The sequence below is a fragment of the Bombina bombina genome, chromosome 8 (genome assembly GCF_027579735.1).
Source record: "Bombina bombina isolate aBomBom1 chromosome 8, aBomBom1.pri, whole genome shotgun sequence".
NCBI classification, from domain to species: Eukaryota; Metazoa; Chordata; class Amphibia; order Anura; family Bombinatoridae; genus Bombina; species Bombina bombina.
Genome location: NC_069506.1, coordinates 88,871,839 through 88,943,927, shown reverse-complemented (window position 1 = coordinate 88,943,927; position 72,089 = coordinate 88,871,839). Strand labels below are relative to the sequence as shown.

The 72,089-nt window shown below is 38.5% G+C and overlaps 1 protein-coding gene across 3 annotated transcripts in view; it reads left to right on the top strand.

The window, feature by feature from the left end:
* The first annotated feature begins 70,976 nt into the window (after positions 1-70,976).
* SLC2A5 (solute carrier family 2 member 5) overlaps positions 70,977-72,089 on the top strand; it is a 924,962-nt gene continuing 923,849 nt past the window's right edge. Inside the window, exon 1 of one of the 3 annotated variants that reach the window (XM_053690433.1) lies at positions 70,977-71,035. The gene's annotated coding sequence lies outside the window, so the exon portion shown is untranslated. The remainder of the gene's footprint in view (positions 71,036-72,089) is intronic. The other 2 variants (XM_053690437.1, XM_053690432.1) reach the window with 2 other exon arrangements.

The window sequence follows — 72,089 nt, the reverse complement described above, 5'->3', positions numbered from 1 at the left end:
TGGTGTGCAGGCCTCTGAGGTCTCAAATGTAGTTAACCACCTGAATATTGTTTACTGAGTTACAATGACACCAGGCATTAGGTGTATTAGGGTTCTGAGTTCTTATATGTAGGGGTTCGTAGCATAAATTATACAATCCCAGAACTTTGCTATCGTACAGAACATGTCCTAATTATGATTTCCCATCTTCATATGTTTAGTCCCTGTGTCACTTTACTGCTTTTGATGAGTAAAAAGAAAATTCCCCTTTCTCTTTCTGACCTTTATTCAATATATTGCGTGCTGGTAAGAGAGATATGTTGTGTCTCCTAACACGTGGGAGCTATAAGATGTATATAATTCCTGCTGGTGTCAAAATAAGGAGGATAAGGGTAGCTCATGGCATCACTATAGCCTGTGGTTTCTCCTCGTGTCTATCAAGAATTATTGCGACATACAGACAAAAAGTCCCCCTCTATTTAATTCACTGTCACTGACTCTGATCTCATCCAGCCACTGGGCTTTAAAATTACAGGCCGTGTAATAGTACTGTGGTATAATAGTACTGTTGTGTAACAGTACTGTAGTGCTTGTCAGCCGTGTCTTACCCTATAGCATGTGGGACCGATGTCTCAGGCAGGGCTCCGATCAGTGCGGTAAGTAGCGCCATGTGGGAGGCAAGATGGCGTCAGTATTTCTACCGCAGGAAGAGGAGATTCACTTCAGAGGTTTTGTTGGGTTCTGTCCTCACCGGGCTGCTTTATAAGTGCCGCTTTAGGGTCTCTACCTGTCCCTTATCTGCCCCTTAGCAGGATAACGATGGTTCTGGGTAGTTATCTTAAGCTGGCCATCCTTTATTCAGCTATCTGCACGGAGCTCCGACATTAAACGTCCATCTCCGTCTCTTGCGTGTGCAAGCGCTAAATTTCTTACAAATGAAATGACTAATGTGATCTTCACGTTTATCTCCCGTATTCACCTTTAAAATTCGTTATAAATCTTTTTTTAAAGGATCAACTATGTACTTCTGTTATCTGAACACATGAGTTGAACCAATGAAAATAGGCAATTTTCTGCCTCAAAAAATCAGCCGGTTACTCCCAGTAATGCATTGCTGATCCTGAGCCGACCTAGATATGATTTTATAATAAGGATAACAATAGACTGAAGAAATTTAGCTGATCAAATAAATTTAGAAATTTTTTTGAAATCACGTGTCTAAATCCGAAAATTTAAATGTTTGTTTTCATGTCCCTTTAATGATAAGAACCCAAAAACGTATGTAATGTATATTTTTTGGATCGGCACATATGCAAAAATGTGTTATTGTTGTCAAAATGTATCCAAAAAATGTCAAGCACTACACAGGGGCAGAATATAAATTGGCCATGACACTAATCTTACAGTAAAATGAAGATATCAAGAATAAAAGGGATATCTTCAAATAGTCCTAATTTTAGATTTGTATTACAATGTAATCCAAAATTTGATTCGTGATTCTTAATTTAAACTAAAAAGAAAAGAGAATTAGAGTATCCATATAAATATTGATCAATGTGAATGTATTATGTAATGTTATGTCCATGTTTCTAAGACAAATGGAAATTAAAATGAGACATACCATACTGTGACAAACCCTGGCTTGAGGTTCCAGCACCAACATCCAGATCTGTAAAATATTCAATGAGGATTGGATATCATTAATACAAATCAGGCCATGGAGACAAACAATTAAAAAAAAAAATTTACATTGACAAACTAATAATCTATTTTTATTCACATGAGTTCATTGTTTCCTCAATTAATGTCTTAAAAAATATATCCTGTACTCTTATTTTCAATCTTTTATGTTGTTGACTGTAGCTTTAATTCATTTGTTGTCTTCTTGCATTCTCATCAATTGATAGAGATAGTTAATTGTTTATTTTGATCTTGCTAGTATAGTTTTTATAATGTAGAAGATTGTAAAAAAGCATACTGTATTCTTCCTATATATACTAATTATTTATTTTGCTTCATTGTGTTATAATCTTTTTTTAAAGGAGCAACTATGTACTACTGTTATCTGAACACATGAGTTGAACCAATGAAAATAGGCAATTTTCTGCCTCAAAAAATCAGCCGGTTACTCCCAGTAATGCATTGCTGATCCTGAGCCGACCTAGATATGATTTTAGAATAAAGATAACAATAGACTGAAGCAATTTAGCTAATCAAATAAATTTAGAATTTTTTTTGAAATCACGTGTCTAAATCCGAAAATTGAAATGTTTGTTTTCATGTCCCTTTAATGATAAGAACCCAAAAACGTATGTAATGTATATTTTTTTGGATTGGCACATATGCAAAAATGTGTTATTGTTGTCAAAATGTATCCAAAAAATGTCAAGCACTACACAGGGGCAGAATATAAATTGGCCATGAAACTAATCTTACAATAAAATGAAGATATCAAGAATAGAAGGGATATCTTCAAATAGTCCTAATTTTAGATTTGTATTATAATGTAATCCAAAATTTGATTCGTGATTCTTAATTCAAACTAACAAGAAAAGAGAATTAGAGTATCCATATAAATATTGATCAATGTGAATGTATTATGTAATGTTATGTCCATGTTTCTAAGACAAATGGAAATTAAAATGAGACATACCATACTGTGACAAACCCTGGCTTGAGGTTCCAGCACCAACATCCAGATCTGTAAAATATTCAGTGAGGATTGGATATCATTAATACAAATCAGGCCATGGAGACAAACAATTTTTAAAAAAAATTACATTGACAAACTAATAATCTATTTTTATTCACATGAGTTCATTGATTCCTCAATTAATGTCTTAAAAAATATATCCTGTACTCTTATTTTCAATATTTTATGTTGTTGACTGTAGCTTTAATTCATTTGTTGTCTTCTTGCATTCTCATCAATTGATAGAGATAGTTCATTGTTTATTTTGATCTTTCTAGTATAGTTTTTATAATGTAGAAGATTGTAAATAAGGATACTGTATTCTTCCCATATATACTAATTAATGTATACATTTGACCAACATGTGTAAAGCGATGCCAGTTACAGCAAACACATGTTCACGTGTGTGCGCAATTCTATTTTTTGTGATCATTGCGCAATGATTCCAAGCGGAATTGCGCATCCGTGATTTGACCAACATGTGTAAAGCGATGCCAGTTACAGCAAACACATGTTCACGTGTGTGCGCAATTCTATTTTTCGTGATCATTGCGCAATTATTCCAAGCGGAATTGCGCATCCGTGATTTGACCAACATGTGTAAAGCGATGCCAGTTACAGCAAACACATGTTCACGTGTGTGCGCAATTCTATTTTTCATGATCATTGCGCAATGATTCCAAGCGGAATTGCGCATCCGTGATTTGACCAACATGTGTAAAGCAATGCCAGTTACAGCAAACACATGTTCACGTGTGTGCGCAATTCTATTTTTCGTGATCATTGCGCAATGATTCCAAGCGGAATTGCGCATCCATGATTTGACCAACATGTGTAAAGCGATGCCAGTTACAGCAAACACATGTTCACGTGTGTGTGCAATTCTATTTTTTGTGAACATTGCGTAATGTTTCCAAGCGGAATTGCGCATCCGTGAATCAGAATTGATTTGGATATAGTAGTGTGATGAGTATCATTTCATAAAGACTTCAAATATATTTGCAATTGGGTGTATTACGAGATTGAAATCGTATATTTGTTAATATTGAACAATAACAAAGAATATTTATAACTGGGTTATGATTCGATAGTCAATGTATGAAATGGCGGATGATAGGGATTTCACGGATGCGCAATTCCCTGTTCACTCTGTGACGCATATTCTGGAGAGCGCCAGAAACATCACTCCTATTTCATGTGTGACGAATCTAAATTCAGATATCTAAACATCATATGTAGCGTATGTTGTGAGATATATATAGGTTGAATATATGACTATATACACATTTCTTTAAAAGTCTACTCAAATATTAATATATTATATGAAGTTGGATATTTACCTGGTTCAGATTCTCTGTCCTCCTCTCCCAGGCCACCGGACGGAGAAGCAGCTGCACTGGCCCCCGGGTCAGGACTTTCAGATCCAGCAGCTTGGAGGGAAGAAGAAGAGGCTGAGGATGGAGAGGATCAAAATCTTTTGGGGATCCGGAGATTGAGGAACTCGCATAAAGTCACCTCATAAGGGAGTAGGTAGAGTTTCTGTGGGGTTTAAGTTTGCGACCATCCCTCCGATGGGCTTGTACCCACTCCCTTATGAGGTCGACTTTTTTGTGCAGTCGCAACCTCATATCTCCGAACCTCCGCATGATCTGATCCTGGCTCCTCTGGATGCCACACACCAATTTAACCTCATTGGTGATAGACGCCCAGAGGGCCTTCTTAACTTTCGCATCTGTCGACCTCCTCTTGTTCCCAAACAGCTGAGGATAAAGTCCTGGACGGCGTTGACCAGTGCAGCACTCTCCAGCCTGGTGAACTTGGGAGGCGTCATGCTGGGAGGCAGCAGGCATTAGAGAACTGACAAAGATGGCGACGTGTAATGGACTTTTATATGGTGAAGTAAACATGAGATGCACCATGGGACATGTTATCTGTACATCTGATTGGATAAAATATTGAAATTTTGTTATCATGTCTGTGAGACCATCATGACTCAAGTTGTGTTTGTATGATGAACTCTGATTGGCCGTTCCTTAATGTTTCATATCTTAGTAACTTCCATACACATACCTCCTGGGGGTGCTGTTACTACATTTTTCATGTAGACTTATTTGTAACTCATGGGGCTGTTATGCGGATATGTGTGACGCAGATTTAATATACGTGATCCATTAAATATTAATGTTTCCATTTTTAAAAATATATAATACTATCACATTATTAAATGTTGTAGACATTTCTATGTTTAATATTGTTCTGTTTCTTTAATACAAATACGTTTTAGTAATACAAATTTTACATTGTATGTATTTATTGTTCATTAAATAAATGTTGTGACTTATTGTGAAGTATTGACATTGCTCTATTAAATGTATTTATAATGCACATCGATTGTGTGCTATTGCGTGACATTAGACTAGAATGTTTAAAGATGCGAATCTCGTGTTGCAAGATACGTTTCCCACGCAACATTTCTGAAATGCGTAATTTCTTGTTCTAATGTCCGTAACTTGGATAATCTGTTTATAAATGTTAAACTACACGTTTGTTTCTTATTAGTAAATAAACCTCGAACTTGTATTTGTCTGAACTGCTCACATATGTTATTGTGCAATGGCGTCTTTATTTTTAAAGAGACATTGCACCAAAATATTTTCAAAAAAATGATCCGGAGAGAGAATACATTTTTAGACTTTAAAATGTAACTCAATTTAGATTTTTATTTAGATATCCTTAACAGAAGAAATTGCAATGCACATGGTTGAGCCAATCACACAAGGCATCTCTGTGCACCCACCAATCTTCAGCTACTGAGCATATCTAGATATGGTTGGAAAGCAAATAACCACAAAATAATTATTTGAAATCGATGATAGAATTAAATGTTAATGTTTAAAATTAAATTTTATTTCTTATTCCAGAAAGAAACGCTTTTTAATTTTCCGTCCCTTTCATGAGCTGATATGCAATCTTGCTCTAAATAAATCTGTGTAAACATTGTAAATATGTTTTGTTGGCCAGCCACAATTAAAGGGACACTAAACCCAAATATTTTCTTTCATGATTCAAGTAGAGAATACAATTTAAACAACATTCCAATTTACTTCTATTATCTAATTTGCTTCATTCTTTAAATATCCTTGATTGAAGAAATAGCAATGCACATGGGGGAGCCAATCACACAAGGCATCTATGTGCAGCAACCAATCAGCAGCTACTGAGCCTATCTAGATATGCTTTTCAGCAAAGTATGTCAAGAGAATTAAGCAAATGAGATAATAGAAGTAAATTTCACAATAATGCTTTGCTGATCATAAACCTATGCACCTCCTTTTATCAAACTTAGTATAACATGTGAATAAAGCATATTCATATTACCTTCTGGATTGTTTGCCCCACTGTGAATGAAATATCTTATAATGGCTGTATTTAGCCAGCTTTACCTTAAAGGGACATTAAGCTATATGTTCTTTACTGATTTCGATGGATAATACAATATTAAAACAACGTCATATTTAGTTTTATTCTCTCATTATCTTTTTAAAATTGATATTCTAGACTGAAAAGCATAGCTAGATAGGCTCTTTTGCTGCTGATTGTTGGTTGCACATAGATGCCTTATGTCATTGTCTAAGCCATGTGCATTGATATTTTTTTTAACAAAGGATATCTAAAGACTGAATATAATTAGATAATAATAGTACATTTAAATGTTGTTTAAATTAAATTTGTATTGTCTATGATTCACTAAATGATATTTTTTGGAATGTCCCTTTAAGGACCAAACCATTAGGAATATGTGGAGTTAACATTGTAGAAAGAAACTAAAGGGGAATGAAAATACATATAGATATGTGATATCTATCCAAGAGGTAAGATGAATAATTTCTGGAAATTATATTTCGAGCTATCTATAGTTAAATGACCCTTCAAATGACTCTACTAGAACTGAAAAGTAATCAATATGGAATACTATTATTAGCTTGGTCTAAATATGAAATTAACTTACTTTTACATTTACAGACCATTTCAAACATATTAACACAAAATAAAATAAAAAAATTAACCTATATTTATTATAATAATGTTTTTGGATACCTAAGGAAGATACAAGATATTATAATAAAAATCTAACATTCAACTACACTTTCACTTTAATGTAAGTTAACTATTTTCCTTTCTTAAAAGTGAAAATAAGTTGTTCTGTCTAATTTAGACTACATATCCTCGTCATAAACATTTTCTAATTTTAACATCTATAAATTACACAATAAAAGCATCAATGGATTTAACTCCAAATTAATTTATAAAAGATACTTGACTTTAACATTATCTGAATAAGCTGTTTTTATATTTTTAATTCAATACATGAGGCAAAATTTTATATCAGGCATGTGCTTGTCAAATAGACAACTAACAGTCATGGGAGTAATATTTTGTTTACTTGTCAGATTAGATGGATATATTTATTATTATCTGTTTTTTAAAAATATGTATTTTAAATAAAAAAAAGATATAGCATGAAAAAATATTTATTGACAAGAAAATAAATTAAATAGAAAAAAAAGTGTAATTCATCACAGATGAAACTGAAAAAGAAAGAAAAATATTATAAACATTAGTTATTTCATGAACACGTCTTAAAATATTAATTAAATCAAATAATTGTTAAATCATCTTGTGTCTATGCTCTAACATGTAATTTTTTTGGTCTTGATATTTTTTTTTAAAAAAGGTTCATACATGAAATATATACCTATCCATAATTTGAAATACCATTATATTGTCTAATCAATATTATAAATAAATATCAGCATTTTAAATTAGACAAAATAATGCATATCACATTTTAAAAATTGATTTATATTGTATGCTGAAAATAAATGTAATATTTCATGTCCCTTCAAATAATATACCTCTATATCAACTATAAAATGTATTCCTTTGTCTGATTGGTCAGAATGTGATTCCTCTGTAGCACAAAGTAGGGGTAATGTATGTAAAATAAACATATTCTAATATAGGACATGTAACTATTCATAATTCTTAACATTCTTCCTCCTGTGATTCTTAACTAGCATGCATTGTGCAAACCAACCTGTATGCATGGTCTTTGAAAGTCAATTACAGTTTATCTTCATTAGGTGTCTTATTCATCATTTTCAAAATAGAGGATTGTGAAATACCATCTAAAAATAAAAAAAATAAATCTAAGTGTCTCCAATAGGATGCATCCACAGCCTTAGTCCATCAAATTGTTGCCACTTACCATGTGAACGTGTCTTTGTATGGTTTTCAAGGTCAGCACATTTGAAAGACAATGCCAGACATGATCACATTGGTATTCATCACTTTCAATCTTGGATTCTTCACTTTCAATCTTGGATTCTTCACTTTCAATCTTGGATTCTTCACTTTCAGTCTGGGATACTTCACTTTCAGTCTTGAATTCTTCACTTTCAGTCTTGAATTCTTCACTTTAGTCTTGAATTCTTCACTTTCAGTCTTTAGATGAAGTCATCACCCTAATGGCAGAAAAAGTGAAACACAATCAATTAATACAAGTGTGTGAAATAGTTCTGCACCCCTCTCCCCCCCATTTCTGAAACGATTTCTGTCACTAGCTTACTAAGTGTGTGTAGAATCTTGTGTTATGCTCTATCAATCATGTGTGAAGATGAGTCATATATTGTGCAGACCTAACCTCTGATGTGTGACTTTGAATCTGACTTTGAAGCATATAGTCTTGCTAGAGGATCCCTTTCTGAGTATCAAAAATTCTAGTAATGTGTAAACTAAATACTAGTTTGTAAAATGTATGCCATATGATGTCTGTTTGTGCCAAATTCCCGCCAGCCACAGTCCATACATTATTTATACTTACCAGCTGATGTTGTCTTTAAAAACTAGTCGGCAAAGTCGTTACAGGACCCAATGCCAAGAGCATCACCAATAATAATAAATATAACATTTTGAATCATTTGATGAACAATCCTAACATGTTTGCACAATTCTCTATTTGTCATTTCCCTAGAACTCACATATATTGGCAATACGCCTATCTAACTTCTATTATTTACCGTCTGAAGTGGCGGTTGATGATGTTTGCTCTGACATTGAGCCCCTCATCCTGGAATGGCCCCTCTAGAATAGGGTCGTCCTCCTCATCTCTGAGGAAGCGTTGGGGCACCTGGACGGCCTGCAGCATCCCAGCCCGCTCTACAATATTATGCAGGACGCTGCAGGCTATAACAATCTTCGCCACCTTTCTAGGGCTGTATTGGAGGGCTCCTCCCGACCTGTCAAGGCATCTTAGTCTCATTTTGAGGAGCCCAAACATCCTCTCCACTACAGCCCTAGTCTGCTTGTGCGCCCTATTGTAGCACTCCTGGGCCTCGTCGGTGGGGTTACGCAACGGTGTAATGAGCCAAGGACGGCTCATGTAACCAGAATCACCTATAAATAATGAACTTAACAAAATTAAAAATATTAAAAATAAATTAAATATTTTTTAATCCAAGTTCTTTTTTATTGAGAACAAGTCATTTGAATTACATGTACATAAAATAATTCAGGCAGAGAAAAGCAACATACTCCACTGAAACATATAGAGTTAAAATAAATGAAATTCCACTTATACAGACATTATTCTCAAAGCTTACATTATGAAAATAAATTGTGTCTCCAGGCCCTATGGGGGGTTGCTTATTATTATATTTAAGTTACAGAACAGTAAACCAGATAAAAACAAAAAATATAAAAAAAAACTCGGTTTATGACATTCTAATAATTCTAACTCTTTCGAGAAATAGTTCACCAAAGGATAACTCTACTACTGCATGTCCGCTCTGGGTCTCAAATCTATTTCTAGTCTCTTGCATCTCTTTAATATATATTGATCCCACATTACTTGGGCTTCTATGTATGATTCTCTTGTGCTGTTTCTATATGAGCTGTACTCCTCTAGTTCAATTAGCTCTGAAACTCTACTTCTCCACCTTTGAAGGTCTGGGGGTATGTGTGACATCCACTGTTTAGCTATAATGGACTTTACGCTGTTTATCATAATTTGAAATAATATTTGGTGTGCTTTGGAGGTCAATTTCTTAAATTTATTAAGTAGAAAAATTAGGGGGTCTAAGGTTAAAGTGCAGTCAAGAGCATTCTCCATCTCCCCAATACTGTCTCTCCACAGCTGGTTTATTCCATTACACCACCACCACATGTGCCCCATACCACTGCCTGAGTGTCCACATCTCCAGCATCTGTCTGAGACTGTAGAGTACAATCTATATAACCGTCTTGGGGTAATGTACCAGTTATGTGGTACTTTGTAATTTAGCTCAACTAAATAAGCTGATGAGGAAGAAGATTTTGTATTTCTAAAAATATCCACTGCTGTGTGAGAAAGAATTATAGTTCCCAGTTCCTTTTCCCAAGATTCAATTGAGGTGGGGAGATTCCCTGGAGGAGGTTGTGTCAAAATGGCATACATCTTGGATAGAGTGCGCCTCTTTGGATGTTTAGCTGCAAACAATTTCTCCAGGTTCGTGAGGGGTCTTAGCATGTTATTACTGTGTTTATGAGTCATTATGTAATGGTGTACCTGTCGGCAGTTAAACCAATTCTGGAATACTGTAAGTCCCTGTTCTTGTAACTGTGTTTGGGACTGTAGTTGATCATGGTTAGTCACCTGGTATATCTCTAAATCTATGATGTTGTTGCCTGTTCCATATGTCTCCCCAAGGTCCATCACAGAGAATTCATTGTTATGAGTCAGGGACGTCAACGGGGAGGGGTTAGAGGAGAGATATGGATTTTGTCTGTTTGCTATGTTCCACTGCCCTATCGTCTCTCTGGTTATAGGATTAGTGATATTCTTGACTATAGAATTAAAGTTAGGATGCCAAAAAATAGTGGAAAGTACTGTCCCTAAATTTAGGCCGTCCTCTATCTCAATCCATTTTTTTGTGTTTTATGAATCTTCCAATCTAGTATTCATTGGAGAAAGACCACATTTCTATAAAGTTCTATATTTGGAACTCCCAGCCCTCCTTGTTCCATGGAGCACATCATTATCTTTTTATTGATTCTAGGCTGCTTACCTTTCCAGATAAAGGAAAAATATATTAAATATTTTTTGTATAAAATAAAATTCATTTGTGTGCACTAAAATCCCCTAAAATAATCATTTGACTTTAAACAGAATTATATGTTTAAATCATATTCTCTATCTGGCCATTTAAGCTAAGACATGCTACCTATACAGGGAGTGCAGAATTATTAGGCAAGTTGTATTTTTGAGGATTAATTTTATTATTGAACAACAACCATGTTCTCAATGAACCCAAAAATCTCATTAATATCAAAGCTGAATAGTTTTGGAAGTAGTTTTTAGTTTGTTTTTAGTTATAGCTATTTTAGGGGGATATCTGTGTGTGCAGGTGACTATTACTGTGCATAATTATTAGGCAACTTAACAAAAAACAAATATATACCCATTTCAATTATTTATTTTTACCAGTGAAACCAATATAACATCTCAACATTCACAAATATACATTTCTGACATTCAAAAACAAAACAAAAACAAATCAGTGACCAATATAGCCACCTTTCTTTGCAAGGACACTCAAAAGCCTGCCATCCATGGATTCTGTCAGTGTTTTGATCTGTTCACCATCAACATTGCGTGCAGCAGCAACCACAGCCTCCCAGACACTGTTCAGAGAGGTGTACTGTTTTCCCTCCTTGTAAATCTCACATTTGATGATGGACCACAGGTTCTCAATGGGGTTCAGATCAGGTGAACAAGGAGGCCATGTCATTAGATTTTCTTCTTTTATACCTTTTCTTGCCAGCCACGCTGTGGAGTACTTGGACGCGTGTGATGGAGCATTGTCCTGCATGAAAATCATGTTTTTCTTGAAGGATGCAGACTTCTTCCTGTACCACTGCTTGAAGAAGGTGTCTTCCAGAAACTGGCAGTAGGACTGGGAGTTGAGCTTGACTCCATCCTCAACCCGAAAAGGCCCCACAAGCTCATCTTTGATGATACCAGCCCAAACCAGTACTCCACCTCCACCTTGCTGGCGTCTGAGTCGGACTGGAGCTCTCTGCCCTTTACCAATCCAGCCACAGGCCCATCCATCTGGCCCATCAAGACTCACTCTCATTTCATCAGTCCATAAAACCTTAGAAAAATCAGTCTTGAGATATTTCTTGGCCCAGTCTTGACGTTTCAGCTTGTGTGTCTTGTTCAGTGGTGGTCGTCTTTCAGCCTTTCTTACCTTGGCCATGTCTCTGAGTATTGCACACCTTGTGCTTTTGGGCACTCCAGTGATGTTGCAGCTCTGAAATATGGCCAAACTGGTGGCAAGTGGCATCTTGGCAGCTGCACGCTTGACTTTTCTCAGTTCATGGGCAGTTATTTTGCGCCTTGGTTTTTCCACACGCTTCTTGCGACCCTGTTGACTATTTTGAATGAAACGCTTGATTGTTCGATGATCACGCTTCAGAAGCTTTGCAATTTTAAGAGTGCTGCATCCCTCTGCAAGATATCTCACTATTTTTGACTTTTCTGAGCCTGTCAAGTCCTTCTTTTGACCCATTTTGCCAAAGGAAAGGAAGTTGCCTAATAATTATGCACACCTGATATAGGGTGTTGATGTCATTAGACCACACCCCTTTTCATTACAGAGATGCACATTACCTAATATGCTTAATTGGTAGTAGGCTTTCGAGCCTATACAGCTTGGAGTAAGACAACATGCATAAAGAGGATGATGTGGTCAAAATACTAATTTGCCTAATAATTCTGCACACAGTGTACGTATTTCGCATAAACCAGACCTTTGCTAGAATAAAAACAAAATGGTTAAATTGCATTCTCTATCTGCCCATTTAAGCTAAGACATGCTACATATCAGTTTGGAGCTAAAAATAGACATTTGTTGAAAGATAATTAAATGGTTAAATTGCATTCTCTATCTGCCCATTTAAGCTAAGACATGCTACCTATCTGTTTGGAGCTAAAAATAGACATTTGTTGAAAGACAATTAAATGGTTAAATTTTATTCTCTATTTGCCCATTTAAGCTAAGACATGCTACCTATGCGTATTTCGCATAAACCAGACCTTTGCTAGAATAAAAACAAAATGGTTAAATTGCATTCTCTATCTGCCCATTTAACCTAAGACATGCTACATATCTGTCTGGAGCTAAAAATAGACATTTGTTGAAAGACAATTAAATTGTTAAATTGCATTCTCTATCTGCCCATTTAAGCTAAGACATGCTACATATCTGTTTGGAGCTAAAAATAGACATTTGTTGAAAGACAATTAAATGGTTAAATTGCATTCTCGATCTGCCCATTTAAGCTAAGACATGCTACCTATGCGTATTTCGCATAAACCACACCTTTGCTAGAATAAAAACAAAATGGTTAAATTGCATTTTCTATCTGCCCATTTAAGCTAAGACATGCTACATATCTGTTTGGAGCTAAAAATAGACATTTGTTGAAAGACAATTAAATGGTTAAATTGCATTCTCTATCTGGCCATTTAAGCTAAGACATGCTACATATCTGTTTGGAGCTAAAACTAGACATTTGCGGAAAGAGACAATGACATGGTTAAATTGCATCCTAGAGCTGCACATTTTGCACATTACACAAACACAACTGTTTTTTAAGACTACAGTGGCAATTGTCTAACTAATTAACCATGTTGTGCACAAATACTCACCAACGAGCCACCCAGGTGGAAACTCTCTTTCCTCAAACTGCCGCCACAGGGACGACTGTCTGAGGATGCGGGCATCATGACAAACCCCACGGAAATTCGCACACACGTGCATAATCCTCATTTGTGCGTCACAAACATACTGCACGTTGAGGCTATGGAAATGTTTGCGATTTCGGAAGGGCAAGTCATGTTCTGGAGCACACAGCGCAATGTGGGTGCAATCTATTGCTCCCAAGACATTGGGCAATCAAGCTATTGCAAAGAATTCCCTCTTCAGGCGCCTCCAATCACCATCATTCTGAGGGAATCCTATGTAATGCTTACTAACACGTACCATGAAAGTTATCAAAAACCACTGAGAAGGTACCTTGAGCCAGGCCATGCATGTACCAATCTCCAGATTGAAAACTCCCGGAGGCCAGGACGTGTATGCAGCTTAGCATCTTGGTGATGCCAGGGACAACCGTCCGCATTCGTATACATGGCTCCAGATGAGGTCTAAGAACATCGTAAAGGCGAATGAGCTGTTCGTGATTGAGCCTATACTTGTCATAAACCTCGAAGTCACTCATGTTTTCCAAGGTGGGTCTCACCCTATGAACACGAAGACCTCGAACCAAACAAGCCCTTTGTCTCTCTTGGAGCCGCTGAGCACGCCTGATTCTATTAATCGCTACTTGTGCAGCAGCACCAGCAGCAACGCCTACCAGATCATCATCCATATTTGCCAAGCTAAGCAGCACAAAGCCAAACAGCAGAGCAAACACAACACAAGGAGTAACAAGGTATGCAAAAACACAGAAGCGATTTGATACAATGTCGATCACAAGGGACGCTTTAGCCATGTTGTTTGGGGGATTTATAGTGCAATTAGTCCAATTGTAGTGTGTTCGTAATGATTGCTGATTGTATACACTTGTTTGTATGTGAGCGGCGCAAATGCTTTCAAAGTGGGCATTTTTTTAGGTGTTTGCTGAAATTTTGTTTTCCCCCAATGAATCGCAATGTGAAAGCGTAAAATGTAACATATACAGTGCATCTTCATAATGTTTGTTCATATGCGTAATAAATACTTAATAAACGCGATGTTATTGTAAAAAGCACACGTCCACGCTAACATGAATGAAAGTGCTTACTTGTGTATAATGGCATAGAATTTGATCGATCAATGTTGCTGTAATATTGTTTGTAAACGATAAAGTAACAGCTGACATCTGTAGTATTGTATATATAAGTGATTGGCGAAATGTCAATATTGTACGCGTCCCTTTAAAATCGCACTAATAATGAAGATCTTCCGGCTGACATCTATAATATTGTATATATAAGTGATTTGCGAGATGTCAATATTGTACGCGTCCCATTAAAATCGCACTAATAATGAAGATCTTCCGGCTGACATCTATAATATTGTATATATAAGTGATTTGCGAGATGTCAATATTGTACGCGTCCCATTAAAATCGCAATAATAATGAAGATCTTCCAGCTGCCATCTATAAAATTGTATATAAAAGTGATTTGCGAGATGTCACTATTGTACGCGTCCCTTTAAAATTGCAATAATAATGATGTTCCAAACTCTTGTTTACGTATATGTAGTAATGTAGTATTGAGTGCTAAACTTCTGAAAGGGGCGGTACAGTCCTAAAGCTGTAATGTGTATGGTTGAAGCTTCTAATGACGTCATCATATTATCAACCTACCTGTGTAGTTATCAAATCCTCATTGTGTTGTTGTATTTTACTACATTGTTATTGTGTGATGATTCAAATATAAATGTGTGCTTTGTGGTTGCGTGATGCGTGTTACGTACATATACGTATATATTGTGATTCTCTCCCACATATGCTGACTTCTATAAAGCAGTATAGCATTGTTGTTCCTTCCCAAAAAGTGACAGCTGTAATCTGTTCTAATGATGTTGTTATTGTACATAATTCGTAATGGTATATTGTGAGTGAATTGTGATGTTAAAGGGACAGTAAAATCCCTATTTTATGTTTCCTGATTCATAGAGAGAATGTAATGTGTTTTTCCCCCATCAAATCAATGCACATGTATGAGTAAATGAAAAAAGTAATGTATGTGCATCCATTAATGATCATGTGTTAAGCCTATGTAGGTATGCTGTTCATGCAAGCATATGAGTTGAATAAATGAAAAGCTATAATAGAGGTAAATTAGAGGTGTTTCCAATTGTCTACTGTTTGTGAATAATGAAATGTTCAAATTATTTTTCTGTCCGTTTAAATCTGATGTAATTATTCAAAATGTTTGTTACTAGTGATGGTGATTTGTAGTTGATGTAATGTAAATGTATAAAACAATTTGATGATGCAGTGAATTTCACATAAGTAAAAGCCATAACTCCATAGGGAAATAGCCATTTCTTGATCTATTTGTCATAGTGGAACTAACGCAAGAAAACATGAGTTAGTTTCACAATTCTAACGCTGGTATTACGAGTTTTCTTGTCTACGCTTTTTGCGTGCGTTAGGTAAATCTGCCTGTCGCATGCACAAGCACGTCTTCCCCATAGAAGTCAATGGAGGAGAAAAATGTGTGTAGAAATAAAATCCAAGACTTGTGCGTAAAGTGAGTGACGTCATGGTGTTGTGTGAAAAAGTAGCTAAATCATGTTTATTTCCTAATAAAAATCTTATTTGTGTATGCAATGTGGTGTATATTGTTTGTAGGTATTGATTAGTGTATGTATGTGATAATATTAGTAGTTAGATGTAGCTATATGAGTTTCTGTTCCCATCTGTCTATGTAAGTCAATGGAAAATGGATTTCTGTTTACTTTTTTTTCAAACACCCGAGATCTCGTTACTTTGATCCGTTCTATTTTGAAATGAAAATATGAAAAATTAAAAATAAATATACTGTAGTGTTTGTATGAGTGTAAGTGTACTTTGTGTAATGTTTTTTTTTGTTATTCGTGGATGTTTATTTTCATGGTAGATGTTAACTACTGGGTCTGGGTTGTCGGTAATGATTTCAGCGTTAATACATTTTTTAGTGGCGTTAAGGAAACTCGGAATACCAGCGGGCGGTAAAAATCAGCATTAGGACCCCTTAACGCTGCTTTTTAACCCTAACGTCAAACTCCTAATCTAGCTGGAATTGTTTTTGTTATGTCTCTTATGACCATATTCCTCTAGAGATAGTAAGTCTTGCATTTTTTCTAACCACATAGATTTAGTGGGCGTAAACGCTGTTTTCCAATGTTTAGCTATCAGATTTTTAGCTGAATTGACATTGATCTGTAGGAGGAGTAGTCTCAGTTTACAAGGTATTTTTGGTAGCTCATTCAACAGGGTAATTCTGGGTGTTAAAGGGACACTGAACTTAATTTTTTTCTTTTGTGATTCAGATAGAGCATGCAATTTTAAGCAACTTTCTAATTTACTCCTATTATCAAACTTTCTTCGTTTTCTTGCTATCTTTATTTGAAAAAGAAGGCAGCTAGGCTTTTTTTTTTGGTTAGTACTCTGGACAGCACTTTTTATTGGTGGATGAATTTATCCACCAATCAGCAAGAACAACCCAGGTTGTTTACCAAAAATGGGCCGTCATCTAAACTTACATTCTTGCATTTCAAATAAAGATACCAAGAGAATGAAGAAAATTTGATAATTGGAGTAAATTAGAAAGTTGCTTAAAATGTCCTGCTTTATCTGAATCACGAAAGAAAATTTTTTGGTTCAGTGTCCCTTTAATGTTAGATCTTTATGTAATAATGATTTGAAGTGTTTTTCTACTATCTGCCAGAGGGGGCAAATGTTGTCGCAATGCCACCACATATGAAGTAGAGTACCATTGCTTCTGTAACCCCTCCAACATCCTGCCGAGGCCCCAGGATAAAGGCTGTTCAGTTTTGTGGGGGTAAGATACCATCTAAGGAGGATTTTTGTAGTTCATTTCCAAGATCTGTGGGAAGCTGGTAAATTTATGAGTGGCTGTTATAATTCCGTCCCATTCTTTTTTTTATCTATTTGTGTGGTAAGATCTCTTTGCCATCTAGCAGTGTATTCAGGGAGGAGGATGTGTCTATTTGTTTGTAATAATCGTCTCGATAGTGAAAAGTGATTTTGAATTGGTCTTTGTTGGTGGCAGAGAGATTCAAATGTAGTCAGGGGTCTAAGTAAGTTTGTTTTATATGGGCTTGTATTGATGAAGTGGGAAATCTGGGCATATTTAAGCCAATTGGTAGAGAAAATGTTCTCTTGGTTGTGGAGTTGGTCCCTTCTGAGCACTTTGCCATCTGCAATGAAATTAGCTATTGGGAGCAGCAAATTCACAAACAACAATCCACATGAGGTCTCTTGTTTGCCTTAAACCTTAAATGCCCCTTCAGTGTTTATAAGGTATAGAAAGCATGATGTCTCCTTCAAATACCCCCAACACTAGTAATACCTCGGGCTCAGGATAAAACGACTCTCCACAAGTGGTTAAGGCAAATGGAGGTGGTGTAGGTTAGGTAGCGGTCCCTCTGTTACAAGCTGGCTTCAGATCTGCCGCTACACGCAGCTAACCCGCGTACTCCGTATGTATTAGGGTATGTAGGCGATACCTTACTCGGGCACCCCTAATATAGCAGAATGTATCCATTATATCTATTCATTTAATATATATTAGTAGTGCTGTTACATTGTGTGATTTTTAGAATGCATAATTTCAGGTTGCCTGGCTGCCTCATGGTTGAGACTAGTATGAATTAACCACCAGGGTCCCATTTGTTGAACTGCAGAGCTATGTGGAAGAGCTCATGAGACAGCGATATAGCTGGAAGTAGGCATGCGGTATGTAAGTTTCCATCGTCGTGGTCAAATTTTTCTGTGGGGATCGCTTGAAGGTTATGTCTTGTGGCTTCCTGGCTCTGTGGCAGAACTGATCGTGTCACTTTGACTGCAGCATCACAGGCTTGGGAAATAAAGCCGGTGACACACTGCAAGCGATGCGGCGCGAGGCAAAGCAGCTGCTTTGCTCCGCGTCGCATCGCTTCTCAAGTTCAAATATTTCATCTCTGAGCGCTTAGCTACACGACCTGACGCAGCAGAGTGCTCAGAGATGAAAAGGCAAGACACACTGGGGCCCATTTATCAAAGGGCTTGCGGACCTGATCCGACACTGCGGATCAGGTCCGCAAGACCTCGCTAAATGCGGAGAGCAATACGCTCTCCGCATTTAACATTGCACCAGCAGCTCACAAGAGCTGCTGGTGCAACGCCGCCCCCTGCTGACTCGCGGCCAATCGGCCGCCAGCAGGGAGGTGTCAATCAACCCGATCGTATTCGATCGGGTTGATTTCCGGCGATTTCTGTCCGCCTGCTCAGAGCAGGCGGACAGGGTTATGGAGCAGCGGTCTTTAGACCGCTGCTTCATAACTTGTGTTTCTGGCGAGTCTGAAGACTCGCCAGAAACACGGCCCTTCAAGCTCCATACGGAGCTTGATAAATGGGCCTGACTGAGCGCGCACAGCTGCATCTACACGCTGCGCGTCGCTCTGCTTGCAGTGTGTCACAGCCTTAATAGTGAGGCACTCTGAAATATTCTCTGGTCGCCTCGCCGACCCTTCCTTATTTTGCTGTGAAGATAAAAAGCACAGCGCATCCCATGTGAGAGTAAAAGTATTTAATGAATAAACAGAGACCTATTTATCAAGCCGTCAACTATGCCTCATTGGCCGGCACCAATATGCTCTCGTAACATCGCCTACCATCGCGGCCACGGACCTGAATATGATCTCCATATTTATCAAAAAAGCTGGCAAAAAGCCACGCACCAAGTACGGGGCGATGAGCAGTGGACTGTTGTTAACTAACAGTCATCGATCTCGCTGCTATTCGGCTTTTTACCAACTTTATTTATACCTTGTCACTAAACACCGCCACTATACTAAAATGTTTAACCCCTATCCCGCCACTCCCAGACCCCACCGCAACTAAATAAATGTATTAACCCCTATCCCGCCTCTCCCGGTCCCTGCACCGCAACTTTAATAAAGCTATTAACCCCTATCCCACCGCTCCTGGACTCCGCCGCAACTAAATAAATGTATTAACCCCTATCCCGCTGCTCCAGGACCCCACCGCCACTAAATAAATGTATTAACCCCTAAACCCCTGGCCTCCTACATCACTGCCACTTACTAAACCTATTAACCCCTAAACCGCCAGCCCCCCACATCGCCATAAACTAAATAAAGCTATTAACCCCTAAACCTAACAACCCTCTAACTTTACATTAAAATTACCTCATCCCTATCTTATAATAAATTAAAACTTACCTTTAGAATTAAAATAAACTATATTAAACTATTATTTAACCTACCCTTACTATTATACTAAAATTACATTAAACTATATTAAACTATTAATTAATCTGCCCTATTATACTAAAATTACATTAAACAATATTAAACTATTAATTAACCTACCCTATTATAATAAAATTACATTAAACTATATTAAACTATTAATTAACTTACCCTAACTATTATACTAAAATTACATTAAACTATATTAAACTATTAATTAAACTAAACTATTAATTAAACTATTATTAAAGGGACAATCAACACCAGAATTTTTGTTGTTTAAAAAGAAAGATAATCCCTTTATTACCCATTCCACAGTTTTGCATAACCAACACAGTTATAATAATACACGTTTTACCTCTGTAATTATCTTGTATCTAAGCTTCTGCTGACTGCCCCCTTATTTCAGTTCTTTTGACAGACATGCAGTTTAGCCAATCAGTGCTCAGTCCTAAGTTACTTTACGTGCCTGAGCTCAATGTTATCTATATGAAACATGTGAACTAATGCCCTCTAGTGGTCAAAATGTATTCAGATTAGAGGCAGTCTTCAAGGTCTAAGAAATTAGCATATGAACCTCCTAGTTTTAGCTTTCAACTAAGAATACCAAGAGAACAAAGCAAAATTGGTGATAAAAGTAAATTGGGAAGTTGTTTAAAATTGCATGCCCTATTTAAAACATGAAAGTTTTTTTTGGACTTGACTGTCCCTTTAAACTATTAATTAACCTACCCTAGCTATTATACTTAAATTACATTAAACTATATTAAACTATTAATTAACCTAGCCTAACTATTATACTAAAATTTATATTAAACTACCAATTAAATTAACTCTATTACATATTTAAAAACCTAACCCTACTCAAATTATTTAAGTCTACAATTAAAAATTACTAAATTACAAAAAAATAATGCTAAGTTAAAAAAAATTAAAAACACTAAATTACAAAAAAAAACTAAGTATAAAAAATAAAAACGAATTACACCTAATCTAATAGCCCTATCAAAATAAAAAAGACCCCCCAAAATAAAAAAACCCTAGCCTACAATAAACTACCAATGGCCTTTAAAGAGGCCTTTAGCAGGGCATTGCCCCCCAAAATCAGCTCTTTTACCTGTAAAAAAATACAAACACCCCCAACAGTAAAATCCATCACCCACACAATCAACCCCCCCCAAATTAAAGCGCTATCTAAAAAACCTAAGCTCCCCATTGTCCTGAAAAGGGCATTTGGATGGGCATTGCCCTAAAAAGGGCATTTAGCTCTTTTACTGCCCAGACCCTACTCTAAAAATAAAACCCACCCAATAAACCCTTAAATAAAACTAACACTAACCCCCGACGATCCACTTACAGTTTTCGAAGACCGGACATCCATCCTCATCCAAGCGGCAGAAGTCCTCATCGAGGCTGGAAGAAGTCTTCATCCAAGCGGGCCGAAGTCCTCATCAAAGCCGGCAGAAGTCTTCATCCAGAATGCATCTTCTATCTTTATCCATCTGGCACGGAGCAGATCCATCTTCAAGACATCCGGCGCGGAGCATCCTCTTCTTCCGATATTCAAAGTAGAATGAAGTTTCCCTTTAAGGTACGTCATCCAAGATGGCGTCCCTTACATTCCTATTGGCTGATAGAATTCTATCAGCCAATTGGAATTAAAGGGGAAAAAATCCTATTGGCTGTTGCAATCAGCCAATAGGATTGAGCTTGCATTCTATTGGCTATTCCAATCAGCTAATAGAATGCAAGCTCAATCCTATTGGCTGATTGGATCAGCCAATAGGATGAAAGCTCAATCCTATTGACTGATTGCAACAGCCAATAGGATTTTTCCCCTTTAATTCGTATTGGCTGATAGAATTCTATCAGCCAATGGGAATGTAAGGGACGCCATCTTGGATGACGTACCTTAAAGGGAAACTTCATTCTACGTTGACCATCACAAGAAGAGGATGCTCCGCGCTGGATGTCTTGAAGATGGATCTGCTCCCCACCGGATAGATGAAGATAGAAGATGCCGTCTGGATGAAGGTTTCTGCCGGCTTCGATGAGGACTTTGGCCCGCTTGGATGAAGACTTCTTCCGACTTCGATGAGGACTTCTGTTTAGTTGAGGATGGATGTCCTGTCTTTGAAAACTGTAAGTGGTTTATTTAAGGGTGTATTGGGTGGGTTTTATTTTTAGTGTAGGGTCTGGGCAGTAAAAGAGCTAAATGCCCTTATAAGGGCAATGCCCATACAAATGCCCTTTTAAGGGCAATGGGGAGCTTAGGTTTTTTAGATAGGGTTTTTATTTGGGGGGGTTGGTTGGTTGGGTGGTGGGTTTTACTGTTGGTGGATGTTTGTATTTCTTTTTTACAGGTAAAAGAGCTGATTTAATTTCTTTGGGGCAATGCCCCGCAAAAGGCCCTTTTAAGGGCCATTGGTAGTTTATTGTAGGCTAGGTTTTTTTTATTTTGGGGGGGTCTTTTTATTTTGATAGGGCTATTAGATTAGGTGTAATACATTTTTATTTTTGATACTGTTTTTTTTGTAAGTTAGTGTTTTTTTTGTTGTAAGTTAGTGTTTTTTATTTTTTGTAATTTAGTAATTTTTAATTGTAGATTTAAATAATTTGAGTAGTGTTCGGTTTTTAAATATGTAATATAGCTAATTTAATTTGTAGTTTAATGTAATTGTAGTATAATAGTTAGGGAAGGTTAATTAATAGTTTAATATAGTTTAATGTAATTGTAGTATAATAGTTAGGATAGGTTAATTAACAGTTTAATATAGTTTAATGTAATTGTAGTATAATAGTTAGGGTAGGTTAATTAATAGTTTCATATAGTTTAATTTAATTCTACAGGTAAGTTTTAATTTATTATAAGATACTGATGTTGTAATTTTAATGTAAAGTTAGCGGCTTGTTAGGTTTAGGGGTTAATAGCTTAATTTAGTTTATGGTGATGTGGGGGGCTGGCGGTTTAGGGGTTAATAGGTTTAGTTAGTGGTAGTGATGTGGGAGGCCAGGGGTTTAGGGGTTAATACTTTAATTTAGTTGCGGTGGGGTCCGGGAGCGGAGTGATAGGGGTTATTAACTTTATTTAGTGGCGGCGGGGTCCGGGAGCAGTGGAATAGGGGTTAATAATATTATGTAGGTTGCGGCGATGTCGGGGGCAGATTAGGGGTGTTTAGACTCAGGCTTATGTTAGGGTGTTAGGTGTAAACTTTACTGGTTTTCTAGCATAGAAATCAATGGGATATACATAAGCTTTCGCTGCTTTCAGACTCCCATTGATTCCTATGGCATCCGCAGCCTCCAGAGTGGCGGATTGAAAACCAGGTATGCTGGGCCGGAATAGCCGTGAGCGTATCAGTTAACTATTTGATAAATTGGAAAAGTTGTCAAATAGTGCCAAATGTGTATTTGGAACATCTGTAATGACGTAAGCATTGATCTGTGTCGGATTGAGACCGGTGGATCGTATTTTACGTCACAGATCTCAACTTTTGGCGGTCTGTAGGCTTTGATGAATAAGTCAAATCAAGCTCGCCACAATTACGCTGCAGAATTTCAGCGTATTTGAAGTTGACGGCTTGATAAATAGGCCTCATATTGGGCACCATAAAATAAACACTTACAAGGTAAAAGTTAAACGATTTCAAGTGGATTTCAACCACTCAATGTCATTAAAAAAGAAAAATGAGGGGGCATGTCTTCAGGCAGCATCTTAAGTGGTAGCAAAATTGGTTGCTGCGTGTGGAATGCTGATAATTGATAAATTGCCAATTATCAGATATTTATGAAGCCTTGATGAATGGATTCTACAGATTCTACTGATCATTTTGGTATAAGTTTCACACCAGACATGCGATCTTAAGCGTTGAGGCCTACGGCAACCCTTGTGGAAGGCTTCAACACCCCTCCCTAAGCAATAATACGGGGTATGAGCAGCCTTTGAGACACTATAAATTCTCAAACTAACAAGACACTGTATTGATTTAAAACAACATCGCTCATCATATCTACGCCTATCATTCAATATTAAGCATCCAATATGGAGGTCCCATCAAACTTCCTGGAGGAACTACGCAGCTTTCTTGCGAACCATATCGCTACCCTAGAAGGCAAACTCTTTTCAGCACATGATAGCAGCAGCATTTGCATGTCTCAGCAATCCTCTCCAATTGAGCCCAGGACATTGTAAAGCGGGAGCGGTGGCGCTTTGGGGCCCCAGCGTCCACATTCTACCTCTGCAGTGCCTGCCGGGGATCTGGAACACAAAGCTATAGAACCGACAGTGCAATATGGGAGAGTGCTGGCAAAAAGAACAGAGGCTGGTATGAAGAGCTTTACATACCTGCCCCAAGCCTACATCAGCACAATTGAAGAGCTCCCAACAGATGAACCGCAGAGCAGAGCAAACACAAGCTGCAACTCGCAAGCACTCCCACCTGGAGAAAAGAACTGCAGCTTTAGAAATTCAATGATGTACATTGCATATCCAGCTTTAGCAATCCAGAGGCCACATGTGCTCCTTCGAGATGGGGAACAACCCTTGTAGGCATTGCGGAGGCTACACTTACATTATTATGCAGCTTTACTGTACTTTAGATGGGACCCTGGAGGTCCGTTCGCCCTCCGCGACCAGGAAGCAGACTAGAAACAGCTCCAGAGGACACTCCATTGCTATTTGAACAGACCTCAGTCTAGGTCCGGTATGATCGCATGGGAGTAGGCTAAATACTTTAATTACTGTCCCTTCGATACAGACTTAACTGTATTAGCCGTATTATGGACATCAGTGTTGTTATATATGTTTTAATGTTTAGAGTCTGCTGCAATAGTTTTCTCCTAAAGTAAGTTTAAGAAAGTATATATCTGCATACATTATTATAGGGCTGTAGTACAACACTTTGGTTCTTTGTGTTCATATATTTAATGTGTTTGCTGAGTCTACGTCACCTATTGTATGACTTTAGAAGCTATCCCAATTTGAACTGGAAAGTACTCCATTCTTATGGCATGAGTAAGTTTACCCGAGCAACAGAGGCTTGCTTTATTTATTTTAGACAGTAAATATCGCATTTATTATAGGGCTGTATTGCACCACTGTGGGGGTTTTTATGTTCATGAATGCAGCATGATTAAGTAGTCTACGTAAATTTATTACACACTGGGCATTTGGGAAGTTGCCACAATTTCGATTAGATCGTAATTCACTCTTTCTGCTTGAGTAAAGTCAGCACAAGCAACAGATTGTTTTCCTATTTATTACAGGTGAAGCATATTTCAATTCAGCATTTGCTAGCTCTCAACACGCTGTTCAATTATAATATTTGCTAGCTTTCAGCACAATGTTTCATTTCACCCTTGTCCACTAGATGGCAGTATCAGATCAGTTGGTCCACATCAAAAAACAGCCTGTGCGATGAGACTAATTTTCCTTTAGCCCTGAAATCAATTGATCTCCTCTACATGCATTGTAACTCACTAATCACTATAGGTATGTCCTACACCTCAATAATAAAATATATATAGGTAAGGAATCTTGGATATTCCAGATTATATGCAACTCACCTAACCCTAAGTAATGTTAAGGTTCCTATATGTCCCTCTATTTGCACATAGTAATGTACCTATTCATGACTTATTGGTCTGAAGCGTATAGTACTTGGCTGAGTCTATTGCCCTGAAATTATGTTTTGTCTATATACATGTACTTTCTCCCTCTTGTTTTTGTACTCTGTTGATACACAATCGAGAGACCTCTATACATCCAATATGTCAGCGTATAATACTGTGTTTTTCTTATTATTATCAGATTTGCAGCACAAACTCTCTCTATGCTCATATAGTATTAACAACTTAAACACTTAAAATCATTAAGCTATACCTATATGGAGTTTTTCTGTTAATATCATAGTCTTCTCATAGTCTGTAGAATTGAAGTTGGTGTTGCATCTAAGCCTAAGGCATCTATTTATCAAGCCGTCAACTTACTTGCATTTGATGGCACAATGCGCTCGCCTAAGATTGCCTAATATCGCTGCCGTGGACCTGAATACGATCTCCATATTTATAAAAAAAGCCGGCAAAAAGCCGCGTACCAAGTACGGGGCGATGAGCAGCGGACTGTTGTTAACTAACAGTCATCGATCTCGCTGCTATTCGGCTTTTTACCAACTTTATTTATACCCTGTCACTAAACACCGCCACTATACTAAAATGTTTAACCCATATCCCGCCGCTCCCGGACCCCACCGCAACGAAATAAATGTATTAACCCCTATCCCGCCTCTCCCGGACCCCGCACCACAACTTTAATAAAGCTATTAACCCCTATCCCGCCGCTCCTGGACTCCGCCGCAACTAAATAAATGTATTAACCCCTATCCCGCTGCTCCCGGACCCCACCGCCACTAAATAAATGTATTAACCCCTAAACCATTGGCCTCCCACATCACTACCACTTACTAAACATATTAACCCCTAAACCGCCAGCCCCCCACATCGCCTTAAATTAAATTAAGCTATAAACCCCTAAACCTAACAACCCGTTAACTTTACATTAAAATTACCTCACCCCTATCTTATAATAAATTAAAACTTACCTTTTGAATTAAAATAAACTATATTAAACTATTAATTAACCTACCCTAACTATTATACCAAAATTATATTAAACTATATTAAACTATTATTTAACCTACCCTAACTATTATACTAAAATTACATTAAACTATATTAAACTATTAATTAACCTACCCTAACTATTATAATAAATTTACATTAAACTATATTAAGCTATTAATTAAACTAAACTATTAATTAAACTATTATTAAACTATTAATTAACCTACCCTAGCTATTATACTAAAATTACATTAAACTATATTAAACTATTAATTAACCTACCCTGTTATACTAAAATTACATTAAACTATTTTAAACTATTAATTAACCTACCCTAACTATTATACTAAAATTACATTAAACTACCAATTAAATTAACTATATTACATATTTAAAAACCTAACCCTACTCAAATTATTTAAATCTACAATTAAAAATTACTAAATTACAAAAAAATAGTTACAAAAAATAAAAAACACTAAGTTACAAAAAAAACAAAGTATAAAAAATAAAAACGAATTACACCTAATCTAATAGCCCTATCAAATAAAAAAGACCTCCCAAAATAAAAAAAACCCTAGTCTACAATAAACTACCAATGGCCTTTAAAGGGGCCTTTTGCGGGGAATTGCCCCAAAACAATCAGCTCTTTTACCTGTAAAAAAAAATACAAACACCCCCCAACAGTAAAACCCATCACCCACACAACCAACCCCCCCAAATAAAAACCATATTTAAAAAACCTAAGCTCCCCATTGCCCTGAAAATGGCATTTGTATGGGCATTGCCCTAAAAAGGGCATTTAGCTCTTTTACTGCCCAGATCCTACTCTAAAAATAAAACCCACCCAATAAACACTTAAATAAACCTAACACTAACCCCCGACGATCCACTTACAGTTTTCAAAGACCGGACATCCATCCTCATCCAAGTGGCAGAAGTCCTCATCGAAGCCGGAAGAAGTCTTCATCCAAGCAGGCCGAAGTCCTCATCGAAGCCAGCAGAAGTCTTCATCCAGACGGCATCTTCTATATTTATCCATCTGGCACAGAGCAGATCCATCTTCAAGACATCCGGCGCGGAGCATCCTCTTCTTCCGATGTTCAAAGTAGAATGAAGTTTCCCTTTAAGGTACGTCATCCAAGATGGCATCCCTTACATTCCTATTGGCTGATAGAATTCTATCAGCCAATAGGAATTAAAGGGGAAAAATCCTATTGGCTGTTGCAATCAGCCGATAGGATTGAGCTTGCATTCTATTGGCTATTCCAATCAGCCAATAGAATGCGAGCTCAATCCTATTGGCTTATTGGATCAGCCAATAGGATGAAAGCTCAATCCTATTGACTGATTGCAACAGCCAATAGGATTTTTCCCCTTTAATTACTATTGGCTAATAGAATTCTATCAGCCAATCGGAATGTAAGGGACGCCATCTTGGAAGACGCACCTTAAAGGGAAACTTCATTCTATGTTGACCATCAGAAGAAGAGGATGCTCCGTGCCGGATGTCTTGAAGATGGATCTGCTCCGCGCCGGATGGATGAAGATAGACGATGCAGTCTGGATGAAAACTTCTGCCGGCTTCGATGAGGACTTTGGCCCGCTTGGATGAAGACTTCTAACGGCTTCGATGAGGACTTCTGCCACTTGGATGAGGATGGATGTCCGGTCTTTGAAAACTGTAAGTGGATCGTCGGGGGTTAGTGTTAGGTTTATTTAAGTGTTTATTGGGTGGGTTTTATTTTTAGAGTAGGATCTGGGCAGTAAAAGAGCTAAATGCCCTTTTTAGGGCAATGCCCATACAAATGCCCTTTTCAGGGCAATGGGGAGCTTAGGTTTTTTAGATAGGGTTTTTATTTGGGGGTCTTTTTTATTTTGATAGGGCTATTAGATTAGGTTCTGCAATGTCAGGGGCAGATTAGCGGTGTTTAGACTCAGGCTTATGTTAGGGTGTTAGGTGTAAACTTTACTGGTTTTCTAGCATAGAAATCAGAGGGATATCTGGCAGCATCGAACATAAGCTTTCGCTGCTTTCAGACTCCCATTGATTCCTATGGCATCCGCAGCCTCCAGAGTGGCGGATTGAAAACCAGGTATGCTGGGCCGGAATAGCCGTGAGCGTACCAGTTAACTATTTGATAAATTGGAAAAGTTGTCAAATAGTGCCAAATGTGTATTTGGAACATCTGTAATGACGTAAGCATTGATCTGTGTCGGATTGAGACCGGTGGATCGTATTTTACATCACAGATTTCAACTTTTGGCAGTCTGTAGGCTTTGATAAATAAGTCGAATCAAGCTCGCCACAATTACGCTGCAGAATTCCAGCGTATTTGCAGTTGACGGCTTGATAAATAGGCCTCATATTGGGCACCATAAAATAAACACTTACAAGGTAAAAGTTAAACGATTTCAAGTGGATTTCAACCACTCATTGTCATTAAAAAAGAAAAATGAGGGGGCATGTCTTCAGGCAGCATCTTAAGTGGTAGCAAAATTGGTTGCTGCGTGTGGAATGCTGATAATTGATAAATTGCCAATTATCAGATATTTATGAAGCCATCTACCTTATACGCCTTACTGAATGGATTCTACAGATTCTACTGATCATTTTGGTATAAGTTTCACAGCAGACATGCGATCTGAAGCGTTGAGGCCTATGGCAACCCTCGTGGAAGGCTTCAACACCCCTCCCTAAGCAATAATACGGGGTATGAGCAGCCTTTGAGACACTATAAATTCTCAAACTAACAAGACACTGTATTTATTTGAAACAACATCGCTCATCATATCTACGCCTATCATTCAATATTAAGCATCCAATATGGAGGTCCCATCAATTTCCTGGAGGAACTACGCAGCTTTCTTGCGAACCATATCGCTACCCTAGAAGGCAAGCTCTTTTCAGCACATGATAGCAGCAGCATTTGCATGTCTCAGCAATCCTCTCCAATTGAGCCCAGGACATTGGAAAGCGGGAGAGGTGGCGCTTTGGGGCCCAAACGTCCACATTCTACCTCTGCAGTGCCTGCCGGGGATCCGGAACACAAAGCTATCGAACCAAGAGTGCAATATGGGAGAGTGCTGGCAAAAAGAACAGAGGCTGCTATGAAGAGCTTTATATACCTGCCCCAAGCCTACATTAGCACAATTGAAGAGCTCCCAACAGATGAACCGCAGAGCAGAGCGAACACAAGCTGCAACTCGCAAGCACTCCCACCTGGAGAAAAGAACTGCAGCTTTAGAAATTCAATGATGTACATTGCATATCCAGCTTTAGCAATCCAGAGGCCACATGTGCTCCTTCGAGATGGGGAACAACCCTTGCAGGCGTTGCGGAGGCTACACTTACATTATTATGCAGCTTTACTGTACTTTAGATGGGACCCTGGAGGTCCGTTCGCCCTCCGCGACCAGGAAGCAGACTAGAAACAGCTCCAGAGGACACTCCATTGCTATTTGAACAGACCTCAGTCTAGGTCCGGTATGATCGCATGGGAGTAGGCTAAATACTTCAATTACTGTCACTTCGATACAGTCTTAACTATATTAGCCGTATTATGGACATCAGTAGACATGTGCGGTTCGTTTCGGATTTATTCGGAAATTCGGAAAATTCGGTAAATTCGGAGATTCGGATCGATACCGAATGAATCCGAAATAGCTGCCGTATCTCCGAATAAATCTGAATTAGCTCGGTAAAATTCGGCATTTCCCCATAGGAAACAATGGGAGTTTCGGCTGGAAAAAAAAACTAACACCGCAGCTCGATTGTTTCCTATGGGGAAACACTAAGTCTGCACCTAACACCCTAACATGTACCCCGAGTCTCTAAACACCCCTAATCTGACACTTATTAACCCCTAATCTGCCGCCCCCGCTATGGCTGACACCTGCATTATTTTATTAACCCCTAATCTGCCGACCGAATATCGCCGCCACCTACATTATAGCTATTAACCCCTAATCTGCTGTCCCTAACATCGCCGACCCCTACATTATAGTTATTAACCCCTAATCTGCCCCCCCCGCTATCGCTGACACCTGCATTATTTTATTAACCCCTAATCTGCCGACCCGATATCGCCGCCGCCTACATTATAGCTATTAACCCCTAATCTGCTGTCCCTAACACCGCCGACCCCTACATTATAGTTATTAACCCCTAATCTGCCCCCCCCAACATCGCCGCAATCTAACTACAAGTATTAACCCCTAATCTGCCGACCTGATATCGCCGCCGCCTACATTATAGCTATTAACCCCTAATCTGCTGTCCCTAACACCGCCGACCCCTACATTATAGTTATTAACCCCTAATCTGCCCCCCCCAACGTCGCCGTAATCTAACTACAAGTATTAACCCCTAATCTGCCGACCCGATATCGCCGCCGCCTACATTATAGCTATTAACCCCTAATCTGCTGTCCCTAACACCGCCGACCCCTACATTATAGTTATTAACCCCCTAATCTGCCCCCCCAACGTCGCCGCAATCTAACTACAAGTATTAACCCCTAATCTGCCGACCCGATATCGCTGCCGCCTACATTATAGCTATTAACCCCTAATCTGCTGTCCCTAACACCGCCGACCCCTACATTATAGTTATTAACCCCTAATCTGCCCCCCCCAACGTCGCCGCAATCTAACTACAAGTATTAACCCCTAATCTGCCGACCCGATATCGCCGCCGCCTACATTATAGCTATTAACCCCTAATCTACTGTCCCTAACACCGCCGACCCCTACATTATAGTTATTAACCCCTAATCTGCCCCCCCCCAACGTCGCCGCAATCTAACTACAAGTATTAACCCCTAATCTGCCGACCCGATATCGCCGCCGCCTACATTATAGCTATTAACCCCTAATCTGCTGTCCCTAACACCGCCGACCCCTACATTATAGTTATTAACCCCTAATCTGCCCCCCCAACGTCGCCGCAATCTAACTACAAGTATTAACCCCTAATCTGCCGACTGCAAATCGCTGTCACTATAATAAATGTATAAACCCCTAAACCGGCGCACTCCCGCCTCGCAAACACTATAATACATTTTATTAACCCCTAATCTGCCCTCCCTAACATCGCCGCCACCTACCTACAATTATTAACCCCTAATCTCCTGCCCACAACGTCGCCGCTACTATAATAAGGTTATTAACCCCTAAACCTAAGTCTAACCCTAACACTAACACCCCCTAACTTAAATATAATTTAAATAAAACAAAATAAATTTACTATAGTTAAATAAATGAATCCTATTTAAAACTAAATACTTACCTGTAAAATAAACCCTAATATAGCTACAATATAACTAATAGTTACATTGTAGCTATTTTAGCATTTATATTTATTTTATAGGCAACTTTGTATTTATTTTAACTAGGTTCAATAGCTATTAAATAGATATTGACTATTTAATAGCTACCTAGTTAAAATAATTACAAAATTACCTGTAAAATAAATCCTAACCTAAGTTACAATTAAACCTAACACTACACTATCATTAAATAAATTAACTACAAGTACCTACAATTAAATACAATAAAATAAACTAAACTAAAGTACAAAAACCCCCCCACTAAATTACAAAAAATAAAAAAATATTACAAGAATTTTAAACTAATTACACCTAATCTAAGCCCCCTAATAAAATAACAAAGCCCCCCAACATAAAAAAAATGCCCTACCCTATACTAAATTACAAAAGTTAACAGCTCTATTACCTTACCAGCCCTTAAAAGGGCCTTTTGCGGGGCATGCCCCAAAGAAAACAGCTCTTTTGCCTGTAAAAAAAAACACAATACCCCCCCCCCACATTACAACCCACCACCCACATACCCCTACTCTAACCCAAACCCCCCTTAAATAAACCTAACACTACCCCCCTGAAGATCTCCCTACCTTGAGTTGTGTTCACCCAGCCGGGCCGAAGTCTTCATCCGATGGGGCAGAAGAGGACATCCAGACCGGCAGAAGTCTTCATCCAAGCGGGGCAAGAAGATGTCTTCCATCCATCAGAAAAGTACCAAAAAACAAACAAACACTAAATTACCAAAAATAATAAAATATTACAATAATTTTAAACTAATTACACCTAATCTAAGCCCCCTACTAGCTATTAATATAGCTACAACTAATAGTTACATTGTAGCTATTTTAGGATTTATATTTATTTTACAGGCAACTTTGTATTTATTTTAACTAGGTACAATAGTTATTAAATAGTTAATAACTATTTAATAACTACCTAGCTAAAATAAATACAAATTTACCTGTAAAATAAATCCTAACCTAAGTTACAATTACACCTAACACTACACTATCATTAAATTAATTAAATAAATGAATCCTATTTAAAACAAAATACTTACCTGTAAAATAAACCCTAATATAGCTACAATATAACTAATAGTTACATTGTAGCTATTTTAGGATTTATATTTATTTTACAGGCAACTTTGTATTTATTTTAACTAGGTACAATAGCTATTAAATAGATATTTACTGTTTAATAGCTACCTAGTTAAAATAATTACAAAATTACCTGTAAAATAAATCCTAACCTAAGTTACAATTAAACCTAACACTACACTATCAATAAATAAATTAAATAAAATACCTACAATTATCTACAATTAAATACAATGAAATAAACTAAACTAAAGTACAAAAAAACAAACACTAAATTACAAAAAATAAAAAAATTTACAAGAATTTTAAACTAATTACACCTAATCTAAGCCCCCTAATAAAATAACAAAGCCCCCCAAAATAAAAAAATGCCCTACCCTATACTAAATTACAAAAGTTAACAGCTCTATTACCTTACCAGCCCTTAAAAGGGCCTTTTGCGGGGGCATGCCCCAAAGAAAACAGCTCTTTTGCCTGTAAAAAAAACACAATACCCCCCCCACATTACAACCCACCACCCACCTACCCCTACTCTAACCCAAACCCCCCTTAAATAAACCTAACACTAATCCCCTGAAGATCTCCCTACCGTGTCTTCACCCAGCGGGCCGAAGTCTTCATCCGATGGGGCAGAAGAGGACATCCAGACCGGCAGAAGTCTTCATCCAAGCGGGGCAAGAAGAGGTCTTCCATGCATCAGAAGTCTTGATCCAGGCGGCATCTTCTCTGTTCATCCATCCGGAGCGGAGCGGCAGCATCCTGAAGAGACATCCGACGCAGAGCATCCTCTTCTTTCTTGATCCGACGACTAAATGACTGTACCTTTAAGTGACGTCATCCAAGATGGCGTCCCTTGAATTCCGATTGGCTGATAGGATTCTATCAGCCAATCGGAATTAAGGTAGGAATATTCTGATTGGCTGATGGAATCAGCCAATCAGATTCAAGTTCAATCCGATTGGCTGATCCAATCAGCCAATCAGATTGACCTCACATTCTATTGGCTGTTCCGATCAGCCAATAGAATGCGAGGTAAATCTGATTGGCTGATTGGATCAGCCAATCGGATTGAACTTGAATCTGATTGGCTGATTGAATCAGCCAATCAGATTTTTCCTACCTTAATTCCGATTGGCTGATAGAATCCTATCAGCCAATCGGAATTCAAGGGACGCCATCTTGGATGACGTCACTTAAAGGTACAGTCATTTAGTCGTCGGATCAAGAAAGAAGAGGATGCTCTGCGTCGGATGTCTCTTCAGGATGCTGCCGCTCCGCTCCGGATGGATGAACAGAGAAGATGTCGCCTGGATCAAGACTTCTGATGGATGGAAGACCTCTTCTTGCCCCGCTTGGATGAAGACTTCTGCCAGTCTGGATGTCCTCTTCTGCCCCATCGGATGAAGACTTCGGCCCGCTGGGTGAAGACACGGTAGGGAGATCTTCAGGGGGGTAGTGTTAGGTTTATTTAAGGGGGGTTTGGGTTAGAGTAGGGGTATGTGGGTGGTGGGTTGTAAATGTGTGGGGGGGGTATTGTGTTTTTTTTTACAGGCAAAAGAGCTGTTTTCTTTGGGGCATGCCCCGCAAAAGGCCCTTTTAAGGGCTGGTAAGGTAATAGAGCTGTTAACTTTTGTAATTTAGTATAGGGTAGGGCATTTTTTTTATTTTGGGGGGCTTTGTTATTTTATTAGGGGGCTTAGATTAGGTGTAATTAGTTTAAAATTCTTGTAATATTTTTTTTTTTTTTTTAATTTAGTGTTTGTTTTTTTGTACTTTAGTTTAGTTTATTTCATTGTATTTAATTGTAGGTACTTGTAGTTAATTTATTTAATTTATTTCATGATAGTGTAGTGTTAGGTTTAATTGTAACTTAGGTTAGGATTTATTTTACAGGTAATTTTGTAATTATTTTAACTAGGTAGCTATTAAACAGTAAATATCTATTTAATAGCTATTTTACATAGTTAAAATAAATACAAAGTTGCCTGTAAAATAAATATAAATCCTAAAATAGCTACAATGTAACTATTAGTTATATTGTAGCTATATTAGGGTTTATTTTACAGGTAAGTATTTAGTTTTAAATAGGATTCATTTATTTAATTAATTTAATGATAGTGTAGTGTTAGGTGTAATTGTAACTTAGGTTAGGATTTATTTTACAGGTAAATTTGTATTTATTTTAGCTAGGTAGTTATTAAATAGTTATTAAATATTTAATAACTATTGTACCTAGTTAAAATAAATACAAAGTTGCCTGTAAAATAAATATAAATCCTAAAATAGCTACAATGTAACTATTAGTTATATTGTAGCTATATTAATAGCTAGTAGGGGGCTTAGATTAGGTGTAATTAGTTTAAAATTATTGTAATATTTTATTATTTTTGGTAATTTAGTGTTTGTTTGTTTTTTGGTACTTTTCTGATGGATGGAAGACCTCTTCTTGCCACGCTTGGATGAAGACTTCCGGTCTGGATGTCCTCTTCTGCCCCATCGGATGAAGACTTCGGCCCGGCTGGGTGAACACGACTCAAGGTAGGGAGATCTTCAGGGGGGTAGTGTTAGGTTTATTTAAGGGTGGTTTGGGTTAGAGTAGGGGTATGCGGGTGGTGGGTTGGAATATGGGGGGGGGTGTATTGTGTTTTTTTTTACAGGCAAAAGAGCTGTTTTCTTTGGGGCATGCCCCGCAAAAGGCCCTTTTAAGGGTTGGTAAGGTAATAGAGCTGTTAACTTTTGTAATTTAGTATAGGGTAGGGCATTTTTTTTATGTTGGGGGGCTTTGTTATTTTATTAGGGGGCTTAGATTAGGTGTAATTAGTTTAAAATTCTTGTAATATTTTTTTATTTTTTGTAATTTAGTGGGTTTTTTTGTACTTTAGTTTATTTAATTGTAGGTACTTGTAGTTAATTTATTTAATGATAGTGTAGTGTTAGGTTTAATTGTAACTTAGGTTAGGATTTATTTTACAGGTAATTTTGTAATTATTTTAACTAGGTAGCTATTAATTAGTCAATAACTATTTAATAGCTATTGTACCTAGTTAAAATAAATACAAAGTTGCCTGTAAAATAAATATAAATGCTAAAATAGCTACAATGTAACTATTAGTTATATTGCAGCTATATTAGGGTTTATTTTACAGGTAAGTATTTAGTTTTAAATAGGATTCATTTATTTAATTAATGTAATTATAGTGTAGTGTTAGGTGTAATTGTAACTTAGGTTAGGATTTATTTTACAGGTAAATTTGTATTTATTTTAGCTAGGTAGTTATTAAATATTTATTAACTATTTAATAACTATTGTACCTAGTTAAAATAAATACAAAGTTGCCTGTAAAATAAATATAAATGCTAAAATAGCTACAATGTAACTATTAGTTATATTGCAGCTATATTAGGGTTTATTTTACAGGTAAGTATTTAGTTTTAAATAGGATTCATTTATTTAACTATAGTAAATTTACTTCGTTTTATTTAAATTATATTTAAGTTAGGGGGTGTTAGTGTTAGGGTTAGACTTAGGTTTAGGGGTTAATAACCTTATTATAGCGGCGACGTTGGGGGCGGGAGATTAGGGGTTAATAATTGTAGGTAGGTGGCGGCGATGTTAGGGAGGGCAGATTAGGGGTTAATAAAATGTATTATAGTGTTTGCGAGGCGGGAGTGCGGCGGTTTAGGGGTTAATACATTTATTATAGTGACGGCGATTTGCGGTCGGCAGATTAGGGGTTAATACTTGTAGTTAGATTGCGGCAACGTTGGGGGGCAGATTATTGGTTAATAACTATAATGTAGGGGTCGGCGGTGTTAGGGACAGCAGATTAGGGGTTAATAGCTATAATGTAGGCGGCGGCGATATCGGGTCGGCAGATTAGGGGTTAATACTTGTAGTTAGATTGCGGCGACGTTGGGGGGGCAGATTAGGGGTTAATAACTATAATGTAGGGGTCGGCGGTGTTAGGGACAGCAGATTAGGGGTTAATAGCTATAATGTAGGCGGCGGCGATATCGGGTCGGCAGATTAGGGGTTAATACTTCTAGTTAGATTGCAGGACGTTGGGGGGGGGCAGATTAGGGGTTAATAACTATAATGTAGGGGTCAGCGGTGTTAGGGACAGCAGATTAGGGGTTAATAGTTATAATGTAGGTTGCGGCGATATCCGATCGGCAGATTAGGGGTTAAATAATGTTATTATAGGGTTTGCGATGTGGGGGGGCCTCGGTTTAGTGGTTCATAGGTAGTTTATGGGTGTTAGTGACTTAGTGTACTAAATGGGTGTTAGTGTACTAAAAACATACCGAATTTCGGAACCGAATAGAACCGAATTCAGCCGAATCCGAATAAATCCAAAACGAATTTATTCGGATCCGAATAAATCCGAAGCAAATTTATTCAAATTTTGCCGAATCCGATTCGATCCGAACCGAAATTCGAAAAGTCTGAATCGATCCGAACCGAAAACGAACCGAATTTTTTAGCCGTGCACATGTCTAAAGTGTTGTTCTATATGTTTTAATGTTTAGAGTCTGCTGCAATAGTTTTCTCCTAAAGTAAGTTTAAGAAAGTATATATCTGCATACATTATTATAGGGCTGTAGTACAACACTTTGGTTCTTTGTGTTCATATATTTAATGTGTTTGCTGAGTCTACGTCACCTATTGTATGACTTTAGAAGCTATCCCAATTTGAACTGGAAAGTACTCCATTCTTATGGCATGAGTAAGTTTACCCGAGCAACAGAGGCTTGCTTTATTTATTTTAGACAGTAAATATCGCATTTATTATAGGGCTGTATTGCACCACTGTGGGGGTTTTTATGTTCATGAATGCAGCATGATTAAGTAGTCTACGTAAATTTATTACACACTGGGCATTTGGGAAGTTGCCACAATTTCGATTAGATCGTAATTCACTCTTTCTGCTTGAGTAAAGTCAGCACAAGCAACAGATTGTTTTCCTATTTATTACAGGTGAAGCATATTTCAATTCAGCATTTGCTAGCTCTCAACACGCTGTTCAATTATATTTGCTAGCTTTCAGCACAATGTTTCATTTCACCCTTGTCCACTAGATGGCAGTATCAGATCAGTTGGTCCACATCAAAAAACAGCCTGTGCGATGAGACTAATTTTCCTTTAGCCCTGAAATCAATTGATCTCCTCTACATGCATTGTAACTCACTAATCACTATAGGTATGTCCTACACCTCAATAATAAAATATATATAGGTAAGGAATCTTGGATATTCCAGATTATATGCAACTCACCTAACCCTAAGTAATGTTAATGTTCCTATACGTCCCTCTATTTGCACATAGTAATGCACTTGTTCATGACTTATTGGTTTGAAGCTTATAGTACTTTGCTGAGTCTATTGCCCTGAAATTATGTTTTGTCTATATACATGTACTTTCTCCCTCTTGTTTTTGTACTCTGTTGATACACAATCGAGAGACCTCTATACATCCAATATGTCAGCGTATAATAATACTGTGTTTTTCTTATTATTATCAGATTTGCAGCCCAAACTCTCTCTATGCTCATATAGTATTAACGACTTAAACACTTGAAAATCATTAAGCTATACCTATATGGAGTTTTACTGTTAATATCATAGTCTTCTCATAGTCTGTAGAATTGAAGGCATCTATTTATCAAGCTGTCAACTTACTTGCATTCAACGGCACCAATACGCTCGCCTAAGATCGTCTAATATCGCTGCCGTGGACCTGAATATGTTCTCCAAAATTATCAAAAAGCTGTCAAAAAGCTGCGCACCAAGTACGGCGCGATGAGCAGCGGACTGTTGTTAACTAACAGTCATCAATCTCGCTGCTCTTCGGCTTTTTACAGCTTTATTGGTACCCTGTCACTAAACACCCACATTATACTATACTGTTTACCCCCTATACCGCCGTTCCTGGACCCCGCCGCAACTCTAATAAATGTATTAACCCCTAAACCATTGCTCACAGAGGATAGAAAAACAAGGGGCGCCAACATAGTGTGAATCAGTTTGGAAAACTGGAAAACAGTAGTTATAATAAAATCTACTCACAAGTGGAGTGGCACCTAGAACCAACTGGGTGCATACAGGCAGGCTGACATTCAGGACCAGCAGTCAGTACGCTGGGGGTCTCACCCGGGAGACCTGTGGGTGGGTCAGATGAGGTAGATGGAGTCGGCTGTGTGTCGTCTGGTGAGCCGGATCGCCACTGTGGAAGTCCAAAGGGCTGTGTTGTTTATCCCAAAAGGGTAGCTGCTCACACGATCAGCCTTGTTTCCAAACGACACACAGCCGACTCCATCTACCTCATCTGACCCACCCACAGGTCTCCCAGGTGAGACCCCCAGCGTACTGACTGCTGGTCCTGAATGTCAGCCTGCCTGTATGCACCCAGTTGGTTCTAGGTGCCACTCCACTTGTGAGTAGATTTTATTATAACTACTGTTTTCCAGTTTTCCAAACTGATTCACACTATGTTGGCGCCCCTTGTTTTTCTATCCTCCTAGATTTCCTGATTCATCACACCTTGGATTCAAGCGGAGCAAGCCATTTGTTTTGATCCTTTGAACTTTTGTTCTTTATATATCCTTTACATTGAATTTGGATTTTTTATCTCTGAACACTTATCACATATTGGACTTTTCAGTTTTTTGAGTTTAATCAAATTCAACTGTTCACATATTTTGTTGCAAGTCTTTAGTTCTTTGCAATATTCCAACTGATTTTTTGTTTAGGTATCACAATTGTTTCATGATTTTTTTTGCTTATGTATCACAATTGTTTCAAGTCTTACGGTTTGTAACAAGTCACACATTCTCCTTTGATTAACAAGATTTCACTCAATCATATACACATATACACCTCTACTCTCACATACTTATCTGTCACGGTTCAACTCACACGATACCAGAGGAATTTCATTCACATCAACACAATTTCTATAAACACTACAGCGCGTCCCCTTAGTTTTTTCTTATAGAAAATACTTCTATACTTCATTGCTCACAGACCCCACCACAACTCTAATAAATGTATTAACCCCTAAACCGCCGCTCATAGACCCCGCCGCAACTAAATAAAGTGTTTAACCCCTAAACCGCTGCTCACGGAGCCCACCGCCACCTACATTATACTTATTAACCCCTAATCTTCTGCCCCCTACACCGCTGCCACCTACATAATATTTATTAACCCCTAATCTGCCGCCCCCAACGTCGCCGCCACTATATTAATTTTATTTACCCCTAAACCTAAGTCTAACCCTAACCCTAACACCCCCTAACTTAAATATAATTTAAATAAATCTAAATAAATATTACTATCATTAAATAAATTATTCCTATTTAAAACTAAAAACTTACCTGTAAAATAAACCCTAAGATAGCTACAATATAACTAATAGTTACATTGTAGCTAGCTTAGGGTTTATTTTTATTTTACAGGCAACTTTGTATTTATTTTAACTAGGTTAAATAGTTATTAAATAGTAATTAACTAATTAATAACTTCCTAGTTAAAATAAATACAAATATACCTGTAAAATAAAACCTAACCTAAGTTACAATTACACCTAACACTACACTATAATTAAATAAATTCCCTAAACGAAATACAATTAAATACAATTAAATAAAATTATCTAAAGTACAAAAAAATGCAAACACTAAATTACAGAAAACAATAAACAAAGTACAAGATTTTTAAACAAATTACACCTAATCTAATCCTCCTAACAAAATAAAAAAGCCCCCCAAAATAAAAAAGCTTTACCCTACACTAAATTACAAATAGCCCTTAAAAGGGCCTTTTGCTGGGTATTGCCCCAAAGTAATCAGCTCTTTTACCTGTAAAAAAAAATTACAACCCCCCCAACATTAAAACCCACCACCCACACAACCAACCCTACTCTAAAACCCACCCAATCCCCCCTTAAAAAAACCTAACACTAACCCCTTGAAGATCACCCTACCTTGAGAAGTCTTCACCCAACCGGGCCGAAGTCCTCAATGAAGCCAGCAGAAGTGGTCCTCTAGACGGGCAGAAGTGGTCCTCCAGATGGGCAGAAGTCTTCATCCAGACGGCATCTTCTATCTTCATCCATCCGGCGCGGAGCGGCTCCATCTTCAAGACATCTGACGCGGAGCATCCTCTTCATCTGGAGTCTTCTTCAACAATGACGTTTCCTTTAAGTGACGTCATCCAAGATGGCGTCCCTTCAATTCAGATTGGCTGATAGAATTAAGGTAGGAAAAAATCATATTGGCTGATGCAATCAGCCAATAGGATTGAAGTTCAATCCTGTTGGCTGATACAATAAAATAAATACATATTATTTTATATACAGTAGTTAAAAGAATATGCATCATACATAAAAAATGCATAATATTTAAAAATTGCAAATAAATGCACTATTAACCACTAAGCTGCCCTAACCTAATAACCTATACATAATCCAGGTATGGGGGTGGTTAGTTGATTAAGGCCTAATAAATGGTAGCCATCAATAATCACCCATTCAACCTCCATACAGGTATGGGGGAAGGTTAGTTGGTTAAAGCCTACAAAATCCTAACTAAAAATAATCACCTAATCAACCCCCATACAAGTATGGGGGGTGGTTAGGAGATTAGAGCGCAAACTGCCACTTTCCAAAGCAAACTAGAACTACACTAACAACCAAACCCCCCTCTAAACTGGCCACCCTCTAAACTAAATCCCTCTCTAAATTAACCACCCTCTAAACTAAATCCCTCTCTAATCTAACCACCCTCTAAACTAATCCCCCCTCAAGCTATATAAAAATAAATCTAAGTTACAGAAAATCAAAAATACATTATCCAAAAAAAAAAAAAAAATGCCTAACACTAAACTACATGCCCCTTAACCCCCCCCCCCCGCCCAAATAAAAAAAAACCTAGCTCTAAAATAAATTACAGAAGCCCTTAAAATAGCCTTTTGGAGGGCATTACCCTAAAGCGATCAAAACTCTTTTGCATTAAAAAATAAAAAAAGTTACAAAACTCCCCACCTACATTAAAGTAACCCCCCAACCCCCAAAATAAAAAATCTAACTTTAAAAACCTAGGCAACAAAATACATTTAAAAAAATGACAAAAACTATTCTTAAAAATAAAAAAAAACACCCCAAAATAACTCATATATAGGGGTATAACTTCCGATTAGCTGATTTCAAATCTGTCAATCCCTTTTGGCTGATTTGAATCAGCCAATAGCAAGAACTTTTTAAATTTAAATTCTAATTATCTTTTTTTTTTTTAAATTCTTTTTATTAAAGAGAGTTCAGGCATATAATACATGTATACAGATATTTCGACAATGTTTGAAGTCACATTCAATGAGTCTACATTAGACGTTATTATAAAAACACTTGATACAAAATACATGTAGTCTGGAAACATTAGCTGTTGTCTCACAATACAAATGTGTGTGAGAAGAGGTGCATTGCCAGGGTATACAACAATTTAAATTATAGAAAAGGTGTATATAATACATAAACATATATATTCAGTGCACGTGGGCACCAAGGTATCTCCAGTAGCTATTACCTGAACTCTCTCCCTTTTTTTTTAAACTTTATTAACCTAAACATACAAACTAACAAACAGACAAACATAGGACAGGGAAGGCAGAAGGGGGGGGGGGCAGGTAGAATAGAAAGGGATGGGGGGGAACAGACAAACATAAGACACAAAACAGGGGAAACAGACGGAGGCAAGGGAGGGGAAGCCAGGGGAGAGGGCGGGGCAGAGTGGCAAGGGATGGGGGGGACATAAGTGCATATAGACCAACTAAGTGTGTAGCTGAGTTATTATTGTTGCCATTCTCAGTTATTACATTTTGTGGCACTTAGATTTAATTGCGAAGGTTAGTGTGCTTTCACCAGACTAACATACGGCAGGCAATATATGATCTTGTTAGCTGTTATTATGAAATAAGCAGATAATATGCTAGCTAGCTATAGTACATGAGCATAGTACATTTAATAGAGGTTTCACTTTGAATGAATAGATAATGTGTCCAAAACCAGCACATACAGTTTGAGTTTCATAAAAGCGGGTCCCATGGCTTAGATCAGAAGGTGGGAAAGGTAGGATAGGTTAAATAAATAAAGGAGATCAGTGCCGAACAATAGAGTATGGGCAGACTACTATATAGATGTTTATCTGAGCTTTGTGTCAGCATCTCAGTCATGAGTTTAGAAATAAGAACATCAATATTGCACATGGAGTAATTGTGGCAGGGGTTGAGCAGGTTGGGGGGCCCAGATGGAGGAACAAATTCTGTTGCTTGCCACCTCTGAATAGAAATAGGGGAGAGAGACAGGACAATATCCCAACACCCTGCAAGGACACAAAAAGTTCCATTGTATGGGATTATTGAAATCAAACTGGCTCTATCTAAAATACCCATATCTTTGTGAATTAGAGTAATACTCTGTTGCTAGCCACGGTGCTTGTGTTGCCAGGTATATACATAGCGCATGAGAAAAAAACAAACATAACAGCGTTGTTACCAGAAGTAGAAATCTAAGTGCAAGTAGACTCACATTGCAATACTACGCATAATATATTGGGATAATTTTAAACTGAGAAAGATTAAATAGCGTTAGAATTAGCAGTTTAAATAAGCTTTTTCCGGGGCGTGTCCGGGCTAGGACCCAAGATGGCCACTAAACTGGGAGCTCTGTATACAGATCTACAATCCGCCTTGTTATCTGAAATTTATGGAACTATCCAGCCTGAAATTGTTCCCTAAGAGGTACCTAACGATATTCTACGCTGGATATTATATATATTGTGCAAATCGGAACTTCCCAGACTGGACTGCTGGGCTCTTTTGGCGGCTCTGGTGGTGAGAGAGCTCAGCACCCCCCCTGGGAAACCGGGTAAGCAGCGTACATCAAGACTACCTGCATTGAGAGCTGATTCAGAGCTCTTTATACTTTGCTTTGATTATGGGGGAACTCTTTTTAAGTCAGGTGCAGGCTATGTTTGCTGAGTTCGATCGGCACATGCATAGCCGATTTGACCGATTAATGGTTATTGCAGGATCGCAAACTGCTATCACGGATGACAAGTCCAATATGGCCGAAAGGAGTGATTGCCCCATGCAGCATGGCGATCTACAGACGCCTCGGTGCTGTGTGTCTATTCAGCATGAGAAGCAAACCGGCATGAACCCATTCGCAGCTGAATCCAGGAATACCGCACCAGACTCTGAGCTAAAGGCAACTCAGGCTGTCTTCTTTCCAGAAGAACAACTGTGCTTCTACATTCCCCAGAAAAACAGAGCGAGAGCTATAGGAAAGGATGTTTTGGTAAAGGAGGGCGACCCTATAGATTCTGTTGTCGACATAGAGAGCTCTGTGCTCACTCAGGCTACCACTGAAATAATAGCTGGAGAGAATCCTGAAATGGGAGCACATGGGCACATGCAGCATAGAAGTCTGAGAGGAAGGACGGATCCTGCTGTGATTCATTTATTGAATGGGTTGGGATTTTGCAGGTTCTGTAGAGCCGGCATCGGCTAGATTTATTCTCCTTGTTGTTGGGGTCTGAAACAGGTACACTTGAGAATGTATGGCCGACACTAAATATTTGCAGCTGGCAATTTGTTTGATCCGTTTTTACATGACTATGGGGGACGCATCTTTGTGTACATTAGCTTATATATGCTCCCCATACCTGTTCAGTTAAAAAATGCTGCGACCATTGCCCGAGGTTGCTTAATCTGAGAGTTCTGTGTTTAGAGCAATGTAATGATGGGAGTTACGGTTATGTACCATTGCTATATACATGGTTGTGAACCTTATTGTTATGTTTCATACAATATTATTGCTCTGTTCGCATGCCTGTATCTTTACAGCTAGAATTTGCTGTATGGGAAATGTTGGCTGTATTGTGATGCTATAGCCGTATACTACAGTTTATGTATTGAATGTCTGTGTCTGCTATATTACAGTTTTTTTCAGTGTATCTCTTTAGCCTCAGTGTAACTTTAACCCCAATGTAGTAAGGGAATTTCCCCCTGGGCATATAGCCATGGCTAACATTTTTGTGAGCTGCCGGGGATAACAATTTATTTTAGTTAGATTTGCAATATTGGCACCTTTTGACAGTAAGGTTTAGCTGTACAGACTATAATAAGGCTTCTCTTTCGTTACATTAATTTCATTGCAGAACCAAGCTAAATAATATATCATATTGGGCCTTTGTACTTCCTATATCTCTAGAGATCTTATGTAGAAGGTTCTTATTACTTGGGGCCCTACTATTTACTGTCTATTAAGCTCATTTACTGACTTGGGTACATGTAGTGCTCACAAAATGTTTCTAGAGAATGCTGCAACCACTGCAACAGCACAATTATAAAGCTTTATAACGTGATATTTTATAGTACCTAGCGGCCCAAGAGTGGCCTATAAAACTTATAAAATTTAAAAGTGTTTTTTTACATACATAACATTGTTTGCATATCTCTAAAGGCCCCATGACAGACTAAGAAGTACCCCCACCACCTACTGAGTTACATTAACATGTTTAGAAATCTAGGAGTGGCTTTTAGCTGTCTAGAGGATATGTATGTCTGTATGTATCTTTATCTGGGTTGCATTATTTAGCTTTATGTTCTGTTGTACATACTATGGCCATATAAAGGCCTGCCTTTTCCTCAATTGGAACTTCTGCCTGGAAATTAGGCCGCTCAGTTAGAGCATGTTACCTTAAAAATTTGATGTCCAAGCGAATCTATTTGCATGTTGTGAATTTATCCTCTGTGCCATAATGTTTGGTTATATATTTGAGCATAAGGTCCATGAGTGGCCTATCAGATTTAGAAGCAATTTAATTTTTTTTTAGAATAAATAGGGTGAGGGGCTATATATATTGATACCCATGTATTACTTGCTCCCCTTGTTGGTAGGGTGCCTTGAGACTGCATAATTTAAGCTCACTGAAATTACTTATTGTAGATTAACTTAGGCAGGCGCCATAGACGTAACATATTTCTACATTTCAGATTCTAATTTAGATTATCATATTTATTGGTAGTTATTTACGTTATGGACACACGATGACCTATGCCTTTTTCCTTAGAGATGGGATACGAAAGCCAGGTCTTATGCCTAACATTTGTTTTGTTTTGTTGTGTCCATGTCAACATATTTACATGTAAAATCTGAACTTGAATGCATCAACCTGTGAAGACGGAGCCATATCCTTTTTTATATATCCTGTTATAGAAAATATGGACAATTGTAGGCCTAACCACTCTTATTTGACATTTTTTCTTTTACTGATGTCAGGCCCAAGGACTGCGGCATATGTTTGGTATGTTAATTGTCCACATGAATATGTATAAAAGTAAAATGAGGTACTGGCTAGACAATTTCTCCTATAAGTTGAAACCAAAGTCTGGTTGATATGTATAAGACATGCCTCTTGTGTGAGATGCTTCAATATTATTGTTTGTCACATAGGCATGTTGCCATGTTGTTTTACAGTGTATGTTTATATTTGAATTTGTTACCTCAATAAAAATTATTTAAAAAAATAAATAAAAAAAAAATAAGCTTTTTCCTTTTTTTTTTCTTTTTCCTTTCCCTTCTGAGAAATACAGTTGAATGTGAACTAGGCGGGATATACATAAACCAAGATAAAATAACATAGGTAATTACAACACAAACATCCATCCGTTGCAACAATTGGGATCAAACCTGTCATCCCAACTAGCAATGTCCATCACCACTGTTCTGATTGTTATTATACGGCTTGTCCAGTGCTAGTCTCTTTTGTATGGAATCAACTGTATATTTAAGGGCATCAATAGCATAATGCGGTCCGCTGCACTTAGCTCCCCCACTCCGCTCACTGCCATCTGCAAGTGGGATTCCCCTCACATCCTAACCGACTCCCGTGCGTTCATAGTAGTGTGAGAGTGTCAGAATACAAAGAACCCGCAGGATTCGATGAGTAATGGGTGTCGGTGTGCAGCAAGTTAATAGGCCCGTATACGGACCCAAATCAGGTATGAGCTGCAACTGGTTCATCAGCTGTTGTGGATCTCTGTGCGGTGCTTTGCCCTGCGGCCAATATAAGACATGCGAAGTTGGATAGCAATCCAGGATCTTCAGAAGATCGGTGTAGGTCCAAACAGCGTTCGGTTCTGCCGACTGTCTTTTGTCCCACAGAACAGCCGTCTAACCGCTCCCCGCAAGAGCTGTTGCAAGTTCTCCCTTTAGCGGTTGTCTCAGATTGCGGTCAGAGTCGGCATCCAGTAAAATAGGTGTACTAGCGTTAGACGGTCCCTCTCTGTTACCTCTCGGGCCCAATTCATCGCCGTCCGGCCGTGTTGTGTCCCTGTGAAAATGGCGCCAAGGTAAGTTAGGCAACAGAGAGTCTTCCTTATCATGGGCAGGGGCAGTAATTAGCGGTAACTGAGGTCCCTGCAGGGATTGGATTGCTTCATGAAGCGCCCAGCAGGATTTCATGAGATTATTTAAATGTGGTAGGAAGACAGCTGCTAATTCTTTAGTAAGGGAGTCCATCCTGGGGGGTGGAAGACACTGTTGTTTGTGTCCCTTAGTTATATCTTTTTAATGCTTTCCGGGGGAGAGAAAGGTGTTCGTCCCTCTATCCACAAAGGTTCTCAGACACAGAAAATTGTCAAGAGAGACGCGGATGGCATCAGATTAAGGCTGCAAAAAGGTTGTTTTCAGAGAGCTTCATTGTCATGCTGCCATTTTGATGAGCCGCCCACCGGAAGTCCTCTCTAATTATCTTTTTATATTGGATGATTAGAATTTAAATTTAAAAAAGTTCTTGCTATTGGCTTGATCAAATCAGCCAGTAATGATTATCTGATTTGAAATCAGCCAATCGGAAGTAAGGGTACCTCTATATATATTGGGGTTCCGCGCTTCTGGGTTTCAGTGTGCGGCGGAGATTGCATGAAGACGAGGGCTCCCTGAAGAGAACCAAAGAAAATAAGATGCGGAGTGGAGGCAGCAGAAGAAGCTGCCAAAGTCTGCCTCTGCGAAGATGAGCCCCTGGCACCTGGAGCCTGGATGAAGAAGGGACCTGCCGGTGATGAAGATTGCAGAGCAGAGGTGGCGGAAGAGAGCACTGAAGTCCTCCTCCACCGCCATGAAGATGGCCCCCGGCACCTGGAGCCATGGATGAAGATGGGCCAGTGAAGGATCAAGAGAAGCTGGAGTCCCCATCAGATGTGAGTAACACTTTTGTTGCTGGTTAGGGTTTTTTTGGGAGGGTTTTTTTATTTTTTAGAATAGGCTTTGTTATTTATAACATTATTTCATAGCCTAGGATTTTAAAGTTAGATTTTTTTAATTTGGGGTGTTGGGGCTTTTGTAACTTTTCTCTTTTTTTTCTGCAAAAGAGCTGAGGGCAATGTCCTCTAAAAGGCTCTTTTAAGGGATATTGTAATTAATTTTAGGGTTTTTTGTTTATTTTGAGGGGGCTTTTTTTATTTTATTGGGTATGTAGTTTAGTGTTAGGTATAATTATTTTTTTATTTTGGATAATGTATTTTATTATTTTTTGTAACTTAGTTTTTTATTTAAAATTTTGTGTAACTTAGTGAGTTAGTTTATAGGAGGGGGTTAGTTTAAAAGGGGATTAGTTTAGAGGGGGGTTAGGTGTTAGGTAGAATAAGGTTAGGGGTTTTTTAATGTAATTTTTAAAGTTAGATTTTTTAATTTTAGTTTAGTTTAGAGAGGGGTTAGGTGTTAGAGTAGGGTTAGGTTTTGTTTGGGTTTTTTAGGTTTAGGGTCTTTTAATTTTGAATTTTTTAAGTTAGGTTTTAAAAAATATATTTTAACTTATGGGGTTTAGTTTAGAGGGGGCTATGTTAGTTTGCGTTTGGAGTTCATAGCGGCATAGGGGGTTAATAGGTAGAACTTGCTGTGGATATGTGGCGGCATAGGGGGTTATTACTTACCACTTGCAGTGGGTTCAGGGCTGGAAAGGGGGTTAATAGTTAGCACTTGCGGTGGGTATGTGGCGGCATAGGAGTTAATAGTTAGCACTTGCGGTGGGTTCATGGTGGCATAGGGGGTTAATAGTTAGCACATGCAGTGAGGGTGTGGCAGCATAGGGGGTTCATAGTTAGCACTTGCGGTGGGTTCATGGCAGCATAGGGGGTTAATAGTTAGCACTTGTGGGTGGTATGTGGTGGCATAGGGGGTTATTACTTACCACTTGCAGTGGGTTCAGGGCTGGAAAGGGGGTTAATAGTTAGCACTTGCGGTGGGTATGTGGCGGCATAGGAGTTAATAGTTAGCACTTGCGGTGGGTTCATGGTGGCATAGGGGGTTAATAGTTAGCACATGCAGTGAGGGTGTGGCAGCATAGGGGGTTCATAGTTAGCACTTGCAGTGGGTTCATGGCAGCAAAGGGGGTTAATAGTTAGCACTTGTGGTGGGTATGTGGCGGCATAGGGGGTTAATAGATAGAACTTGCGGTGGGTTCATGGTTGCATAGGGTGTTAATAATTAGCACTTGTGGTGGGTAAATGGCGGCAGGGCTGCCACTAGAAATTTCGGGCCCCTGACTTAACCATTGATCAGCCCCCCCCCTTGATATGTACAATTTTTTACCAAGTGACTAAAACGTATAGGCACTTTATTCTTAAGTGTAGTCAAACTTGGAAATGTTTTAAAGTAGGTAGTAACACACAAACACAGAATCACACAGACACACTCATACACTGAAACACACATACTCACACATAAGAATTCACACACAAACAATCTCAGACAGACACCCAAACACTCAGCACTTGTTTAGATTGACCTGACAAGTTATGAGGTAGAGTACAGTTTTGTCAAAAAAGGAGATTTACAAAACAAAATATGGAGTTCTGATTATCTTTTTTTCAAGGAAGGATGCCAACTTAATGATGACAACAGCATGCAGTGGCTGAAAGGAAGGGCCCTAAACTGCCTAAACAATAATTTAAAGGTTAAATGGTGGATTGGTGACTTCCAGAAAGGTCTCATTAGTCTTAAAGTCTGTAGAAATAAGTCTGTGAATAATCAGTAGTAAGGTCAAAATGTCCTAAAAAGGAACAGACAATGGAGACACACAAACTCAAACTTGCACACACACCAAAGGAAACACTGACAGAGACAGCCTCATAAAACACACAAAGACATACACATACAGAGAGACAACCACATAAAATACAGAAAGACATTCATACATACACACTCTCGCAGGGACACCCACAGAAAATGCACAGACATACACACACCCTAACTGAGACATCCACAGAAAACACACAAAGACATACACATACCCTCACAGAGACACCCACAGAAAACACGGACCAACATACATACACATACACCCTCACAGAGACATCCACAGAAAACATAGACATACACACCCACCCTCACAGAGGCATGCAGAGAAAATACACAAAGGCAAACATACACACACCCTCACAGAGACACCCATAGAAAAGCTCAAAGACATATGCACACACCCTCACAGACATTCACTCATAGAGATACAAACCAAAGCACAAAGACATAAACACAGGCACCCACAGAAACGCTCACAGGAGGAAACATGCATGCACCTTGCATCCCCTTAATCAACAGTGTGTGACATGCATGATAAAAAAATTGCAGAAATTAGGAGATCACTTTTTAAATATTTATATTTGTAAATGTGTAAGCAAAAATAATTCTGTGAATTCAAAATTGTACATTAATGATCTGGGTAGATGGCTAAATGAAGAAAAGTACTTTTAAAAGGTTGACATATGTTTGTTTTTTCCCCATGTTCCCCAACACTTCAAATATAGTGTACAAATGTTCCCATCTGTCAGCTGTACTTATGGATTTTGAAAATGCTGTACTCTATATGGTCTTGGTGGAACCATAAGCTGTGGTACTCATACCATTAGATCTGGTTAAATGCAGGATTTAGGCTTGTTGGCATGTATTTCAAAATCAAGTCAGCTGTAGTGTAAACTGAACAGTTTTAAGTTAACCTGTCTCATTTCAAACACTGAGCAATCTTACCGCTAGATTTGGAGTTTTGTCGGTAACGACCCGAAAAACTAACGCCGGCTTTTTTCTGGCCGCACCATAAAAATAACTCTGGTATTGAGAGTCCACATAAAGGCTGCGTTAGGCTCCAAAAAAGGAGCGTAGAGCATTTTTAACGCAGCTTCAACTCTCGATACCAGAGTTGCTTACGGACGCGGCCAGCCTCAAAAACGTGCTTGTGCACGATTCCCCCATAGGAAACAATGGGGCTGTTTGAGCTGAAAAAAACCCAAACACCTGCAAAAAAGCCGCGTTCAGCTCCTAACGCAGCCCCATTGTTTGCTATGCGGTAACCCTTCCTACGTCTGCACTTAACACTCTAACATGTACCCCGAGTCTAAACACCCCTAACCTTACACTTATTAACCCCTAATCTGCCGCCCCCCGCTATCGCTGACCCCTGCATATTATTATTAACCCCTAATCTGCCGCTCCGTAAACCGCCGCTACTTACATTATACCTATGTACCCCTAATCTGCTGCCCTAACATCGCCGACCCCTATATTATATTTATTAACCCCTAATCTGCCCCCCACAACGTCGCCTCCACCTGCCTACACTTATTAACCCCTAATCTGCCGACCGGACCTGAGCGCTACTATAATAAAGTTATTAACCCCTAATCCGCCTCACTAACCCTATCATAAATAGTATTAACCCCTAATCTGCCCTCCCTAACATCGCCGACACCTAACTTCAAACATTAACCCCTAATCTGCCGACTGGAGCTCACCGCTATTCTAATAAATATCCCCAACACTTCAAATATAGTGTACAAATGTTCCCATCTGTCAGCTGTACTTATGGATTTTGAAAATGCTGTACTCTATATGGTCTTGGTGGAACCATAAGCTGTGGTACTCATACCATTAGATCTGGTTAAATGCAGGATTTAGGCTTGTTGGCATGTATTTCAAAATCAAGTCAGCTGTAGTGTAAACTGAACAGTTTTAAGTTAACCTGTCTCATTTCAAACACTGAGCAATCTTACCGCTAGATTTGGAGTTTTGTCGGTAACGACCCGAAAAACTAACGCCGGCTTTTTTCTGGCCGCACCATAAAAATAACTCTGGTATTGAGAGTCCACATAAAGGCTGCGTTAGGCTCCAAAAAAGGAGCGTAGAGCATTTTTAACGCAGCTTCAACTCTCGATACCAGAGTTGCTTACGGACGCGGCCAGCCTCAAAAACGTGCTTGTGCACGATTCCCCCATAGGAAACAATGGGGCTGTTTGAGCTGAAAAAAACCCAAACACCTGCAAAAAAGCCGCGTTCAGCTCCTAACGCAGCCCCATTGTTTGCTATGCGGTAACCCTTCCTACGTCTGCACTTAACACTCTAACATGTACCCCGAGTCTAAACACCCCTAACCTTACACTTATTAACCCCTAATCTGCCGCCCCCGCTATCGCTGACCCCTGCATATTATTATTAACCCCTAATCTGCCGCTCCGTAAACCGCCGCTACTTACATTATACCTATGTACCCCTAATCTGCTGCCCTAACATCGCCGACCCCTATATTATATTTATTAACCCCTAATCTGCCCCCCACAACGTCGCCTCCACCTGCCTACACTTATTAACCCCTAATCTGCCGACCGGACCTGAGCGCTACTATAATAAAGTTATTAACCCCTAATCCGCCTCACTAACCCTATCATAAATAGTATTAACCCCTAATCTGCCCTCCCTAACATCGCCGACACCTAACTTCAAACATTAACCCCTAATCTGCCGACTGGAGCTCACCGCTATTCTAATAAATATCCCCAACACTTCAAATATAGTGTACAAATGTTCCCATCTGTCAGCTGTACTTATGGATTTTGAAAATGCTGTACTCTATATGGTCTTGGTGGAACCATAAGCTGTGGTACTCATACCATTAGATCTGGTTAAATGCAGGATTTAGGCTTGTTGGCATGTATTTCAAAATCAAGTCAGCTGTAGTGTAAACTGAACAGTTTTAAGTTAACCTGTCTCATTTCAAACACTGAGCAATCTTACCGCTAGATTTGGAGTTTTGTCGGTAACGACCCGAAAAACTAACGCCGGCTTTTTTCTGGCCGCACAATAAAAATAACTCTGGTATTGAGAGTCCACATAAAGGCTGCGTTAGGCTCCAAAAAAGGAGCGTAGAGCATTTTTAACGCAGCTTCAACTCTCGATACCAGAGTTGCTTACGGACGCGGCCAGCCTCAAAAACGTGCTTGTGCACGATTCCCCCATAGGAAACAATGGGGCTGTTTGAGCTGAAAAAAACCCAAACACCTGCAAAAAAGCCGCGTTCAGCTCCTAACGCAGCCCCATTGTTTGCTATGCGGTAACCCTTCCTACGTCTGCACTTAACACTCTAACATGTACCCCGAGTCTAAACACCCCTAACCTTACACTTATTAACCCCTAATCTGCCGCCCCCGCTATCGCTGACCCCTGCATATTATTATTAACCCCTAATCTGCCGCTCCGTAAACCGCCGCTACTTACATTATACCTATGTACCCCTAATCTGCTGCCCTAACATCGCCGACCCCTATATTATATTTATTAACCCCTAATCTGCCCCCCACAACGTCGCCTCCACCTGCCTACACTTATTAACCCCTAATCTGCCGACCGGACCTGAGCGCTACTATAATAAAGTTATTAACCCCTAATCCGCCTCACTAACCCTATCATAAATAGTATTAACCCCTAATCTGCCCTCCCTAACATCGCCGACACCTAACTTCAAACATTAACCCCTAATCTGCCGACTGGAGCTCACCGCTATTCTAATAAATGTATTAACCCCTAAAGCTAAGTCTAACCCTAACACTAACACCCCCCTAAGTTAAATATAATTTAAATCTAACAAAATTAATTAACTCTTATTAAATAAATTATTCCTATTTAAAGCTAAATACTTACCTGTAAAATAAATCCTAATATAGCTACAATATAAATTATAATTATATTATAGCTATTTTAGGATTTATATTTATTTTACAGGTAACTTTGTATTTATTTTAACCAGGTACAATAGCTATTAAATAGTTAAGAACTATTTAATAGCTAAAATAGTTAAAATAATTACAAATTTACCTGTAAAAGAAATCCTAACCTAAGTTACAAATAAACCTAACACTAGACTATCAATAAATTAATTAAATAAACTACCTACAATTACCTACGATTAACCTAACACTACACTATCAATAAATTAATTAAATACAATTGCTACAAATAAATACAATTAAATAAACTAGCTAAAGTACAAAAAATAAAAAAGAACTAAGTTACAAAAAATAAAAAAATATTTACAAACATAAGAAAAATATTACAACAATTTTAAACGAATTACACCTATTCTAAGCCCCCTAATAAAATAACAAAGCCCCCCAAAATAAAAAAATGCCCTACCCTATTCTAAATTACTAAAGTTCAAAGCTCTTTTACCTTACCAGCCCTGAACAGGGCCCTTTGTGGGGCATGCCCCAAGAAATACAGCTCTTTTGCCTGTAAAAAAAAACATACAATACCCAAGCCCCCCAACATTACAACCCACCACCCACATACCCCTAATCTAACCCAAACCCCCCTTAAATAAACCTAACACTAAGCCCCTGAAGATCATCCTACCTTGTCTTCACCTCACCGGGTATCACACCGATCCGTCCAGAAGAGCTCCTCCGATGTCCTGATCCAAGCCCAAGCGGGGGGCTGAAGAGGTCCATGATCCGGCTGAAGTCTTCATCCAAGCGGGGCAGAAGAGGTCTTCCATCCGACTGAAGTCTTCATCCAAGCGGCATCCATCCGGAGCGAAGCGGCAGCATCCTGAAGACCTCCACCGCGGAACATCCATCCTGTCCGACGACTGAACGACGAATGACGGTTCCTTTAAATGACGTCATCCAAGATGGCGTCCCTCGAATTCCGATTGGCTGATAGGATTCTATCAGCCAATCGGAATTAAGGTAGGAATATTCTGATTGGCTGATGGAATCAGCCAATCAGAATCAAGTTCAATCCGATTGGCTGATCCAATCAGCCAATCAGATTGAGCTTGCATTCTATTGGCTGATCGGAACAGCCAATAGAATGCGAGCTCAATCTGATTGGCTGATCGGATCAGCCAATCGGATTGAACTTGATTCTGATTGGCTGATTCCATCAGCCAATCAGAATATTCCTACCTTAATTCCGATTGGCTGATAGAATCCTATCAGCCAATCGGAATTCGAGGGACGCCATCTTGGATGACGTCATTTAAAGGAACCGTCATTCGTCGTTCAGTCGTCGGCCAGGATGGATGTTCCGCGGTGGAGGTCTTCAGGATGCTGCCGCTTCCCTTCCGGATGGATGCCGCTTGGATGAAGACTTCAATCGGATGGAAGACCTCTTCTGCCCCGCTTGGATGAAGACTTCAGCCAGATCATGGACCTCTTCAGCCCCCCGCTTGGGCTTGGATCAGGACATCGGAGGAGCTCTTCTGGACGGATCGGTGTGATACCCGGTGAGGTGAAGACAAGGTAGGATGATCTTCAGGGGCTTAGTGTTAGGATTATTTAAGGGGGGTTTGGGTTAGATTAGGGGTATGTGGGTGGTGGGTTGTAATGTTGGGGGGCTTGGGTATTGTATGTTTTTTTTTACAGGCAAAAGAGCTGTATTTCTTGGGGCATGCCCCGCAAAGGGCCCTGTTCAGGGATGGTAAGGTAAAAGAGCTTTGAACTTTAGTAATTTAGAATAGGGTAGGGCATTTTTTTATTTTGGGGGGCTTTGTTATTTTATTAGGGGGCTTAGAGTAGGTGTAATTAGTTTAAAATTGTTGTAATATTTTTCTTATGTTTGTAAATATTTTTTTATTTTTTGTAACTTAGTTCTTTTTTATTTTTTATACTTTAGCTAGTTTATTTAATTGTATTTATTTGTAGCAATTGTATTTAATTAATTTATTGATAGTGTAGTGTTAGGTTAATTGTAGATAATTGTAGGTAGTTTATTTAATTAATTTATTGATAGTCTAGTGTTAGGTTTAATTGTAACTTAGGTTAGGATTTCTTTTACAGGTAAATTTGTAATTATTTTAACTATTTTAGCTATTAAATAGTTCTTAACTAATGGTTAAAATAAATACAAAGTTACCTGTAAAATAAATATTAATCCTAAAATAGCTATAATATAATTATAATTTATATTGTAGCTATATTAGGATTTATTTTACAGGTAAGTATTTAGCTTTAAATAGGAATAATTTATTTAATAAGAGTTAATTAATTTCGTTAGATTTAAATTATATTTAATTTAGGGGGGTGTTAGTATTAGGGTTAGACTTAGCTTTAGGGGTTAATACATTTATTAGAATAGCGGCGAGATTCGGTCGGCAGATTAGGGGTTAATAATTGAAGTTAGGTGTCGGCGATGTTAGGGAGGGCAGATTAGGGGTTAATACTATTTATTATAGGGTTAGTGAGGCGGATTAGGGGTTAATAACTTTATTATAGTAGCGCTCAGGTCCGGTCGGCAGATTAGGGGTTAATAAGTGTAGGCAGGTGGAGGCGACGTTGAGGGGGGCAGATTAGGGGTTAATAAATATAATATAGGGGTCGGCGGTGTTAGGGGCAGCAGATTAGGGGTACATAAGGATAACGTAGGTAGCGGCGCTTTGCGGTCGGCAGATTAGGGGTTAATAAGTGTAGGCAGGTGGAGGCGACGTTGTGGGGGGCAGGTTAGGGGTTAATAAATATAATACAGGGGTCGGCGGTGTTAGGGGCAGCAGATTAGGGGTACATAAGTATAACGTAGGTGGCGGTCGGCAGATTAGGGGTTAAAAAATTTTTTTCGAGTGTCGGCGATGTGGGGGGACCTCGGTTTAGGGGTACATAGGTAGTTTAATAGCTAAAATAGTAAAAATAATTACAAATTTACCTGTAAAAGAAATCCTAACCTAAGTTACAATTAAACCTAACACTAGACTATCAATAAATTAATTAAATAAACTACCTACAATTATCTACAATTAACCTAACACTAAACTATCAATAAATTAATTAGGGTGTTAGTGTACTTTAGAGCACAGTAGTTAAGAGCTTTATAAACCGGCGTTAGCCCAGAAAGCTCTTAACTACTGACTTTTTTCCTGCGGCTGGAGTTTTGTCGTTAGATGTCTAACGCTCACTTCAGAAACGACTCTAAATACCGGAGTTATAAAAATCCCATTGAAAAGATAGGATACGCAATTTACGTAAGGGGATCTGCGGTATGGAAAAGTCGCGGCTGGAAAGTGAGCGTTAGACCCTATTTTGAGTGACTCCAAATATCGGCGGTAGCCTAAAACCAGCGTTAGGAGCCTCTAACGCTGGTTTTCACGGCTACCGCCAAACTCCAAATCTAGGCCCAAGTCTGAGAGTATAATTTTCTGCAGATGTAAAAATCTTAGATAAAATGCCTCCTTGCATCTGGAAATCTTTATTTGTTTTCTTTATTTGTATTTTTTCTTATATAGGATTGTAGAGTGCGGATATGTAGATTGGTGGATGGGGTTTGTGTGGATCTGTATGAGTGCATAAAAAATGCATATCTGCCAAAAGAGCACCTACCATATGTGTATTGAGGAGGAAACATTTCTGCATGGTTTTAAAAAAAGAATTTCTACAGCATTGTCAAATAATCATAAATACACTGCTGCTAAAAAATATTTTTTTTATGGACCCCTGGTCCCACTATACAACTACTACCACACTGAAGTTACAATCTTAACCTCTTAAGGACATATGACGGAATTTTTCCGTCATAAAACAATTGAGCAAACTGAAAGCTGTGTCCTTAAAGGGTTAAATTGCACAAAGAAATAAAAAACATTTGCTAAGTCCTACCTTCTCTGCAAATGAAAGTGATCTGCCGTCTGACTCACACACTGTAGAAACATAAGTGCCAAGTCTGTCTCACACTGTGCATAATGCTAATACTTTACTCCTTGTAATAACATTTCCCATGCTCAATTAGAACTCTGCTGTAGTACCCACTGGTGGCTGCCAAAATGTAAAAAAAAAAATATTTTTTTTTTAGTTCTAGCCTCATGGGGCCCCCCTGGCTCACTGGGCCCCTGACAGGAGTCACCCCTGTCACCCCCTGATGGCGGCCCTGTATGGCGGCATAGGTTTTAATAGATTTTATTCTTTGCTGCACTGAAAGTTCTATTAACAGTTTTGTTAGCAACATTACACAACCTTTCAGATCCACTTTAGAGCTTTAATTGAAAATATTAAATATAAAATGCAAAAAAGTATGTAGTTAAAGGGCCATTATAGTGTTAAATGACGTGCTCTGATTCCCTAGAGCATGCTATTTCTAAAATGAATTATGCTGTAAAGCGCTTAAAGACATATTTAGAGCCCAATGATCTAAAAGTCTCTGGGCTGGTGAGATTATTAAAGAATGCTCACCGGTACTTTTATTTCCCTGGTGGAATAATCATCTAAAGCCACTTTTTACCCTGAACACAGAGTGTCTTGCTAAGGGGTGTAGAATGAATTTTCGTATGAAAAGTGCACAATTGCATTTGTATTTTATACATCATACAAAACGAAAAACTGAACCAATAAATAAGCAGGGAAAAATTGTATTGTTAAGGTGCATCAAAAATCGTAAAGAAATTTTTCACCAAAAATCGTATTTTATAAAAAAATGTAAAATTTGTATATAAGTTATACATATTGAATATGCACAGTGTAAATCATAATTTTAGTACATTGGATGTGTAAAACAAAGCAAGAAATATGTACTTAAAAGTACAATATACAAAGCATATGTGTTGTTTTTTTCCGTAAAATGGGCTGAACATGAGCATTTCATAGGGGTATATGACATTGTCTCTCTAATCCCAGCATAATTCTGTAAAGATTTTTGCACTACACAGAGTTTTTTTTTTCTCAGCAACTGAAGGTGGGAAGATTTTCTCAAAACACTCAAAATACTTATAACCCTAATAGACAAACACAAGCATGCACAAAATACTTATAACCCTAATAGACAAACACAAGCATGCACAAAATACTTATAACCCTAATAGACAAACACAAGCATGCACAAAATACTTATAACCCTAATAGACAAACACAAGCATGCACAAAATACTTATAACCCTAATAGACAAACACAAGCATGCACACAATACTTATAACCCTAATAGACAAACACAAGCATGCACACAATATGGGCAATAGAATTATATTATTATTATATTGGCTGCAGGATTTCATTTTAAAATTGCACCCCCAGCTCACTGCCAACTTTGCTCCATGGTGTCCCTTTTCAGCGAGCTCCCTTACTTTCCATAGGAGACATTTTGCCACTCGCAGGGACTGTCCCTTTTTTACGATAATTCAACCAGGACAGCCCCTGCGAGGGTCGGTGAGAAAAACCATGTCTGAAATTGCAAGGTTTAGATAATTGGGCCCTTAACCCCTTAATGACAACTGACGTACCAGGTACGTCCTGCAAAAACTTGCAGTTAGTGACAATGGACGTACCTGGTACGTCAGTTGTCTAAGAGAGTGCTGGAAGCGATCGCAATCGCTTCCAGCAGCTCTCAGGGTATTGCAGTGATGCCTCGATATTGAGGCATCCTGCAATACCCTTTAAAAAGCATCCGATGCAGAGAGAGCCACTCTGTGGCCCTCTCTGCACCGGTAGCGATGGGGCCGTTCTTTGGTGGGTGGGAGCTTACAGGGAGGAGGGTGGGCGGCCCATCGCTACCCGGCATCCGGTTCCTTCAAGTGCATTGTGCACGCCGGATGCCGGGAGCGTGCGGGGGGGGGCTGCGTGCACGCGCGCGCGTGTGTGTGTGTGTGCGCGCGCGCAGCAATCACTGGCTGCCACCAATGAATTTTGTTAAGAGGGAGGGGGGCAGCAAACTATAATTTTTTTTTAATAATAATAGGATCTGGTAGGGTTAGGGGGGTGGGGGTACTGGGGGGGGCAGCTACACTACAGAAAAAATTAAAAAAAAAACATTTAAAAATAAAAAAAAAACACTTTATTTTTTGGGGAAAACTGGGTACTGGCAGACAGCTGCCAGTACCCAAGATGGTGGCAATTAGGTAGGTGGGGAGGGTTAGAGAGGTGTTTGGGGGGGATCAGGGAGGTTGGGGGTTAAGGCAGGGGTCCATCACAGCTGAATAATTAAAAAAAAACAAAAAACAAAAAAAAAAACACCTTTTATTTTAGTACTGGCAGACTTTCTGCCAGTACTTAAGATGGCGGGGACAATTGTGGGGTGGGGGAGGGAAGAGAGCTGTCTGGGAGGGATCAGGGGGTGGGATGTGTCAGGTGGGAGGCTAATCTCTACACTAAAGCTAAAATTAACCCTGCAAGCTCTCTACAAGCTACCTAATTAACCCCTTCACTGCTGGGCTTAATACAAGTGTGGTGCGCAGCAGCATTTAGCGGCCTCCTAATTGCCAAAAAGCAACGCCAAAGCAATATATGTCTGCTATTTCTGAACAAAGGAGATCCCAGAGAAGCATTTACAACCATTTGTGCCATAATTGCACAAGCTGTTTGTAAATAATTTAAGTGAGAAACCTAAAATTGTGAAAAATTTCACTTTTTTTTTTATTTGCTCGCATTTGGCGGTGAAATGGTGGCATGAAATATACCAAAATGGGCCTAGATCAATACTTTGGGTTGTCTACTACACTACACTAAAGCTAAAATTAACCCTTCAAGGTCCCTACAAGATCCCTAATTAACCCCTTCACTGCTGGGCATAATACACGTGTGGTGCGCAGCTGCATTTAGCGGCCTTCTAATTACCAAAAAGCAACGCCAAAGCCATATATGTCTGCTATTTCTGAACAAAGGGGATCCCAGAGAAGCATTTACAACCATTTGTGCCATAATTGCACAAACTGTTTGTAAATAATTTCAGTGAGAAACCTAAAGTTTGTGACAAAATTTGTGAAAAAGTGAACAATTTTTTTTATTTGCTCGCATTTGGCAGTGAAATGGTGGCATGAAATATACCAAAATGGGCATAAATCAATACTTTGGGTTGTCTTCTAAAAAAAAATATATACATGTCAAGGGATATTCAGGGATTCCGGACAGATATCAGTGTTCCAATGTAACTAGCGCTAATTTTGAAAAAAAGTGGTTTGGAAATAGCAAAGTTCTACTTGTACTTATTGCCCTATAACTTGCAAAAAAAGCAAACAACATGTAACCATTGGGTATTTCTAAACTCAGGACAAAATTTAGAAACTATTTAGCATGGGTGTTTTTTGGTGGTTGTAGATGTGTAACAGATTTTGGAGGTCAAAGTTAGAAAAAGTGTGTTTTTTTTCCATTTTTTCCTCATATTTTATATATTTTTTATATTAAATTATAAGATGTGATGAAAAAAATGGTATCTTTAGAAAGTCCATTTAATGGCGAGAAAAACGGTATATAATATGTGTGGGTACAGTAAATGAGTAAGAGGAAAATTACAGCTAAACACAAACACTGCAGAAATTTAAAAATAGCCATTGTCATTAAGGGTAAGAAAACTGAAAAATGGTCCGGTCATTAAGGGGTTAAAGGGACATGAAACCCAATTTTTTTTCTTTCATGATTTAGATAAAGAATGCAATTTTAAACAACTTTCTAATTTACTTCTTTTATCTAATTTGCTTCATTCTATTGATATTCTTTGCTGAAAAGCATATCTAGATATGCTCAGTAGCTGCTGGTAGATGCACATAGGTGCCTCGTGTGATTGGCTCACCCATGTGCATTGCTATTTCTTCAACAAAGGATATCTAAAGAATGAAGCAAATTAGATAATAGAAGTAATTTGGAAAGTTATATAAAATTGTATTTTCTATCTGAATCATGAAAGAAAATGTTTGGGTTTAGTGTCCCTTTAATGTCTTGCTCAGGACCCACAGAGCACTGCTAGTCCCAAGTGGAAACTGCATCTTATCCAATCAGCAGCACTAGTTTCAAGCATGGCCCAGCTGTGTGATTAGCACTGCTTCCTGGACCAGCAGAAGTTTCAGCTCGGGACCAACAGTGCTCAGCAGGTCCCAAGTTGCACTTTATTTATGTGATTAACCACTTTGCGGGGGTTAAACACTTAACATTACAGCGTCGCTAATACAAACAGTAGATACTCTAACAGAATAGCGAATGTAATTTTAACACTATAATGGCCCTTTAAAATTACAAGTATGCTTGTTATTCATTTGAACATCAATTAATAATATGTTATTGCTTCCTTACTGAAAATCTACACTAAACAAAGAAGATGGTGGCCTTGTTTACAGTATAAAAGTTGCAGTTATCTTTTTATTACAGTCTATAAATGGGTAAAGTCCTTGTTTAAGTTTCCAATTTTCATAAAAAAAACAATGTTGTAATAGTTTAATTAGTTCTTAATAACTAGCCAAGGTTTGTTTTGTTACAGTTTAATAGAGCACTGAAATAGTTTTTCCTAGATCAGAGCAGGTGCTCTGTGAACAGTTAGATGATAGATCTGCTATAACCAAACAAACCAAACAAAAGAAAACAAACAATAGCCAATCAGCATTAGCAGTGCTCAGGTAATGATTTGCCTTTGCTGTGAACTCATGGGATTTCACTGAAATCTCATGAGATTTCATTGAATTTACTTAAACTGAATAGGAAAATAACATGACTGTGCATGCATATGACAGATGCACACTCCCTAGCTTGTCCTGTGACATGTATCCTGGCTGGCTGCTTAAAGTCTACTTAGGAAATTTCAGGTAAAATAACTTCCTTTTTTACATAGAGATGTTCAGGTGATATTTTCTAGTCAGCTTTTTACAGCCATGCTGCATCACTTTCATGTACTTCAACATTTGGGTATCATGTCCCTTTAAGAAGCACACCACTGCATTCTGAATTGTGTGTGCAAAGTTTCATGAGAGATGTTGTACTTCACTGGATTAAAAAATATCTCTGCAGCTTGAGAAATTAAGACCTTAGACCCTATAAAGTAGTAAGTGCTGCCATGTTGTTATCTGGGGTTTAAAAGCATGATCTACTTATGTTATCCACTCTGCATAGACAAGTTCAAAATGTACCTAATAAAGAATCAATTTCAAAGGGTTTTATCTCCTTTTATTAATTAGTCACTTTACTTTTTGCTTCACCAAACATTCTATTATCAGTTTTTACAGGCTTTTAAATCCACTCTATAATTCTATTGAAAATATCACTATTAAAAATTCAAGGTAAACTAAATAAAAAAAAAAGTGCATACTAGTTAAGATTACAAGAATAATTGGTATTCATTTAAATATAATTTAATAATTGGTTACTTATTCCATCCCTAATAAATTATACTCTAAACAAAGATGGACTTGTTTACAACATAAAAGCTGCAAGTTAGCTATTTTATATGGGTAACAAAGTCCTTATTCCACTTTCTGTTACAAAGCTATGTTTTAGTACACCGGTTCTTATTAACTCCATTATTGGCACTGAAGCATAACAAATTGTTTATAGTTTCTGCTACTGGTATAACATTAATGGAGTAATGAAAAATATGATTTATTGGCTTATTTAGGTCATCCCTAATAGTAATGGTGATAACCGGAAGCACTTGACCCCCGGGGGGGGGGGGGGGGGTTCCTTCTTTAAAGCATCCTTTCTGAATCAGTATTTCACCCATAAACAATAAAGGAGAGTATGTGACCCTCTTTTGGACATGAAAGGTTTAATGAAAAGGAGAATCCCTCAAGTGCCCGTTTGCTAACAGGATATTTTTAAATTGGGTAATTCACTTTTTCTTGTGAGGGGTATTGTGTGTGTATTGTATGCTGTTTTTAGGGTAAAGGGACTATTTTGGGGTCACTTGCTTCCCTATAGTAAATCCATTAGATACAATAAATGACTACTAGCCTCCTCCTCTTCCTTTTTTTTTTTTGTGTGTGTGCACTGCCTTTTTATGGCAATCGCCTACTAATGACAGATATGAGACCTGGTTTCTAGTTCGCCAGGTAATCACTGTTTTTAAGTGTATTAATCTGCTTTCTAGGTGGATACATGACTTCTCCCCTTTTGAGGTCACTTGTCTGCATAGCACAGAGATCATAATTGTGGTGCCTGTGCTTGGGCAGTACACAAAAAATGAGACAAGCAGTCAGTTGCAAATGGTATAGGGAGGAGATTGTCAGACATAAAATTTTTTTTTTTTAATTTTTTTTAGCATTTGATGCTCATTTTAAAAGACAAGCCACTTTTCAGCCAAGGTGTCATACCCATGGCAACAGCAATCTGATGGAGTGTGAAGTTTTCTCTCTCTAATCCCCACAACTGGGCGATGAAATGGCAAACTAAAAGAATTTCCTTAAAGTGCAAAATCCTGCTCACTAATAGGGTTCCAGGCATTCCACAAAAGTGGACACTACTCTCCAAAGTGCACCCAGGGGAAGTGGCCCCAGTTTACCAATAGGCTTGCAAGCAGCCCGGGAAAGTGGCCCCTGCTCGCCAATAGGCACACAGGCACCCCAGGAAAGTGGTCCCTGCTCAGCAAAACACACCCAAGCACCCTGAGAAAGTGACTCCTGCTTACCAATAGGTGTGCAGGCATCACAGGAATGTGGCTCCTACTCACCAAGCACCCCAGGAAAGTAGCCCCCTGCAATCCAATAGCTGCCCAGACACCCCAGGTAGCTTTGCAAATAGTTGCAAAGGTACCCTGAAAAAGTGTCCACTTCCAGCTAAAAGGCTCCCAGGCATTCCCAGAAAGTTGCCCCTGCTCACCAAAACACACCCAAGCATCAAGGGAAAGTGGCCCCTGCTTTCCAATAGGCTCACAGGCACCCCAGACAAGTGGTCACCACTAGCCATTAGTTGTCCAGACACCCCAGGAAAGTGGCCACTGCTCGCCCAATAGGTGCACTGGCCCCCTGAGAATGTGGCCACTGATAGATATAAGGCTCCAGGGCATTCCAGGAGAGTGGCCCCTGCTTGCCAATAGACTCCCAGGCAACCCAGAAAAGTATCCCCTGCTCACCAATAGGCATCCTGCACTGCAATCCAGGATCTTCAGAAGATCGGTGTAGGTCCAAACAGCGTTCGGTTCTGCCGACTGTCTTTTGTCCCACAGAACAGCCGTCTAACCGCTCCCCGCAAGAGCTGTTGCAAGTTCTCCCTTTAGCGGTTGTCTCAGATTGCGGTCAGAGTCGGCATCCAGTAAAATAGGTGTACTAGCGTTAGACGGTCCCTCTCTGTTACCTCTCGGGCCCAATTCATCGCCGTCCGGCCGTGTTGTGTCGCTGTGAAAATGGCGCCAAGGTAAGTTAGGCAACAGAGAGTCTTCCTTATCATGGGCAGGGGCAGTAATTAGCGGTAACTGAGGTCCCTGCAGGGATCGGATTGCTTCATGAAGCGCCCAGCAGGATTTCATGAGATTATTTAAATGTGGTAGGAAGACAGCTGCTAATTCTTTAGTAAGGGAGTCCATCCTGGGGGGTGGAAGACACCGTTGTTTGTGTCCCTTAGTTATATCTTTTTAATGCTTTCCGGGGGAGAGAAAGGTGTTCGTCCCTCTATCCACAAAGGTTCTCAGACACAGAAAATTGTCAAGAGAGACGCAGATGGCATCAGATTAAGGCTGCAAAAAGGTTGTTTTCAGAGAGCTTCATTGTCATGCTGCCATTTTGATGAGCCGCCCACCGGAAGTCCTCTCTAATTATCTTTTTATATTGGATGATTAGAATTTAAATTTAAAAAAGTTCTTGCTATTGGCTTGATCAAATCAGCCAGTAATGATTATCTGATTTGAAATCAGCCAATCGGAAGTAAGGGTACCTCTATATATATTGGGGTTCCGCGCTTCTGGGTTTCAGTGTGCGGCGGAGATTGCATGAAGACGAGGGCTCCCTGAAGAGAACCAAAGAAAATAAGATGCGGAGTGGAGGCAGCAGAAGAAGCTGCCAAAGTGTGCCTCTGCGAAGATGAGCCCCTGGCACCTGGAGCCTGGATGAAGAAGGGACCTGCCGGTGATGAAGATTGCAGAGCAGAGGTGGCGGAAGAGAGCACTGAAGTCCTCCTCCACCGCCATGAAGATGGCCCCCGGCACCTGGAGCCATGGGTGAAGATGGGCCAGCGAAGGATCAAGAGGAGCTGGAGTCCCCATCAGATGTGAGTAACACTTTTGTTGCTGGTTAGGGTTTTTTTTGGGAGGGTTTTTTTATTTTTTAGAATAGGCTTTGTTATTTATAACATTATTTCATAGCCTAGGATTTTAAAGTTAGATTTTTTTAATTTGGGGGGTTGGGGCTTTTGTAACTTTTCTCTTTTTTTTTCTGCAAAAGAGCTGAGGGCAATGTCCTCTAAAAGGCTCTTTTAAGGGATATTGTAATTAATTTTAGGGTTTTTTGTTTATTTTGAGGGGGCTTTTTTATTTTATTGGGTATATAGTTTAGTGTTAGGTATAATTATTTTTTTATTTTGGATAATGTATTTTATTATTTTTTTGTAACTTAGTTTTTTATTTAAAATTTTTGTGTAACTTAGTGAGTTAGTTTATAGGAGGGGGTTAGTTTAAAAGGGGATTAGTTTAGAGGGGGGTTAGGTGTTAGGTAGAATAAGGTTAGGGTTTTTTTAATGTAATTTTTAAAGTTAGATTTTTTAATTTTAGTTTAGTTTAGAGAGGGGTTAGGTGTTAGAGTAGGGTTAGGTTTTGTTTGGGTTTTTTAGGTTTAGGGTTTTTTAATTTTTAAGTTAGGTTTTAAAAAATATATTTTAACTTATGGGGTTTAGTTTAGAGGGGGCTATGTTAGTTTGCGTTTGGAGTTCATAGCGGCATAGAGGGTTAATAGGTAGAACTTGCTGTGGATATGTGGCGGCATAGGGGGTTATTACTTACCACTTGCAGTGGGTTCAGGGCTGGAAAGGGGGTTAATAGTTAGCACTTGCGGTGGGTATGTGGCGGCATAGGAGTTAATAGTTAGCACTTGCGGTGGGTTCATGGTGGCATAGGGGGTTAATAGTTAGCACATGCAGTGAGGGTGTGGCAGCATAGGGGTTTCATAGTTAGCACTTGCGGTGGGTTCATGGCAGCATAGGGGGTTAATAGTTAGCACTTGTGGTTGGTATGTGGTGGCATAGGGGGTTATTACTTAGCACTTGCAGTGGGTTCATGGCAGCAAAGGGGGTTAATAGTTAGCACTTGTGGCGGCATAGGGGGTTAATAGATAGAACTTGCGGTGGGTTCATGGTTGCATAGGGTGTTAATAATTAGCACTTGTGGTGGGTAAATGGTGGCAGGGCTGCCACTAGAAATTTCGGGCCCCAGACTTAACCATTGATCAGGCCCCCCCCTTGACATGTACAATTTTTTACCAAGTGACTAAAACGTATAGGTACTTTATTCTTAAGTGTAGTCAAACTTGGAAATGTTTTAAAGTAGGTAGTAACACACAAACACAGAATCACACAGACACACTCATACACTGAAACACACATACTCACACATAAGAATTCACACACAAACAATCTCAGACAGACACCCAAACACTCAGCACTTGTTTAGATTGACCTGACAAGTTATGAGGTAGAGTACAGTTTTGTCAAAAAAGGAGATTTACAAAACAAAATATGGAGTTCTGATTATCTTTTTTTCAAGGAAGGATGCCAACTTAATGATGACAACAGCATGCAGTGGCTGAAAGGAAGGGCCCTAAACTGCCTAAACAATAATTTAAAGGTTAAATGGTGGATTGGTGACTTCCAGAAAGGTCTCATTAGTCTTAAAGTCTGTAGAAATAAGTCTGTGAATAATCAGTAGTAAGGTCAAAATGTCCTAAAAAGGAACAGACAATGGAGACACACACACACAAACTCAAACTTGCACACACACCAAAGGAAACACTGACAGAGACAGCCTCATAAAACACACAAAGACATACACATACAGAGAGACAACCACATAAAATACAGAAAGACATTCATACATACACACTCTCGCAGGGACACCCACAGAAAATGCACAGACATACACACACCCTAACTGAGACATCCACAGAAAACACAGACCAACATACATACACATACACCCTCACAGAGACATCCACAGAAAACACAGACATACACACCCACCCTCACAGAGGCATGCAGAGAAAATACACAAAGGCAAACATACACACACCCTCACAGAGACACCCATAGAAAAGCTCAAAGACATATGCACACACCCTCACAGACATTCACTCATAGAGATACAAACCAAAGCACAAAGACATAAACACAGGCACCCACAGAAACGCTCACAGGAGGAAACATGCATGCACCTTGCATCCCCTTAATCAACAGTGTGTGATATGCATGATAAAAAAATTGCAGAAATTAGGAGATCACTTTTTAAAGATTTATATTTGTAAATGTGTAAGCAAAAATAATTCTGTGAATTCAAAATTGTACATTTAATGATCTGGGTAGATGGCTAAATGAAGAAAAGTACTTTTAAAAGGTTGACATATGTTTGTTTTTTCCCCATTTTCCCCAACACTTCAAATATAGTGTACAAATGTTCCCATCTGTCAGCTGTACTTATGGATTTTGAAAATGCTGTACTCTATATGGTCTTGGTGGAACCATAAGCTGTGGTACTCATACTATTAGATCTGGTTAAATGCAGGATTTAGGCTTGTTGGCATGTATTTCAAAATCAAGTCAGCTGTAGTGTAAACTGAACAGTTTTAAGTTAACCTGTCTCATTTCAAACACTGAGCAATCTTAGTCTGAGAGTATAATTTTATGCAGATGTAAAAATCTTAGATAAAATGCCTCCTTGCATCTGGAAATCTTTATTTGTTTTCTTTATTTGTATTTTTTCTTATATAGGATTGTAGAGTGCGGATATGTAGATTGGTGGATGGGGTTTGTGTGGATCTGTATGAGTGCATAAAAAATGCATATCTGCCAAAAGAGCACCTACCATATGTGTATTGAGGAGGAAACATTTCTGCATGGTTTTAAATATAGAATTTCTACAGCATTGTCAAATAATCATAAATACACTGCTGCTAAAAAATATTTTTTTTATGGACCCCTGGTCCCACTATACAACTACTACCACACTGAAGTTACAATCTTAACCTCTTAAGGACATATGACAGAATTTTTCCGTCATAAAACAATTGAGCAAACTGAAAGCTGTGTCCTTAAAGGGTTAAATTGCACAAAGAAATAAAAAACATTTGCTAAGTCCTACCTTCTCTGCAAATGAAAGGGATCTGCCGTCTGACTCACACACTGTAGAAACATAAGTGCCAAGTCTGTCTCACACTGTGCATAATGCTAATACTTTACTCCTTGTAATAACATTTCCCATGCTCAATTAGCACTCTGCTGTAGTACCCACTGGTGGCTGCCAAAATGTAAAAAAAAAAATTATATATTTTTTTTTAGTTCTTGCCTCATGGGGCCCCCCTGGCTCACTGGGCCCCTGACAGGAGTCACCCCTGTCACCCCCTGATGGCGGCCCTGTATGGCGGCATAGGTTTTAATAGATTTTATTCTTTGCTGCACTGAAAGTTCTATTAACAGTTTTGTTAGCAACATTACACAACCTTTCAGATCCACTTTAGAGCTTTAATTGAAAATATTAAATATAAAATGCAAAAAAGTATGTAGTTAAAGGGCCATTATAGTGTTAAATGACGTGCTGTAAAGCGCTTAAAGACATATTTAGAGCCCAATGATCTAAAAGCCTCTGGGCTGGTGAGATTATTAAAGAATGCTCACCGGTACTTTTATTTCCCTGGTGGAATAATCATCTAAAGCCACTTTTTACCCTGAACACAGAGTGTCTTGCTAAGGGGTGTAGAATGAATTTTCGTATGAAAAGTGCACAATTGCATTTGTATTTTATACATCATACAAAACGAAAAACTGAACCAATATAATAAAGCAGGGAAAAATTGTATTGTTAAGGTGCATCAAAAATCGTAAAGAAATTTTTCAACCAAAAATCGTATTTTTATAAAAAATGTAAAATTTGTATATAAGTTATACATATTGAATATGCACAGTGTAAATCATAATTTTAGGTACATTGGATGTGTAAAACAAAGCAAGAAATATGTACTTAAAAGTACAATATACAAAGCATATGTGTTGTTTTTTTCCATAAAATGGGCTGAACATGAGCATTTCATAGGGGTATATGACATTGTCTCTCTAATCCCAGCATAATTCTGTAAAGATTTTTGCACTACACAGAGTTTTTTTTTTTCTCAGCAACTAAAGGTGGGAAGATTTTCTCAAAACACTCAAAATACTTATAACCCTAATAGACAAACACAAGCATGCACAAAATACTTATAACCCTAATAGACAAACACAAGCATGCACAAAATACTTATAACCCTAATAGACAAACACAAGCATGCACAAAATACTTATAACCCTAATAGACAAACACAAGCATGCACAAAATACTTATAACCCTAATAGACAAACACAAGCATGCACAAAATACTTATAACCCTAATAGACAAACACAAGCATGCACAAAATACTTATAACCCTAATAGACAAACACAAGCATGCACACAATATGGGCAATAGTAAGATGCTATACGCAGAAAGCAGCGCAATGGGAATTATATTGGCTGCAGGATTTCATTTTAAAAGTGCAGCTTGTTTACAGTATAAAAGTTGCAGTTATCTTTTTATTACAGTCTATAAATGGGTAAAGTCCTTGGGTAAAGTCCTTGTTTAAGTTTCCAATTTTCATAAAAAAACAATGTTGTAATAGTTTTAATTAGTTCTTAATAACTAGCCAAGGTTTGTTTTGTTACAGTTTAATAGAGCACTGAAATAGTTTTTCCTAGATCAGAGCAGGTGCTCTGTGAACAGTTAGATGATAGATCTGCTATAACCAAACAAACCAAACAAAAGAAAACAAACAATAGCCAATCAGCATTAGCAGTGCTCAGGTAATGATTTGCCTTTGCTGTGAACTCATGGGATTTCACTGAAATCTCATGAGATTTCATTGAACTTACTTAAACTGAATAGGAAAATAACATGACTGTGCATGCATATGACAGATGCACACTCCCTAGCTTGTCCTGTGACATGTATCCTGGCTGGCTGCTTAAAGTCTACTTAGGAAATTTCAGGTAAAATAACTTCCTTTTTTACATAGAGATGTTCAGGTGATATTTCTAGTCAGCTTTTTTACAGCCATGCTGCATCACTTTCATGTGCTTCAACATTTGGGTATCATGTCCCTTTAAGAAGCACACCACTGCATTCTGAATTGTGTGTGCAAAGTTTCATGAGAGATGTTGTACCTCACTGGATTAAAAAATATCTCTGCAGCTTGAGAAATTAAGACCTTAGACCCTATAAAGTAGTAAGTGCTGCCATGTTGTTATCTGGGGTTTAAAAGCATGATCTACTTATGTTATCCACTCTGCATAGACAAGTTCAAAAATGTACCTAATAAAGATCAATTTCAAAGGGTTTTATCTCCTTTTATTAATTAGTCACTTTACTTTTTGCTTTCACCAAACATTCTATTATCAGTTTTACAGGCTTTTAAATCCACTCTATAATTCTATTGAAAATATCACTATTAAAAATTCAAGGTAAACTAAATAAAAAAAAAAGTGCATACTAGTTAAGATTACAAGAATAATTGGTATTCATTTAAATATAATTTAATAATTGGTTTACTTATTCCATCCCTAATAAATTATACTCTAAACAAAGATGGACTTGTTTACAAACATAAAAGCTTGCAAGTTAGCTATTTTATATGGGTAAACAAAGTCCTTATTCCACTTTCTGTTACAAAGCTATGTTTTAGTACACCGGCTTCTTATTAACTCCATTATTGGCACTGAAGCATAACAAATTGTTTATAGTTTTCTGCTACTGGTATAGACATTAATGGAGTAATGAAAAATATGATTTATTGGCCTTATTTAGGTCATCCCTAATAGTAATGGTGATAAACCGGAAGCACTTGACCCCCGGGGGGGGGGGGGGTTCCTTCTTAAAGCATCCTTTCTGAATCAGTATTTCACCCATAAACAATAAAGGAGAGTATGTGGACCCTCTTTTGGACATGAAATGTTTAATGAAAAGGAGAATCCCTCAAGTGCCCGTTTGCTAACAGGATATTTTTAAATTGGGTAATTCACTTTTTCTTGTTGAGGGGGTATTGTG